This window comes from Schistocerca cancellata, chromosome 6, assembly GCF_023864275.1.
Source record: "Schistocerca cancellata isolate TAMUIC-IGC-003103 chromosome 6, iqSchCanc2.1, whole genome shotgun sequence".
NCBI lineage: Eukaryota > Metazoa > Arthropoda > Insecta > Orthoptera > Acrididae > Schistocerca > Schistocerca cancellata.
The window spans coordinates 140,966,941-141,039,029 of NC_064631.1; positions in this window are offsets into that span (position 1 = coordinate 140,966,941).

Consider the following 72,089-nt stretch of genomic DNA (forward strand, 5'->3'; position numbering starts at 1 on the left):
TTTTCTGAGGACCATTTAATAATTCTTTGAAAGACATCCTTAACAATATCTTCAGCTGCTTTATCTGGAATGGGGTTTATGACAACAGTTGTGTCATCTGAAAAAAGTACTACTTCCACTTGCTGAACGTTAAGTGGGAGGTCATTCACATGAATAAGGAACACCAAAGGTCTTAAAATTGAACCCTGTGGGACTCTCTTTGTGATAACTCCCCATTCACTAGAATTTACCACCCTCCCAACATTATTTGTGCTATTCAGCACATCTTTTTGCTTTCTGTTCAGTAAGTATCAGCTTGGTCTGATTTATCATGTAATTAACTTTTTCTTGTCTCTTATTGAAGGGTGGGAATTCCCCTGAGCTAAAATAAGGGACTGACCTGTGGATTCCGTGGGAGTAATCTTAGTGTTGTCCACTGCACTACTTGTATGGATTACTTCCTGTGCCTCACATGTTGTCTGCTCTTGCAAGTTATTTCGTAGAACAAACATACGCCGTGGACAGTTTTCCCGAAGACGTCCTGACTCATTGCATACATGACGTGTGGGAGCTCGCCCAAGATATATTATGCGTGTCTAGCAACCGCCCACAAAAATGCGGAACGGGATATCGGACGTAAAAAACATTCTGACAGACATAATCCCGTTGTAGCACTGGATCTCGCATCTGTTAGACCACTTTTCGAATTCTAGTCTTTTAACCTGTCCGTAATTTAAAGTCCTTGCGTCAAGTCTCTGTTGTCTATCTCTGGGGGAAGATTTAACAGATTCCGGTTCACCGTTGACGTTACTTATGTCAACGGTACTGGCGGAATCATCACGATGACGATATTCATATTTGCCGTGGGTTTTCAGTCATATTCTTTCTAACAAACCAGACTATGCAAATTTTTGCAGTAACGCAGTACTTTCTATTACCCATTTGAATTAACTCACCATTATGACCAGAAGTACCGAAATTATCACGCAGCCAGTCATTAGTTTTCAAAGCCGCAGCGTGCACAAGTATTATAGTCTTGTCGAAGGGGAACCTCAAAATATTTTTCCTGATCAAATCCATGGATACTATTTACAGCTACGAAAGAGAATGTCCGTTTCACAGACTATACACCACGACGATGAACAAGAAGTATTTCTACTTACAAGTTCGTTGACTGCACAAGGAAACGTGATATACACGTTCAGTAGCAATTGTTTACGAGAACACTCAGCGGAGCACCGCAGTGCACGTCAACTCAGGCTGAGCACTCTGCCGGGAGTAACAGCAAGATCATTAGGCGCACCATATGGCTAGACAAAAAAAAAAGTCTTCAAATGTGTGTGAAATCTTATGGGACTCAACTGGTAAGGTCATCAGTCCCTAAGCTTACACACTATTTAACCTACATTATCTTGAGGACAAACACACACACACACACACACACACACACACACACATGCCCGAGGGAGGACTCGAACCTCCACCGGGAACAGCCGATGGCTAGACAATTCACCCATAAGCTTGCACACTACTTAGTCTAACTTAAATTAAGTTACGCTAAGGACAACACACACACCCATGCCCAAGTGAGGACTCGAACCTCCGACGGGGAAAGCCGCGCGAACCGTGCACGACGCCCCAGAGCGCGCGGCTACCCCGCGCGGCCCCGTAGGTTTTGATGAGTGAGCTTGCCTATTTGCATATGCGGTCGTGTATTTTGATTGCATTGACTTAGACGCTTAAATTACTTACCCCACCAAGCGACCGTACACCTTAGCAGTCAACATAAATTTCGACTTGATGTCTATCCGTTCCAGAGAAAGAAGTCAACGGACGGAAACAGAAACAAACGGACAACAAATGGAAAAAAAATATTTTTGTGTGATATAACTACAAATTAACAATTTTGGGATTTTTTCCTTTTCTTGCTCTAGGAAACTTTTTTTACCAAATGTTATGATGCTAAGTCAACGGGAAGTACCACACAGCTTTTAATGGGTGAGTTTCCGAGTATTATGCGGACTTCGTGGCAGTTTTAAGTGGGGAGAGTTTTGAACTGTAGTTGCGTAAGATACCGGTAAAAGTCGGGCCTCAACTACCACTGCCAACAGCTGCAAACAATCGCATTGTAGCCACTACCAAATGCTCTGTGTTTGGGGAATGGTTTTCTTTTTTTTTTTTATTTGAATGCAACTCTCACCACAATAAAAGGAATGTCACTTCCGCTTTCGTGAGATGGAGGCGACGCTTATTGCAACGCATTGCTCCCCTCGGGCAGTTTTAAGTTCTCATATGTTTTCGGTCCCGGCCGACTGTCACGATACACTGACCTCATTTTATGAAAGTATGTGATATAAATGGCGTTACCTGTTGATTCCACTGACTTAGAAGCTTAGCCTGCCGGGGTGGCCGAGTGGTTCTAGGCGCTTCAGTCCGGAACCGCGCGACTGCTACGGTCACAGGTTCGAATCCTGCCTCGGGCATGGATGTGTGTGATGTCCTTAGGTTAGTTACGTTTAAGTAATTCTAAGTCTAGGGGACTGATGACCTCAGTTGTTAAGTCCCAGAGTGCTCAGAGCCATTTGAACCATTTGAACATAGAAGCTTAAATTTTTCACACCGCAAAGCGACTGTAGACCTTATACAGGGTGAAAAGTATTTAAACCGACAAACTCTGGGAGGTTGTAGGGGACATCAAAACAAATATTTTTCCCTAATGTCATTTTTTCCTATGAGGGTTATCTAAACCGGTGGACGCCGTATTACGCTCTTCAGTTGTTAAGTCCGTATTACGATCTTCAGTTGTTAGAGGGCGTATTATGCGCTTCAGTTGTAGGCAACTGCTGTCCACCAGTGTAGTAGTGGCATTGTCTCTGTTTACTAATGGAGCGATACACCTGGAGTGAGTACACTGACATGGTTGGTGCGTACTATGTAGCGCACCACAACGGACAAGCTGCACAGCGGGTTTATCAACAAAATGGTTCAAATGGCTCTGAGCACTATGGGACCACATCTGTGGTCATCAGTCCCCTAGAACTTAGAACTACTTAAACCTAACTAACCTAAGGACATCACACACATCCATGCCCTAGGCAGGATTCGAACCTGCGACCGTAGCAGTCGCGCGGTTCCGGACTGAGCGCCTAGAACCGCGAGACCACCGCGGCCGGCGTTTATCAACAACAATATCCTAATCACCGTATCCCGCATCATACGACCTTTGCTGCTGTGTGTCAACGTCTGCGTGAGACCGGGTCATTTAGCAGATTATCTGGACAGGGACGCCGTCACACGATAAGAATGCTTCAATTTAAGGAAGCTGTCTTGCAGCATGTGGAGCAGGATCCTTCAATCAGCACTCGTGCAATTGCACATAACATGGGGACGAATCAGACGAATGTAAGAACAGTCCTTCGAGAGCAATTGTTACGTCCATTTCACTTACAGCATGTCCACAACCTGGAACCAGTTGATTATCCACCCAGAGCACAGTTTTCGCAGTGGTACCTGGAACAGTGTGAAATGCATCCTACATTTCCATCCTTTGTGTTGTTTACCGATGAAGCAACGTTCGGGCGTGATGGAGTCTTGAACATGCACAATTTGCATGTTCGGAGTGTGATAACCCACATGCCACGGTTATTGGCGCTCATCAAGTGCGGTTCTTCGCTAATGTGTGGGTCAGTGTTGTTGGGGACCGTTTAACTGGGCTGTATCTGCTACCTAGACCATTAAATGGCAGGCACTATTACATTTTTCTCGCGAGAGCATTGCCAGAATTGCTGGAAGACGTCCCGCTCGCTACAAGACAACGCATGTGGTTCCAACATGACGGGGCGCCGGCACATTTCAGTCGTCGTGTGCGTCGATTCCTGGACCGACGTTTCCCAGAAACGTGGATTGGCAGAGGTGGTCCTGTACCATGGCCTGCTCGATCCCCAGATATGTCCCTTCTGGACTTTTTTGTGTGGGGAGTGATGCGCAACCTTGTTTACGCAACTCCTGTTGCATCAGAAGAGGATCTGGTTGCCCCGATAGTAACAGCAGCAGGAACAATTCGGGATACTCCTGGGGTTTTTGCCCGTGTCAGACAGAACATGATCCGACACTGTAACCTTTGTTTACTTGTCAATGGAGGCATTTTTGAAAATATTCTGTAATTGAAATTGGGTTGTGTTAATGTGTTGTCTCTTGGTCATATAAAAATGGAAAAGTTTTTGTCGGTTTAATTAGTTTGCCACCAGAGAAATCTTCCTCTACCGTTTTAAATACTCCTCATAGGAAAAAATGACATTAGGGAAAAATATTTGTTTTGTTGTCCCCTACAACCTCCCATAGTTTGTTGGTTTAAATACGTTTCGTCCTGTATGTGACATAAATTCATCTTGAGAGTTATACCCGTTCCTGATGAAATGGCGTCGGACAGGCAGAGAAAAAAGGGTTGCGACTTCACCGATTGAGTTACGGAACGCTAAAAAGACCTTCAACGGCCAGTGCCACGTGATTACAAATGCACGGGGTTGAGTCCCTGGTAATGTGGCTGTCGGGAGAATGTCATATCAAGCGCGGGCCTCGCCGCAGCCTTTGTCCAACGCACCTTCGACCACGAAGATGTTAATACACTCCTGGAAATTGAAATAAGAACACCGTGAATTCATTGGCCCAGGAAGGGGAAACTTTATTGACTCATTCCTGGGGTCAGATACATCACATGATCACACTGACAGAACCACAGACACATAGACACAGGCAACAGAGAATGCACAATGTCGGCACTAGTACAGTGTATATCCACCTTTCGCAGCAATGCAGGCTGCTATTCTCCCATGGAGACGATCGTAGAGATGCTGGATGTAGTCCTGTGGAACGGCTTGCCATGCCATTTCCACCTGGCGCCTCAGTTGGACCAGCGTTCGTGCTGGACGTGCAGACCGCGTGAGACGACGCTTCATCCAGTCCCAAACATGCTCAATGGGGGACAGATCCGGAGATCTTGCTGGCCAGGGTAGTTGACTTACACCTTCTAGAGCACGTTGGGTGGCACGGGATACATGCGGACGTGCATTGTCCTGTTGGAACAGCAAGTTCCCTTGCCGGTCTAGGAATGGTAGAACGATGGGTTCGATGACGGTTTGGATGTACCGTGCACTATTCAGTGTCCCCTCGACGATCACCAGTGGTGTACGGCCAGTGTAGGAGATCGCTCCCCACACCATGATGCCGGGTGTTGGCCCTGTGTGCCTCGGTCGTATGCAGTCCTGATTGTGGCGCTCACCTGCACGGCGCCAAACACGCATACGACCATCATTGGCACCAAGGCAGAAGCGACTCTCATCGCTGAAGACGACACGTCTCCATTCGTCCCTCCATTCACGCCTGTCACGACACCACTGGAGGCGGGCTGCACGATGTTGGGGCGTGAGCGGAAGACGGCCTAACGGTGTGCGGGACCGTAGCCCAGCTTCATGGAGACGGTTGCGAATGGTCCTCGCCGATACCCCAGGAGCAACAGTGTCCCTAATTTGCTGGGAAGTGGCGGTGCGGTCCCCTACGGCACTGCGTAGGATCCTACGGTCTTGGCGTGCATCCGTGCGTCGCTGCGGTCCGGTCCCAGGTCGACGGGCACGTGCACCTTCCGCCGACTACTGGCGACAACATCGATGTACTGTGGAGACCTCACGCCCCACGTGTTGAGCAATTCGGCGGTACGTCCACCCGGCCTCCCGCATGCCCACTATACGCCCTCGCTCAAAGTCCGTCAACTGCACATACGGTTCACGTCCACGCTGTCGCGGCATGCTACCAGTGTTAAAGACTGCGATGGAGCTCCGTATGCCACGGCAGACTGGCTGACACTGACGGCGGCGGTGCACAATTGCTGCGCAGCTAGCGCCATTCGACGGCCAACACCGCGGTTCCTGGTGTGTCCGCTGTGCCGTGCGTGTGATCATTGCTTGTACAGCCCTCTCGCAGTGTCCGGAGCAAGTATGGTGGGTCTGACACACCGGTGTCAATGTGTTCTTTTTTCCATTTCCAGGAGTGTAGAAGCGATACAAGCGCCCCGCTATTCACGGCCTTAGCGCTACCCCCCTATAGTCGATAGCGGTCACGGACTCCAGCATCGATTGACTGGAGTTCGTTATCGGCCGAGAGTGCGAGGGCCCCGTAATAAACTTAGGCGTCCACCGTCGGGCCGCATACACGCACCCCGTACCGCGCGCGTATCCGTGCCGGCGCACGCGCGTGTGTGTGCGTGTGTTTGCAGGGGGCGCTGTGTCAGCGGCGCATCTCTTAATTAACACTCTGCCTTAATCACGGCTGCTTTGCGCCGCGGTGTTTTATGTGTACACTCTGGCGGTACACAGCAGACGGCGCGCGGCAGGCGGGGCCCGGTCCGGGCAGGTAGCCGCGCCGCGCCGCGCCGCGCCGCTCCCACCCACACCACTAAACACAGCGCCGCCGCGAAATGCCACGGCGGCGTCCTCCGCCTCCCGCCCATCGCCGAAGGACCGATCATGAATAATGCAGCGGGCACCCGCCCCTCCGCGCCGTCCTCGGCCACATTAAATTCAATTCTCTAAATGCAAATTATATGTTTTTGCGGCAATAAAAAGGAGTAACCGGTGCTCTAAAGTTTCTCGCTGCGCGGGATTTATGCTCGTCGTCGCCGTCGCCGTCGCCGCTGTGCCGGGCGCAGCGTTGAAAGCCTGCAGCGGCGACGGCGTCGGCGGAGGGACACTGGGTTTACGTTGTTCCAGAAGAACGGCGCACTGCCTGTGAAGGTACTCTGCATTCACGTCCACCGCTCTTCGCCGTCGGTGTGCTGATGATGGTCGTGTACTTTCTTGATAGCGCCCGTGTGGTTCTGTGTGTGTGTGTGTGTGTGTGTGTGTGTGTGTGTGTGTGTGTGTGACACCTACATTTTCTGTTACTGCCCATCTACTTCCCTGACAGCTTATAGAGGGTGATTTTTATTTATGTTTGAAAACTCCTGGAGAGACGTACACTATGTGATCAAAAGACTCCGGACACCCCCAAAAAACATACGTTTGTCATGTTAGGAACATTGTGTTCCCACCTACTGCCAGGTACTCCGTATCAGCGACCTCAGTAGTCATTAGACATCGTGAGAGAGCAGAATGGGGCGCTCCGCAGAACTCACGGACTTCGAACGTGGTCAGGTGATTGGGTGTCACTTGGGTCATACACCTGTAGGCGAGGTGTCCACACTCCTAAGCATCCCTAGGTTCACTGTTTCCGATGTGATATTGAAGTGTAAACGTGAAGGGACACGCACAGCACAAAAGCGTACAGGTCGACCTCGTCTGTTGACTCAGAGAGACCGCCGACAGTTGAAGAGAGCCGTAATGTGTTGAAACGTCACAGGTTTACGCTTCATTTAACTGATTAATTTCTACATGTTTAATAATTCACTTTACGCCGAGAGCGTCCTTTCAATCTTTCGTCTAGCTAATTAACCTCTGCATTCAAGAATGCTTCCGTGTATACTTTTTCTTCTGTTCGTGTCACACCTCCTCTCTCATACTTTTATCCCATGATGTGTGTGGATGGATAAACGTAATTATGTATGGAATATATAATAATCTTGGTTAGTAAAATATGACAGATTCGGCAGAGAGTTCGTGATTCCAGAGATAGTGGGGATGAGCAGGGCAGAGTTTGTGAGGTTGGTTCTCACTGAGGTCCTACCCCAACCATCAGTTTTTATGAACGGTTGGCGGTTGGTGATTGAACGAGACGGACGCAGGGGTGCTGCGCTCTTCATTGACGGTGAGAAAAGTTATTCATAACGTAGGCTCTTTGGGGTAACATTGATTATGAAGACGGTTCGGGTGTGAATTAACACCGGGAAAAGTTCAGCGGTAATTTATTTGTAGAAATTTTTCAAATTAATGTGTTTCAACTGGCGGACTTAGGCGCGAGGTTCAAAAAATGGTTCAAATGGCTCTGAGCACTAAGGAACTTAACATCTGAGGTCATCAGTCCCCTAGAACTTAGAACTACTTAAACCTAACTATCCTAAGGACATCACACACATCCATGCCCGAGGCAGGATTCGAACTTGCGACTGTAGCGGTGGCGCGGTTCCAGACTGAAGCGCCTAGAACCGCTCGGCCACACCGGCCGGCTAGGCGCGAGGTGATTGAGAGCATGAACCAACGGTTCTTGTTCTTAGGTCAATAGCGGATAGGTTCATTAATGTTTTCTTTGTTGCATAGTTTCTTTCTGGATGTAAGCAATATAAATTGTTCATGATTCAACGGTTTGTGTTACTCGTTTCTTTGTTGTCGAACTTGGCCACGTGTTGCCAGGATTCATAACGGCAGTCACTGGATTTGCCTTTCGTTAATCATAGCACGAATAATGTGGAGTTATGAAGCCTGGGTTGGTCTGCTCACGTTGCATTGCGGTTGCATAATATGCGGTTTCAACATGAACTTATCCGCATGGTACTGCATGTGTAGCAATACAAGTAATGTTTGAGAGAGTGAAAGGTAACATCCTTCTGTACTCCGCGCGTTAAATAGGTGTGACAATAACTAAATGATGTTAAGAGGCCACCATTCAGTAACATTCATTTTTACCCATTTTAATCATTAGTAGATGTAACTGGCGACGAATTGTTGTCTATGTTTCCGGTAGGACGAGATGCAAGAGATAGTGAGTGCTTCATGTAGGCTGTGTCACTGAGAGTGGTCGTTTTCTTAAATATCATAGATTTCATGTATGTTTCGTCACAAGGAGTAATAGTTTCCTTAAATATTTTGTCACAGAGAGTAATAGTTTTCTTAAATGTTTTGTCACAGAGAGTAATAGATTTTTAAATATTATCGAAATAAATCACAATGATAATTGAAATTCTCTCTTAGTGTTATTTAGTATCCTTCATCCATACCACTGAGATAATGATTATATTCTATGAATTTTCAATCCGGGCATGTCCATTGTATGCATTATGCACTTCATGCGACTAACTGAATTCATAGTATCAGAAAAAGAATGTCTTACCGTCCCTAATGTGCATGTATTGTTCCATGGCCATTCACCGATCTTGCGTTATCCGTTGCTTCATTTTTAAATTAGAATACTATCTTTTCTAGCGGGTTTGTTTACCCATATCTCAATTTATCTGGCCTAATCGAAAGAATTAGATACATAGCGGTAGAAATGGGAACCATGGAGCACTGCGTCCGCTTATATTAAAGGGAGATACTTCTTATATGAAAATTATCACCTTAACAAACAAGGGGTAGACTTTCAGTGTATTAGGCAGACATCTATCCAGACCATCACTCAGGAATTCCAAACTGCATGAGGATCTCACCATTTTTGAAATTCCTGCCAAAATTCGGAATAACTGCCAAAATTAGAAATTCCTGTCAACAGGACAGGTGGGGGAGGGGAGGTGGAGGGGATGAGGACCCACGTGCCAGTTGAGCAAAATGCATAACATCATCTGGGGTGGGGGTGGGTTGGTTGTCAGGTGGGGGTGGGGAATTAATTGATCAATTTAATTAATTTGCATATCAATTTGATATCAAAAGTGTCCTGGAAGCCCCAGTACCCTACTATTCGTGTCCTCAGAAAATATGATGCTCACTTTCAGTAGACCATGGTGCTCTAACATGGAAACACCTTATTCAGGAAGAAGATATAGAACTAAGGTTAACGTATGAGGTTGTAATTCTGGCAGAGATGGCAGATGACTTAGAAAATCTGTTGAACAGAATGGATATTGAGTTGAGAAGGGGGTTATAAGTTGATTATTAGTAAAACGAAAACAAATGTTGCGGAATGTAGTCGAACTAAATCTGGACATCCTTAGGGTATTGGATTAGGAAATGAGACACTGAAAGTTGTAGAAGAGTTTTGATATTTATGAAGCAAAATAACTGAACGTGAGAAAGGTAAATAAGATATAAAATCCATATTACGTAAATGAAGGAGAGAGTCCCTAAGGAAGATAAATATATTACATTGGTGCATAAGTTCGTAACCTTTTAGTTCTGCATGTTATGGATTTAGTTATAGAGTCCCAGTTTTTTTGTAGTTCACGTTGCTATTTGAGTTTACACATTGTCATTTTGTCATTTGGCGATAGTGGGAGGAGGTGTGGGCTTAGGAAATGGGGTGCCGAATGGGGAAATCGGAACATTTCTGAAATATTCTTCTGTTTGAATACAATAGAGGGGTGACGGCAACCGAGGCAGCCAAAAACATTTGCGCCGCCTACGGAGATAATGCCACTGGACGGAGCTCGGCAAGAAAATGGTTTTCTCGTTTTAAGGAGGATCGTTTTGACATTAGTGGATCTCCAATTTCAGGAAAACCTCGGGGTTTGGTGAAGATCACTCAGACGCATTAATTCACAGTGATCCAAGTCAGTGTACTAGGGAACTGGCAGTTTGGATGCCAGTAAACATTCCACCCTCGTGCGACATTTACATTCAGTGGGAAAGGTTCAAAACTCGAGTGTATGGGTACCGCACACTCTAAGTCAGTGAATCCCAACATGGGGTTAAGTACCCTCTGAGGCGTAAAACGAAATTATCTAAGAGGTATAAAACGAAGTTGATAGTGTTACTTTTATGAAACACTTTTTTAAAGATCATTATTGTTATTATTATTATTATTATTATTACTATTTCGTAAGACTGTAACACTGATTACTAACTTCCCAGTCCTTACCTTTCTTTCAAATACGAGCATCAATCCGTGACACAGTTTGGTTGAGATTAAAACTTTAAAACGAATTGTATGAACATCTTCTTCCTCACATAGCCACTTGGTACACAGAAACATTTTACTTTGTACCATGCACCTATGACAGGAAAATTGACACATGTATATCACATATGCTTTTATATGACATCAAAATTCTTTCTCTGAGTTGTAAATAGTTCCCGTAGTGGACCACTAATTGCATCGTTATTCATTTGGGAATAGATAATCCATCTAATTCACGGCACGACACAACAGTAACTACGTAATGATTACTAAATTGCTGCAGGGCCTTCGCAGTTTTATTATCAAAAGCTTTGACAGCGAAAAGTCTTCCAATTTCTACCAGTTCAGAAGTAAGGAGTCCATCAACGAAGTAATTTACAAACAGCAAGTGTAGCACACGCATTTTAATTCGGCTGCTTTTAAATGGGGCTGAAGAGTGTGGGTGAATCAAGATTCGCTAGGGACAGATGTGGTGTAGAGCAAGCGTATTTTGCAACAAGTATCTATCCTCATTGTGGATACTTAGTTTTCTTTTCCTGAAGAGGAGTTATAGGTAGCACTCTTGATGCATTCATAAGGTTGTTCGGAATAAGCAGAATCATTAGTTCATGATATAATAAAACACCTACAGAAATTATCTTTCGTCGTTCTAAAAATAAAAGTGTTCAAACAGAATTTTTCGTCTTCTAAAATTTAGTTAGGCGCTGAAGTTGATGACGATAGTAGTGGGGGGCAGTAGGTAATATCTGATTGCACACAGGGGTAATGGCCTCAGAAAGGTTGGGAAACACTGCAGTCTAAGCCAAATCACAAAGTCAGCTGGTGGCAATGTGTGCATCTCTGCTTGCTCGTCATCACTTGGCTCGTGAAGAACACCGACCATTCCTGTCCTGTATCGTTACTGGTGACGAGAAATACTTTATGCTTACGTAAGGAAAGAAAAGGAATGGTTGAGCCCCATCAAAGCAGCAACGCCGCGTACGAAGATCTGCGCGCATCCACAAAAGATGTAATGCATCTGGTGGGACAGCGACGGTGTGGTTTACTACGAACTGCTTCCTCGAGGTGTAACTATCAGTGCTGGCATTTATTACCAACATCTGAGACGTCTTACAGACGCAATCGATAAGCAACGATCAGGAATATTGAGTGAAGTGATGCTACTCCATTCTACTAGACTGCTAATAAACACTATACAGGAGTTGTGCTGGGAAGGCATTCTGCACCCACCTTATTCACCTGATCTTGCGCCCTCAGATTTTTCACCTTTTCCGCTCTATATCGAGCAACCTTAAAGGAACTTGCTTTCCGGATGAAATTGCGCTCCGAACATGGCTCGGCAAAAACTTCGCCTCAAAATCGTGTAATTTCTATAGTCTTGGAATCGAAAAGTTACCTCAGCGTTGGCAGACTTTTGTAAATACTGAAGTAGAATACATTATTGATGACTAATGTCTTTGTTACGTGTATCTGTTGTGCACAAAAGTGCTACGACATTAAGCAGAAACCCAATATTAGCAAATTTAAGTGTAATGATGAGTTGTTTGAAATATTTGTCTGAAATGTAGCTTTATTGGAAGTGAAACATGGACGATAAGCAGTACATGCAAGTAGGTAATAGAAACTTTTGAAATGTCGTGTCGCAGAAGAATGCTGAATATAAGATGGGCAGATAGGATAATCAAGAAACAGGTACTACATATAATGAGGCGGTAATGATTTTTACGGCATGACTTGATAGGACACATCCTGAGGCATCGCCAGTTTGGCAACAGAGGGGGTAAATTTCTAGAGGGAGCCTAATGGGTCGACTGCGGGTAGCAGTTCACAATGGATTTAGGCTGCAGTAGTTATGCAGAGAGGAAGTGACCGGCGGAGGGCAGACTAGAAGTGAGAGCCACATTTAAACTGTCATCAACTGAGGAAGATAACTACAACGTCATGTGAACTATATAATCTCCATATTTTTATTGTATACATTGTCGTCCATATTATTCAATACAAGGTAAGTATTACATGCATATTTATAAGTGCGATGTCTGTTCTTTCGGACATATATTTATATGTGTGGTGTCCAAACGAGCAGACACCGCACGTATATAAATATATTTGTCTTGACGGCCATTAAGATTATTTCAGTGCGGCTACCCGGTCTATTCTGAGCTCTTGCGTGAATGCAGTGTGATGCGGCGAGCAATGCGTATAGTGGACAGGGGGAGCTACGCAAGCAGAGTGCGACAGGTTGAAAATGTGGGTCACACGGAGAGCGTGCTCGGATAGCCGAAACAGTTATGCCGCGTTATTTTAGGAGGAGAAGGAGTTTGCGCTCTTACAGTGTATAAAGCTATTGATAATGTATCTATTACTACGAAGAGCGGAGTAGGTGCGCAAGTTTTTCTGTCCTTTCCTTGATAAAATAAAAAATAATAATAAAACACACACGACAGCAAGAAAGGAACCTATTGGGTCATGGTAAATTACCCAACCCAACTCATCCAGATACTGATTCGCCAACAGACACTGACATCTCACAGGGAGGAACCATGCCAATGGGGGGCGCTATGCTCCCATTTTATATACACTCCTGGAAATTGAAATAAGAACACCGTGAATTCATTGTCCCAGGAAGGGGAAACTTTATTGACACATTCCTGGGGTCAGATACATCACATGATCACACTGACAGAACCACAGGCACATAGACACAGGCAACAGAGCATGCACAATGTCGGAACTAGTACAGTGTATATCCACCTTTCGCAGCAATGCAGGCTGCTATTCTCCCATGGAGACGATCGTAGAGATGCTGGATGTAGTCCTGTGGAACGGCTTGCCATGCCATTTCCACCTGGCGCCTCAGTTGGACCAGCGTTCGTGCTGGACGTGCAGACCGCGTGAGACGACGCTTCATCCAGTCCCAAACATGCTCAATGGGGGACAGATCCGGAGATCTTGCTGGCCAGGGTAGTTGACTTACACCTTCTAGAGCACGTTGGGTGGCACGGGATACATGCGGACGTGCATTGTCCTGTTGGAACAGCAAGTTCCCTTGCCGGTCTAGTAATGGTAGAACGATGGGTTCGATGACGGTTTGGATGTACCGTGCACTATTCAGTGTCCCCTCGACGATCACCAATGGTGTACGGCCAGTGTAGGAGATCGCTCCCCACACCATGATGCCGGGTGTTGGCCCTGTGTGCCTCGGTCGTATGCAGTCCTGATTGTGGCGCTCACCTGCACGGCGCCAAACACGCATACGACCATCATTGGCACCAAGGCAGAAGCGACTCTCATCGCTGAAGACGACACGTCTCCATTCGTCCCTCGATTCACGCCTGTCGCGACACCACTGGAGGCGGGCTGCACGATGTTGGGGCGTGAGCGGAAGACGGCCTAACGGTGTGCGGGACCGTAGCCCAGCTTCATGGAGACGGTTGCGAATGGTTCTCGCCGATACCCCAGGACCAACAGTGTCCCTAATTTGCTGGGAAGTGGCGGTGCGGTCCCCTACGGCACTGCGTAGGATCCTACGGTCTTGGCGTGCATCCGTGCGTCGCTGCGGTCCGGTCCCAGGTCGACGGGCACGTGCACCTTCCGCCGACCACTGGCGACAACATCGATGTACTGTGGAGACCTCACGCCCCACGTGTTGAGCAATTCGGCGGTACGTCCACCCGGCCTCCCGCATGCCCACTATACGCCCTCGCTCAAAGTCCGTCAACTGCACATACGGTTCACGTCCACGCTGTCGTGGCATGCTACCAGTGTTAAAGACTGCGATGGAGTTCCGTATGCCACGGCAAACTGGCTGACACTGACGGCGGCGGTGCACAAATGCTGCGCAGCTAGCGCCATTCGACGGCCAACACCGCGGTTCCTGGTGTGTCCGCTGTGCCGTGCGTGTGATCATTGCTTGTACAGCCCTCTCGCAGTGTCCGGAGCAAGTATGGTGGGTCTGACACACCGGTGTTAATGTGTTCTTTTTTCCATTTCCAGGAGTGTATATGTTAACATTCGTTTGCTGCCAGTAAATCCAAATTTGAGTCCCGGTCAGGCACAAATTTTCACTTGTCGCCGATGTCAGAATTTATTTCATTTCAACAAAACAGGAATACTTTGTCCATGTTCAGTAACAAATTTTATTCGTTCACTACACAGATGGTCTTTGGCCATCTTCAAACAGATCCGTTGCAACCATAGATCAAATAACATGGAAGGGAAAGAAAAGTTACGTTATCCATAAGTTTCAACTATTGGCATGGTTCCCCCTTGTTTAGATGTCAGTGACTAGGGCCTCCCTTCGGGTAGACCGGTCGCCGGGTGCAAGTCCTGACGCTACTTCGGCGACCTGCGCTTCGATGGGGATGAAATGATGGTGATTAGGACAACACAACACCCAGTCCCTGAGCGGATAAAATCTCCGACCCAGCTGGGAGTCGAACCCGGCCCCTTAGCATCGACATTCTGTCGCGCTGACCACTGAGCTACCGGGGGCGGACATTTCAACGTTTACAAATGTAAAATTGAACTTCCCCACTGATTTCACTCAGAAAGACACTGCTGCATTTCGAAAATCGATTATAATACCCAAGTTGTGTTAAATTTCGAGACTTGAAGATAATACTGAAATTATGCACTTTTCTTACCATCTCCATCAACAGTGCGGCAGCCACTGTTGAGTCAAAACAGTAGCGCTTTGTGCATTCTTGCTGCTCCTGTATATTTTATAATGACATTTAGGCTCCTTCCACTATTCCGTCGCCTCAGTCTTATCTTTTTGAATACACTAACGAATCTCCTTGGTACATCTCACATCTTCGTCTAACAACATGCCTAGTTCTCTCCACTTCATTTCATATTTAGTAACCGTGAAAGCGAACCTGTTTTGGACTGTAGAAAAATGTGATTGAGAGTGTATGTAAAATCTACTTTACTGACAACATTTATTTTCCCAAAAACAAAGACAGACATAATTTATGCTAAACACGTTATGATAGAATATCGCAAACAACTAAAGGTGGCTTAAGTCCGCAATGGGCAAGGATCCTGGGTGACAGAAGTGAGTCAAGTACTCTGGTCCTAAAAATGTGGATAATGCAGACTGAATTGATCTGACGCTGAGCAGACTTTGACTGTTCAAATCTGCAGAAGTTTATATTTGTGCAGCTGAATAATTGACGATTAAGATCTGTACGCCCTGACAAAGCCAGAGCAGCATTACCCTGTTAGCTTTGTGTGGCGATATAACTTGGAACTGGCGATATGTGTGCGACAGAGGCGAGGCATAAGGCGGAAACTGTGAATCGATCGCGGCCACGAAAGAAATGCAAAATCGCACGGTCTAGCGATCAGGCAGACGGATCACAATTTACTCTCTACCAGAGCCCTGAAATCACGGTTGATTTCAGTGTGTGACACACCCGTTCGCTGCTCGTACCAAGGACCAATTTGGCTCACTTATACGACAGAGCGCACAGGAATACCAAACGTCAAGACTGGTGAACCAAAAATCAGTAAGTGTGCCCTCGGCAAACGAGTAGTCCGAGATGTCTGAAGTTACACTATCGGTGCAGTAAGGTCTTCACCACAGAATACTGGCAAGTGAAGTCAGTCTCAGGACAGTTCCCAAGCGCTAACCACACATGCCAGAGCTTCGACCAGAAGACACTTCCAGACCGAAGTCCAGAACCCGAGTGCCCCGCACGTCTCCAGATAAAAATTCCGTTTTCCCGCAAAGTGCACGAACGATACTGCCTTCACCCTGTCTTAAGCCAATCGCAGGCCTTGGAGGCGCTAAATCTCCCCTCCTACATGACAGCATAAACTCATGTCGAACCAGCGCAAGAGTTAAGAAACCTGCCTCTCTGGAAAAAAAGAGAAACCGCTAATTACTGGCTCTCTTTTTTTTTTCTTTTTTTTTTTTTTTGAGTTTTCACTGAGAGAGATGTTTTACTCTGAAGTCGCGTTGCTTCCCACAGCAACAAGTGAACAGATACGTTAAAGATCTTTATCTAAATCGCCTGTGCCTTGGAGCATGTTAGTCCAAGCTATGAGGTGTTATAAAGATACATCTCTAAACGTTCCTCAGCCACCAGAGTTTCTTATACGAGTGACGCGGCCAATGGAAGTGGGTCACAGTCCTATTTGCAGTATCGGTGAACATGAAAACTTGTGAAATTTTATTAGTCATGGCGCTGCACACAATGCCCAGTTTACAACCCCACTGTGTAGATGCATCCCTTCAGTCCATCATCCCCAGACAAGTCTTCGGCTGCCACCAATGCAGGTAAAGCGACATTGTCCTGCTGGAGACGTGTCTCAACATGAGGGTGCTCTGTCTGCCCTGTATGGCGGTGGGCCTATCCGGCAAGATTTACCGAGAGATGGGCTCGCCGCAAACTGCTCTCAACTTCCAACATCCCATTTCTGTGAATTAAAAATGGTTCAAATGGCTCTGAGCACTATGGGACTTAACTTCTGAGGTCATCAGTCCCCTAGGACTTAGAACTACTTAAACCTAACTAACCTAAGGACATCTCACACATCCATGCCCGAGGCAGGATTCGAACCTGCAACCGTAGCGGTCGCGCGGTTCCAGAATGTAGCGCCTAGAACCGCTCGGCCACACCGGCCAGCTCTGTGAACTAAGAACCATAAAAATACCCCATGCTTTTAGCGCCCTGCCAGGCTCCATCAACATCTGCTCAGGCCGTTAACTTTCTAGAGTTTCGCTCAAGGTGCGTAAAGTTTTAATAATTTTCCATATACAAAAAATAGGTGAGAGAGTAACTTGTCCTCTCTCAACTTTTCCCATTTGTTCATTAAGTCATTAGTCTATTTCTCTGTCTCTCCTAGTAAATGGTATCATTTATTTCTCTATTGACCACTTGTCATTGTTTTCACATTAAAAGCCCAGGTCTCACAGCTAGGGGTCGAAACTCGTAATACACACTTGCTGTTAAGTTTTCTTTACAAATGAATCAGAAGATGTTTTGAAAATTCTATTTAGTTTATCAAAGTTTCTCCAATCCAGTATGTCTCCTGTTTTTCTTCTACTGTGACCTTAGCATTGATGTGTATAATTATTTTTGTACATTAATTACCCATTAGTTCAATCTTTTTCATTTCCAGCCTTACTTTTTTAACTGATCTATCGAATTTCTCCATATGTGGATGAAGTTAATATGCACTAGAGACAAAGAGTAAGTCTCATCAGCAAAAGAAAGGTGTTTCAGAAGCTTTCCATGATCCTTTATCCTAGTTTCAGAATCTGCCAACTTTTCCAACACCTGTTGAGCATAACGTTGCTGATGAAGTATCTTCTTGCCTGAATCTCCTTCCAGCTGTGAAATTACTGCTATCTGGATAAAGTATAATGCTAACTCCAGCTGTGATATTACTGTCATACGGATAGAGTATAATGCTAACTCCAGCAGCGGTACAATAAAATAGGAGGAATCAGTGCCTCTTTTCGAGATCTACTCATACAAGTTGTTGAAACAGAGTCAAAAATGCTCCCAAAATCAATGAATCCAAGACAATTTAGTATTTTACACTCATTATTCCGCCCTATAAATAGATTCACAACTATAAAATGTTACGTTGTACGGTACCCATTCCTAATACTAGCTTGTTACTCTATTTGATTGAAGTAAGAGACTTTTCTATGCGGTTAGTGATAATTTTAGTGAGTATCTTGTACATTATGGGAAGAAGACTTATTCATTTTGCAAAGATCGTCACCTTCTTTCGCTCTCACATACATATACGCACATAAACAAAGACATGTGGACTAATGGACGAACGTATATTGAGGTATATCAGGTTAGTTACCGGAATGACCTATACAACTCGTGACATAGACAAAATTGCTTTCGATAAAAATCGATGGAGGACAAAAAGTCAACGCATTTACAGAGAACAGCAACTTCCAAATGTGCGTTTAATCCCATGGTATGCTATTCAACACATCAGTCGCAGTTGTTTATTGATGCTCGGGAGAAGCGTACTGCTGTGGTTAAGCCTTGCTCCTATCTAGCAAGCAACAATGATACATCGAACGGAAGCAGTCGCATCACTGCTAGGGCTCAGCCTTCACAAGACAGACACAACTCAGTTACGATCGGCCCAGTCACCAGATGGCATCCCAGACAGTTATAAAGTTCGCTGGCCCCACCGATCATGTGACAGAAAGTGTTGATCACAGTACCCTGGTGCCCAATTTGAATTTAGGCCAGAGCTCGATCCACTTGGAGCAGTTCATTCGGAGTGGGCTTCCTGGACCAGGTGCCGAGTGCAGCCGCATTCCATCAATCAGGAATTCACTATGGGCTCGCTGCCACGATGACGGCGATATCAGTTTGTGGAACTGTAAGATGGTTCAAATGGCTCTAAGCACTATGGGACTTAACATCGGAGGTCATCAGTCCCCTACACTTAGAACTACTTAAACCTAACTAACCTAAGGACATCACACACGTCCATGCCCGAGGCAGGATTCGAACCTGCGACCGTAGCAGCAGCGCGGTTCCGGACTGAAGCGCCTAGAAAGTGCAAGAAATTGATGTTACTTTCATTAGTGCTACAGCGGATTCGACCTCGTTTTGTCATAGCGGAACTTTAGTTCTGGACTGTTCTTCTGGGACTTTAACTTGCAGTTATTCACAATTGCCACAATATTATTTGGACAGCCCCTTCGGGACTTGAACTTTGGCTAGTATAATGTTTTTTTTTTTTTTGTTGCTATTTAGTGAAATTCTCAACCAGTGTTTGCTTGCTTCATAAAGGCCCTCGATATTCAGCCAATATTTATGTTTATTTGTTCTTTCAAGAAGTGACTGTTTAGTTCAGGCCTTCGACGTCCCATTTAATATTACTGTTATTTCACATCTCGAAAAGAGGCTTTCTTCCAATATTGTTTATTCCTTATTCAAGAGAAATTGCATTTATAAAGTGATTAGTTCGTATGTTGTACCTTACACACATTGTAGAAGAAGTATCCTTTCTTGTTAAATATGCTTGTTCTGCTTAATCTCAGCGAAAATTTCGTGACCGCTGCCGCGCGGGATTAGCCGAGCAGTCTCGGGCGCTGCAGTCATGGACTGTGCTGCTGCTCCCGGCGGAGGTTCGAGTCCTCCCTCGGGCATCGGTGTGTGTGTTTGTCCTTACGATAATTTAGGTTAAGTAGTGTGTAAGCTTAGGGACTGATGACCTTAGCAGTTAAGTCCCATAAGATTTCACACACATTTGAACATTTTTTCGTGACCGCTAAGTCATCCGGACACAACACGTACCACCCACAACGAATGTATTTATGGAGTTTTCTGGGGTATAACATATGCTTTGCTAGTCGACCAAAATATTCAATCCTTAAGTTAGGATGCTGGACATCTCTGTAACAATACCACCGGCCTTGAGGTCGTTAAAATCTAATAGGTCGCAACAGCGTCGCAGGAAATTTCTCAGCATTCGCACGAAATTATTCAGAGGATATTAAGAAGAACTTGCCAAGGTGACCGGACCAGGATTTGAAATCAGCTTCTTTGGATCATAAGCCGAACGTGTTCTCAACCATGCAACATCGTTTATCAACATCCAAGTTCCGTATCCGTCTCAATATCTGAAGCCGCTAATGGACGCAAATGCAGTGGCGCTCGGATCGGTTCGAGTTCCAGTGGCGGAGAAAAATTGCATTGTCGGTATTTGACTGACGAGGTAAGGAGAGGCTTAAGTTCCTGATCACCAAATGTTGCGCCATTGTCCTAGGTTAAATCTTAAATCACTCTATATTCTGCGATAAGTGGCGATTATGATGAGCAGGGTTACCATTGGACTCAGAAGCGTTGTTTTTGTTCCTTTATTCTCATTATGAACGAGTTTTTTTGAGAATAAGATAGAGATAGGACAAGAGCTGTGGCGCTGCCACAAGAAATGATTTAGGAAGAACAGAGGACCGAGTAAATCGAGAAATGAAGATGCAGGACATGCACAGTTGAACGTAATCAGTTGGAGAAAAAGTGCCGGTGAAGGTTGCCTACAAGGTTCCGTCGGAAGATATACCGCATGAGTCGCTGGCTTCCATCTGCATCGACCGTTAGAGCGGGTACCATAACAAACAAAAAAAGTCATTCAATGTTCTCGATGTGATAAGGAAAAATAAAGCATATAGATACACAGCGTGCCGACTGGCTTTTTTCCAGGAACATTCTCAAGGAACGCGCCCGATGTGGTTACCATTTCATTTGCTAGATTGTGCTGAGCACATAGAGGCTTCGATCGTGTCGATGCCTCTGCCAGTGCATGCACAGCTGCTGTGAAAGTAATGCTGTGCAAGTAATGGCGGTCAAACTTAGCGTCACGGATCAAATACCTGTGAAAAAATAGTGAATACTGGAATCAGAAGTGTACAAAGACATGTAATATGTTTACAGGGATGATTGTCTTAGTTGTACACAAGTTCAAAATGTTCAAATGTGTGTGAAATCTTATGGGACTTAACTGCTAAGGTCATCAGTCCCTAAGCTTACACACTACTTAACCTATATTATTCTAAGGACAAACACACACACCCATTCCCGAGGGAGGACTCGAACCTCCCCGGGATCAGCCGCATGTGCACAAGTGTTACGCTGATCGTCAGCATCTGAGAATGGAAGACATGGAAAAAGTGCCACGGAAATTGCTACCGGTGGCTGAACGAATTATGAACAGAACGCTTGCAAAGAATCTTGATGTCGATAAGGAAACGACTGAATATTTGCATAAGAGAAAGATTTGTATCCGGTTTGTGCCATATTAATTCAGAGAAGAGCAGAGAGAGCGTCCAACTGTATGTTTCATTCATTTCATGAGGCTCCTAATCTTTTGAAACGAAAAGTGACTGGAGATGAAAGCTGGTGTTATCAGTTCGACCCAGAGACAAAACGTCTGAGTATGGAATGGTATGGAAAATCGTCACCTAGACGGAAGAAACTCCGGTTGCAGAAACCATGCACCAAGATAATGGTGACTGTTTTTCCGACGTTTCTGAAGTGAACCATCTGAATTTCTCCCTGAGAATACATTAATGACCGAACGGTACTACTTCAAAAATCGTCTCTTTGATCGCATGCAAAGGACTTAGGTTCCTCTGCATGATAATGAACCGACTCACTGTGCATTTTCCGTCAAACAATTTTTAGCATCAAAATAGATCTGTGTTCTTGAATATCCACCCTATTCGTCTGATTTCGCACCTGCAGACTTTTTATATTTCCGAAAATAAAATATACTCCAAAAGGGGAGCGTTTCAATGGTACTGAGGACATCCAACGTTCTGTGGCCATCAGACTGAAGGAGGTACAGAATTATAACTTCCAGCATTCTTTCACCAAACTGTATGATCGATATAAACGGTATGTGGAGCTGCAAGGTGATTATACTGAATCCATGTAACTGCGAAACTGAAATAAAGTTCTTAGTTGGGACATAACGCTAGCTATCTCATTACTTTTATGACGCATTGTGTGTTTCAAGTAAGGCAATGTAAGATTTGGAGTTTATCTCTGGTCAGGGAAGGGAAGGAGCTGGGCTGTAAGGTCTCTGGGACAAAACGAGTGGCAAGAGATGTCGCTTCCCTAGCTCTACACTGTAACTACGAAAATGAGACCTTTATATCAAGTGGTGTTATTGAATTGCCTGTAGGAAGGTTAAAATCCTATCTGCTTTCGTTGTATCATCAGCCTGTGTCGCTCTGTAGGGACACTGAAGGAGGGTCCTCCGCAGTGTGTCACGAAACAAAACTACGTCACACCGTCGCCGGTGATCAATCCGTGCATGGGTGTGTGTGACGTCCTTAGGTTGGTTAGGTTTAAGTAGTTCTAAGTTTAGGGGACTGATGACCTCAGATGTTAAGTCCCATAGTGCTTAGAGACATTTGAACCATTTGTCGTTCTCTCTCTTCACTAACAGCACGAATACGACGCTAACATCCCCCATGCACCTACGAGAGCGTCATTATTCTGCTAACATGTTAAAAACACAACTCTCAAACCACGCAATGGAAAGGTGCCATTGTCCGTGAACCTAACGCCAGGTATTTCCCAACCAATAATCCCATAAATTTAAAAAAATCGCGGTTTCGCACTGAGATGTGTCCATAGGCGCCCACGAGACGGCATTCGTCATCCCTCCTCTCCCCCCTTCCGCCTACAGAGTTTTTATTCATATATTGAGGGCATGACTATGAGCTCTGTGAGAAAATTAATAAGACTGATTTTTTAAAATCTAAAATGCTTTTATTTTTTTCAAACAATATTGTTTCCTTCAAAGTAGTTCTCTTTCGCAGCTATGCATCGGCGTTTAAGGCTTTTTCAATGTCGGGAAAAGCAAAAATCCACAAGGACTCAGATCAGGCGAATAGGGGGTCTTCGGAACAACAGGGACGTCTTCTGACGTCAAAAAATCGGTGATAGAAGTGGCAGTGTGACGTGGGGCATGCATGATGAAGCATTCACTTGTCTGCAATGTCTGGTCTTGCTCGATTCATCCTTTTCCTGAGCCTTTCGACATCTTCGTAAAACACTTGGTTGACAGTTTGTCCTGGAGGAACAAACTCTCTACGGACTATATCCCTTCTGTCCACACAATAAATGAGGATTGTTTTGTTCATTGATTTGCTCATTTTGAAGTACGGTAAAAGTTTTTATGTTTAACAGGTCACCCATCACTCTTATTGTTAAACGTCGGCTAGGTCTCACAAGAGCACCGACGAGTTCGACGTTTCCGTAGGTTTTTGATGTTGAAGATATCCCTGAGCGAGGTTCTTCTTCAACGTGTTTTCGGCCTTCGAAAAGCGATTTGTGCAGGCTGAGAACTTGTGACCTTGATAACTAATGATCCCCGTACGCCTGATTCAGCTTTTCGAAGGTCACCTTAGCGAATTCCCTAGTTTAACACAAAAGCTGATTTGATAACATTGCTCTAAATTCCGCTGTTCCATTTTCGTAACACACAACTGAAACACTACTTCACCGATGGCGCTCTCAAAAACCAGGTAATGGATGCACCGTGCTGAAACTTGTACCACACAAGCAGAACAACACAACGTTGACAGATGGCTCGCTGTGCTGTCAGTCTCATTACTTTTCTCACGCACCTCGTATCAATCCTCTGCAATGTGTAAAGTCTTTTGCGTCACCTATAAAATTTAGTGCTTTTGGCATGACATGTCTCGAAACTGACAAACACATTTATATTAAAACTGGAATTTTTGGAGCCTTGTCCTCCCCTGCGAAAATTTCTGCAGATGCCCATGGATGTGTCTCAACTATATACAGCACTGCAAGCAGTTCTGTTTACAACAAACGACGCCGTCGCCGATATCAGCCATTGTATAATCATAAATTGTGACGATTAAGAAAAACAGTTTGAGGCAGCCAACATCTGAGACCAGGTCGAGTAAAACTTCGTTAAAAACTTGATCATTTAACAGAATGACTTCTGTTTCTACTTTTATCTCGAAGTTCCACAGTTATTGAGGGAATCGACAAGGAATTTTTCTATGTGGCATTAGTCCTAATGACTACAATTAGTTCATGAGCCGGACCGGTAGGTGAGCGGAGGTGACACCCTGTGCGCTCGGGATGAAGTGCTCGTAAACACAAATTAACCTCTAGAATTCAAAACTAAACGACTCCCTAACGAATGAGAGAAATGTGTGACACGGCACACACGATTCTAATCAGTGCGTTGGTCATAATCGGGTGACCAAACAAAAATTTTAAAGATGTTCTGTTGTACCTCTTCCAAATTCATAAATGTTCACCTTAGTTTTGCTTCCTGAGATCTGTCTGGTATGAGAGCAAAAATTAAAATTCGCTTTACTGACGGCTGTAGAATCTGCTAAAGTACTGCTTATTTATACATTAGATAGTTAGGAGCTCCAACTTGAGGCGTGTAACGAGACCCCTTAGGAACATGGCTGCCAAGAAGGGAAAGAAATCCAATGTGCACCCCGTGTGCATACCGGGTGGAGTCATTACAGATGTGGAACGGGTGCTCCCCGATGTCATGAAGAGCACAGAGTGCAGCCAACTGCAGATGGTTGCTGACGTCGGTACCAATGATGTGTGTCATTTTGGATCAGAAGAGATTCTCTCTGGTTTCGAGCGGCTACAGAAGTGGTAAAGGCTTGCCAGTCTTGCTTGAAAGATGAAAGCAGAGCTGACCATAGTCGACAAGACCGATTGCGAACCTTTAGTACAGAGCCGAGTGCTCTGGGACTGTGTAGGCTGCAGATGTCTCGACTTGCGCCAAAGGGTGGTTGGATTTCGGGTTCCGCTGAATAGGTCAAGTGTCCACTATACGCAGGAGGCGGCTACACGGGTTGCAGGGGCTGGCAGCGGACGGTTCGGGAGTGCGTTGCGGGTGCTGCGCCAGGTCTTCGCCAGAAATCGCAGTTTATTAGAAGTAAAGTGATTGGAGATATGTTGTTTCATTTACTTGTTAAATTCTACTTGTTTTCTTGGTGAGGTCACCAGCCGCTTTGTTTTGGGGTCGTCCCACCATTCTTCTCCGTTTGCCCACTCGGGGGAAGGTGATTATTTGTGAATTGAGTGGACCGTCCAAGCCGTTGGGAGAGGCCGGAGCTTATTCCCGTGAAGGGAGGACCATTGGCGATGCCAAATTGATACCACCTCCTGACAGACGGCAACACAGAGATCATCGGAGGGAATATAGGAACTAGCGGGATGAGGTACGAGGACTGCAGCCCTGGCAGCAGCCGCAGCAGCCTCGTTTCCTGGTAGACCGACATGACCAGGAACCCACATAAACATCACACTGGCTCCACCACGAGTGAGCAAGTGACAGTTTTCCTGGACCCGTTGCACTAAGGGATGGGCGGTGTACAGCACACATAGACTGTGAAGGACATTGAGTGAGTCTGAGCAGAGGACACAATTGAAAAGGCTGTGTCGCCGGATGTACTCCGTGGCCTGATACAGGGCGAAAAGCTCGGCTATAAATTCTGAGCAGTGTGCCGGAAGCCGACATCGAAAGATAACGAGGTACCAGTGACGAGGTGCCAGTGACGAAGGCACACCCGACCCCACGGTCAGTTTGAGAGCCATCAGTGTATACAAATGTACTATCTCGAAGTTCCATGCGAAGGTCGTGAAACTGAAGGCGATAGACCGAGGCTCGAGTAGTGTCCTTAGAACGCGAATGAAGGCAAATGTTCACATGGGCCGTTTCAAGAAGCAAAAGTTGTGAAGGGTTCACACCCACTGGGAAAGTTGCAGATAGTGTGAAGTTAAGCCGCCGTAGCAAGTGCCGAAAGCGGACTCCAGGAGGTAACAGAGAACAGGCACGCGCCCCATCGAGAAGGAGGCATAGGAAGGGTGGCCACGCATGGCAGACAAAAGGCATGCGTAGCTTCTGAGGAGAAAGCCACGGCCGTAGAACAGTGGTAGTTTAGCAGCTTCAGCATACTGACTCTCAACTAGGCTAGTGTAAAAGACGCCCGTGGCCAAACGGATGTCACGATGGTGGATAGTGTTGAGACAGCGTAAGAGGAATGGGCGTGCAGACATATAAACAAAGCACCCACAGTCGACTTTCGAAAGGACAAGGGAGGTTGGTTCGAGGTTGGTTCGATCGGCAGGAGGTTGGTTCGATCGGCACCCCAGGAGGTACCATTGAGGAAACGTAGGACATTGAGGTACAGCGTACAGCGGGTTGTCAGGTAAGACACATGGGAGGACCAAGAGAGTTTCCTATCGAGCATGAGCCGCAGGAATTTCGTCTAGTTTCAACGAACGGAAGGGCAACATGCCCAAGATGTAATGATGGTGGGAGAAACCAATTGCGTCGCCAGAAATTCATTTAGACAGTATTGGAAGTGAAAGAGCCGAAGCCATTGTCGATGCTCCAGGAGTAAAGACGATCAATACTTCGCTGAAGACGCTGCTCAGTGAGGCAGGTCCGTGGAGAACTGCAGTAGATGACAAAATCATCGATAAAAATGGAGCCAGAGATGCCCGGCGGGAGACAGGCCATTATAGGGTTAATGGCGATAGCAAAGAGGACGACGCACAGGACGGAACCTGTAGCATTACATGAGTATGTCCAATATAGTCGGATCTACTTTGCGTCACGTGAGCGTAGGGGAGTCGAAACAAGTAGTGACCCATGACGTCATATCAACTTGAGATTTTTTTATACATGTAATTCATTTCTAAAATTTAATGATGATTTGCAGAGTAAAGAATTTAATTATGTACAACATTTAATAGGTAATGAGTTTTAATCAGATAGATATAAATATATTTTGACATAGCACCTTGTTGCATTATGCATGACGTGTTTTCTTTTTGTAAGAACAAAAACTTCCGTGTTGCTCGAGTGCGCGATCAAGTAGTCGTAGAGTGCGGATCTGCTGTAACTTTCATGAATGGGCATATAATTGTTAATTTACAACCCGGAGTTGATTTAAAAATTATTCTAGCGAACCACGGACCGACTTTGGTGCAAACAAATCGCGCGCGAGTTCTCAAATATCGGCGCGGAGTTTAAGATATGCGGCTGGATATCGGGCGTTATCTTCACGTGATTGATTCAGTAACAGTAACCGCAATTTACGGATATTACCTTGATGATAACTATCAAAGACTTATATGAGCGGCATAGTAATCGTTTTGATGCTTAAAGCAAGCGAGAAGCGATTTACTGTCGGGATACGACAAATACGAGGGCAGTTCAATAAGTAATGCAACACATTTTTTTTCTGAAACAGGGGTTGTTTTATTCAGCATTGAAATACACCAGGTTATTCCCCAATCTTTTAGCTACACAACACTATTTTTCAACGTAATCTCCAATCCATGCTACGGCCTTACGCCACCTTGAAATGAGAGCCTGTATGCCTGCACGGTACCATTCCACTGGTCGATGTCGGAGCCAAAGTCGTACTGCATCAATAACTTCTTCATCATCCGCGTAGCGCCTCCCACGGATTGCGTCCTTCATTGGGCCAAACATATGGAAATCCGACGGTGCGAGATCGGGGCTGTAGGGTGCATGAGGAATAACAGTCCACTGAAGTTTTGTGAGCTCCTCTCGGGTGCGAAGACTTGTGTGAGGTCTTGCGTTGTCATGAAGAAGGAGAAGTTCGTTCAGATTTTTGTGCCTACGAACACGCTGAAGTCGTTTCTTCAATTTCTGAAGAGTAGCACAATACACTTCAGAGTTGATCGTTTGACCATGGGGAAGGACATCGAACAGAATAACCCCTTCAGCGTCCCAGAAGACTGTAACCATGACTTTACCGGCTGAGGATATGGCTTTAAACTTTTTCTTGGTAGGGGAGTGGGTGTGGCGCCACTCCATTGATTGCCGTTTTGTGTCAGGTTCGAAGTGATGAACCCATGTTTCATCGCCTGTAACAATCCTTGACAAGAAATTGTCACCCTCAGCCACATGACGAGCAAGCAATTCCGCAAAGATGGTTCTCCTTTGCTCTTTATGGTGTTCGGTTAGACAACGAGGGACCCAGCGGGAACAAACCTTTGAATATCCCAACTGGTGAACAATTGTGACAGCACTACCAACAGAGATGTCAAGTTGAGCACTGAGTTGTTTGATGGTGATCCGTCGATCATCTCGAACGAGTGTGTTCGCACGCTCCGCCATTGCAGGAGTCACAGCTGTGCACGGCCGACCCGCACGCGGGAGATCAGACAGTCTTGCTTGACCTTGCGGCGATGATGACACACGCTTTGCCCAACGACTCACCGTGCTTTTGTCCCCTGCCAGATCACCGTAGACATTCTGCAAGCGCCTATGAATATCTGAGATGCCCTGGTTTTCCGCCAAAAGAAACTCGATCACTGCCCGTTGTTTGCAACGCACATACGTTACAGACGCCATTTTAACAGCTCCGTACAGCGCTGCCACCTGTCGGAAGTCAATGAAACTATACGAGACGAAGCGGGAATGTTTGAAAATATTCCACAAGAAATTTCCGGTTTTTTCAACCAAAATTGGCCGAGAAAAAAAATGTGTTGCATTACTTATTGAACTGCCCTCGTATTAACCATTGCATAGTCAGCTTGTTGATACGTTGCTTAGCAACTCATAAACGGACAGTGATAGAATTACTGAAACAATCTTGTAAGTATCAGTGACCACTACAAACACATCTGAAACTAATTACTCTAACTGTGAGTGACTTCTGGATTGGATGAGTTTATTTTATTACAGTTAATTGGTATTAATAAACTTCTTTCGAAGTTGAAACTTTATCAGTGGTGTCGCGCTCATTCAGTTTAGTAGAACCATAGATAGTACTAGACACGCTACTATTTATAGTTAGAAGAAAAGAGAGCACATACCTGTTTTTCTTTTGAGAAATGTTCGTACATCAGTCATCTGTCTTCTCAAACCAGAGGCACGAGTGACGCTCCCTCACAACACTACGATATCTTGAACCGCCACACATTTGTGGCCCCTTCTCACTACATTTCTGCACTGAAAACCCTGAGATATAGCCGCAGTACGAAGAAGGAAGAAAGAAGAGGAAAGATCTGCGAAAGAAACGGAGCAAAGAGAGAAGGAGAGATCACAAACGCTCAGGCACACAGTTTTCCTGGATAAAGGTGTCCGACAAGGCACAACTCACACGCACCTTGAAAATTCGGTCTTTTAAAAATACCTGAAGGAAACAGGGCAGACGACCACGGAAGCCCTACGTGTAAAGAGTACGGAGGATACAAGTTCTCCAGCACGTGTCGGAGGCCTTCACCAAACCGAAAAACACGGCCACAGTCTGGGATTTCCGCAGAAAGCCATTCCTGACATGAGTGGACAAAGTAACGAGATGGTCAACTGCAGAACGCCGCGATCGAAATCCACACTGTGCATTCTTCAGTAAATTGCGAGACTCGAGCCACCATACCAGCTGCGCATGAATCATACGTTCCATCACCTTGCAAACGCAGCTGGTAAGAGAGAGGGGGCGGTAGCTAGAAGGAAGGTTTTTGTCCTTACCGGGCTTAGGTATGGGCATGACGGTGGCTTCTCGCCAGCGTCCGGGAAATGTGCCCTCTGCTCAGATTCTGTAGTACGTGTTAAGCAGAAAGTGCTTGCCCGAAAGAGAAAGGTGCTGCAGCATCTCAATGTGGATGGCGACTGGCCCTGGGGTGGAGAATCGGGATGAACTGAGAGCATGATCCAGCCCCCTCATAGTAAAGGCGGCATTGTAACACCCCCGATTCGGAGAAGAAAATGGAATGGCCCGAGCCTCCTCCACTCGTTTCCGATGGAGGATGGCAGGGAGATAATGGGAAGATCTCGAAACTTCCGCAGAATGTCTGCCCAAGGTATTGGAGACAGCAATAGGGTACACGATGACATAGTCTGCTACTGTCAGGCCGGAAATTGGGGAATGGATCTTGGTCCCAGAGAGTCGTCGGAAGTTGACCCACACCACAGAGGAAGGACTGGAACTGTTAAAAGAAATAGTGAACGAAATCCATCTCTCTTTTGCTATCCCGAAGAACACGACGGCACATTGCACGCATCTGTTTACAATGAATGCAGTTTGCCATCGTAGGATGACGGTTAAAAACGCGAAGAGCACGTCTGCTTTCGCGAATTGCGTCGCGGCATGCCTCAGTCCACCAAGGGAATGGGACACGATGTGGTAAAGAGGAAGTGCGAGGAATGGAACGCTCTGCAGCAGTAAGGATAACGTCTGTGAGATAGACCACCTGGTCATCACAACTGGGGAAATCTTGTTCTTCGAAGGTCTCCAGGGAGGAGTAAAGCTGCCAGTCAGACATAGTAAGCTGCCATTTGGGCGTGCACACAGGTCGGCTAGGAGTCAGCAAACGGATAGCATATGAAAAATGGTCGCTAGAGTAGGTGTCAGAAAGCACAGAACACTCAAGATCATAGGCAAGCTGGGCAGTGCAGAAGGATAGGTCCAAGTGGGAATAGGTGTGCGAGGAATCGGAAAGGGAAGTGGGTGCGCCAATGTTAAGAAGGTCAGCCAAGAGGGCACACTTATGACAGGTCCTGGGAGAACCCCAAAGGGGATGATGCATATTAAAGTCACATGAATTATGGTGAAAGTACACATCTGCTCCTGGAAATTTTTTGCAGCTTAAAATTTTCTTTCGAAATATCCTTCTTGCCATTATATATCTGTCAGATACCTTCCGGTATTGTCCACGTATTCAGAGTTATTTCGTGATTTTTAAACTACTTATTAGCAACGGTTGAATTACACTCTGTGCATAATTGTAGCATGCGCTTTCCCTTGAATTTCTTTCCCACAATCCATATTCTCCTGTTTTTCCTTCTTTTCCTTTTCCTACTATCGAAATCCGGTCTCCCATCACAATAATTTTCGTGTCCCTTAATCATCTGAAAAATTCTGTCCCATTGTACATTTTTCAGTTTGTTTATCATATGCGCAGCTAGTATGCATATAAACTCGTACTGCTGTTGGGGAAGCTGGGCGTGTACCCATCTTAGCTACAATAATGCATTCACTATGCTGTTACCCTTATTCCTATTTCCTTATTCATCATTAGACTTGCCCCTTCATTACCGGTACTTGATCCTGTTCCTTCATTACCGGTACTTGCTTTTGTGCTGATAACTCTGCGCTGGCCTAGCCAATGAAATCAGCCACCTACTTTTAACTGTAAATTTCACAGTTTCTGACGGCGATCTCGTTAAATTGAGGAAAGTAGACCTGTAAAAAATACTGATTGAGACTTTTGGGTGTCCTACGACCATAATTTCAACGGTCTCTGATTCCCCTGGTTCTGCTAAACGCTCATCTAAACTACCGTATTTCTAAACCGCACCTGACTAATTCCCATTATGTCCAACTTCAGCCTATCCATTTCCATTGTTAAATTCTATATCTTACTTTACCAATTAAAGGATCTAACACTCCACGCTCCGACACGTACAACGCCAGTTTTGTTTCTCCTGATGACAACATACCCCTGAGTAGTCTCTGCCTGGATATCCAATGGCGAAGTTTCTTTCGGTATTTCGTAGTACCAGCAAGGTCGTGTTGGCTAGAGTTAGAAAACCAGATTAGCCAATCATCAAGCCTATTGTCCCGAAAGTTACTGAAACCACATGTTCAGGAACCACATGATTCACTGTCCTCTTCACAGGTAACACTCCGTTGTGGTTACTCATAGAGATGACTATCTGTATGGACCTCGAAAGGTATAAGGTTCATGGGGGGTAACCATACAGGGTGATTCAAAAAGAAAGAACCGATATCAATTGTTTATTACAGACAAACAATGAAAAATAGAAACACATTGAGGATGTCACTGGATAGAGGAAGGTACAAAGTTGTTTGTTGGCACAGACACCATACCACACACTCAAGTTGAGCACCATGCCGGCCGCTGTGCCTGAACGGTTCTAGACGCTTCAGTCTGGAACCGCGCGGTCGCTACGGTCGCAGGTTCGAATCGTGCCTCGAGCAAGGAAGTGTATGATGTCCTTAGGCTAGTTAGGTTTAAGTAGTTCTCAGTCTAGGGGACTGATGACCTCAGATGTCCCTTAGCGCTCAGTGCCATTTGAGCCATTTTGAGCACCATATGGTTGTTGACAAACAACCCGCCAGGGCAGCCGAGCGCGCTAACGCGCTGCTTCCTGGACTCGAGTAGGCGCTCCGGCCCCGGATCGAATCCGCCCGGCCTAGATGTGGTTTTTAGGCGGTTTTCCACATCCTGCTAGGTGAATACCGGGCTGTCCCCACATTTCGCCTCAGTTACACGCGTTGCAGACATTTGAAACACGTCCGCACTATGTCACGATTTACACTAGACGCAAACAGTTGGGGTACACTGATTCCGTCCTGGGGGGTATGGGGTGGCGGCAGGAAGGGCATCCGGCCACCCCTAACACTAACACCGCCAAATCCGTTGTAACCACGCCGCCCCTGCGCTCGCTGCGGGACTATGGCGTAAGAAAGAAAGAAAGTAATGGTTGTTGATAAACGTCGAAACTGTTGTCCGTTTCATTCCACACACGAATCAACAGCTCCCTGTTTATTGAAACGACAGCTTCAACAGTTCGATTTCTCAGCTCATGAAGAATAGCTGCCGTAGATGGGGCAAAGACTCTACCTTTATTCTACCCACACTAAAAGAAGTCGCAAAGTGTGAGATCAGGTGACCGGGAGGCCAAAAGCAACGACCAAGACCTTGCTGTCCTCATTTTCCAGTCCAACGTCGTGGGGTGAAAGCGAGGTGGGGCGCCGCCATGCATAAAAATGAAATCATTGGAATCTTCGTAAAGTTGAGGAAACAACCAAATTTGCAGCATGTTCAGATATAACATTCCCCTGTCACAGTTCCCACCTCAAAAGAGAAAGGCCCATTGTTGAATCGATAGAGGAATGCACTTTGCACTTGAACAATGAATTGACTTCGCCCAAATTCCAACACATAAAATTATTTCTCTTGTGGTGTAGTCACCATGTTGCTCAAACAAACAACGGTGCAGCTGTGTCAAAACTTTTGACATGTGCGATGTGTATCTCTCATTTGTCCGTAATAAATCTTCTTGAATCACCCTGTATTTTCCCTAAACAAAACAATTTCAAGTAAAATTTTCATATATATATATATATATATATATATATATATATATATATATATATATATATATATATATATTGCTGGTGTGTTTCTCTTTTAATAAATTCATGTTTTTTATAGCTGACACTTTACCTCAGGGTGTTTAGTCATGCTTTCTGAAATAATCATTTAATTTCAGAATCCTTCGAAACTCTTCACATCCACTCATTATGTTGACGCCGTCGAGCAGCAATAGACTGACACGAACTGATATTGCTAAGTTCAGATAGTTCAAATGTCTCTGAGCGCTATGGGACTTAACAGCTGAGGTCATCAGTCCCCTAGAACTTAGAACTACTTAAACCTGACTAACCTAAGGACTTCACACACATACATGCCCGAGGCAGGATTAGAACCTGCTACCGTAGCGGTCGCGCGGTTACAGACTGAAGCGCCTGGAACCGCTCCGCCACCCCGGCCGGCTATTGCTAAGTAGTGCCTGTTCTTTGCAGAAGATGACTAACTTAATGTTAGCTTAATGGGGCGTCACGCCAGTCATGGATGGTGACGAAGTCCCATACTCCTTGACAGAGCGTAGGGAAACGATGCGGGTGACCCGCACCGCCGTACTAGGCAAGGTCCTAGTGGAGGTGGTCTGCCGTTGCCTTCCTCCGACCGTAATGGAGATGAATTATGTTGAAGAGGACGACACAACAATACTCAGTCATCTCGAAGCAGGTGAAAACCCTGAACCCGCCAGGAATCGAACCCGGGACCCTGTACTCGGGGAGCGAGAACGTTACCGCGAGACCACGAGCTGCAGACTCATTCATGGTGGATCACCTGAAACTGTTGTGTCTAGACAAGACAGTCTAGACACAAGGCGAGGAAGCCGAAAGGGCACGCGTCAACTCACGCCGGCTTGCGTTAAGTCTGAAACAGGATACGTAATGAATGCTATAAAGAAAAGTAGGTAACTGCTGGAATACTTAACTTTAATCCATCATTTGTATACAGCATTCTGATGATACAAGTGAGACTTACCAGAAATGGTTAATGGCGCCTTGCTAGGTCGTAGCCATGGACTTAGCTGAAGGGTATTCTAACTGTCTCTTGGCAAATGAGAGAAAGGCTTCGTCAGTGTAGTCGCTAGCAAAGTCGTCGTACAATTGAGGCGAGTCCTAGTACGTCCCTCTAGACCTGCCGTGTGGTGGCGCTCGGTCTGCAGTTACTGACAGTGGCGACACGCGGGTCCGACATGTAATAATGGACCGCGGCCGATTTAAAGCTACCACCTAGCAAGTTTGGTGTCTGGCGGTGACACCACAGAAACAATCTTAAATAGAAAGGTAGCTATTGCTTTCCAATATCGTACTACGTTGGAGTTTCCGCTACCAACAAGTTTTCATTTCCGTATAGCTTACCAGTACCTTACTACAGTGGATTTTGCGTTTCATTTTACCAGTGTTTTATGCAATTTACATTTTTGCAGAGTAACGCTGGAAGTTATTTCACGGCGCAATACACACGTGACAAATGTCATGGAAAACCTCCTAATATCGTGTCGTACTTCTTTCTCCCCGGTGTAGTGAAGCAATTCGAGATATCATGGAGTCAACAAGTCGTTTGAAGTCCCCTGCAGAAATATTGAGCCATGCTGCCTCTATTGCAATTCATAACTGTGAAAGTGTTGCCGGTGCATGAATGCAGGACTTTGTGCGCAAACTGACCTCTCGATTATGTCCCGTAAATGTTCGATGGGATTCTTCTCGGACGACCTAGGTGGCCAAATCATTCGCTCGAATTGTCCAGAAAGTTCTTCAATTGCGGCCCGGTGACATGGCGCTTTTTTATCCACAAAAATTCCGTCGTTGAATGGCTACAAATGATCGCCAAGTGGCTGAACACACCGTTTCCAGTGAATGCTCGGTTTAGTTTGATCAGAGAACCCAGTCCATTCCATGTAAACACAGCCAGCACCATTACGTAGCCACCACTAGCTTGCACAGTGCCTTGTTGACAACCTGGCTCCATGGCTTCGTGCGGCCTGCGCCACAACCCAACCTTGCCATCAGCTCTTACGAACTGGAATCGGGACTTATCTGACCAGATCGCGGTTTCTCACTCCATCTTTCTCTGCCTCGTGATGACTGGGTGTTGTGTGATGTCCTTAGGTTAGTTAGGTTTAAGTAGTTCTAAGTTCTAGGGGACTGATGACCATAGATGTTAAGTCCCATAGTGCTCAGAGCCATTTGAACCATCTGAACCACTCCATCTAGTGTCCAACCGATATGGCCACCAGCCCAGGAGAGGCGCTGCAGGCGATGTCGTGCTGTCAGCAGAGAAACCCGCGTCAGTCGTCCGCTGCATAGCCCGTTAACGTCAAATTTCGCCGCACTGTCCCAAAGGATACGTTCATCGTATGTCTCCCATTGATTTCTGCTGTTATTTCGCGCAGGGTTGCTTGTCTGTTAGCACTGACAACCGTACGCAAACGCCGCTGCTGTTGGTCGCTAAGCGAAGTCCGTCGGCCACTGCGTTGTCCATGATGAGAGGTAATGTCTGAAACTTGGTATTCTCGACACTGTGGATGTCGGAATATTGAATTCACTAACGATTTCCGAAATGGAATGTCCCATGCGTCTAACTCCAACTACCACTCATCATGCAAAGTCTGTTAAATCCCGTCGTGCGGCCATGATCACGTTGGAAATCTTTTCATATGAATCACATGAGTGCAAATGACAGTTCCGCCAATGCACTGCCCCAGATACCTTGTGTACGCCATACTAAAAAAAAAAAAAAAATGTTGTATGACTAGGGCCTCCCGATGGGTAGACCCGTTCGCCGGGTGCAAGTCTTTCGATTGGACGCCACTTTGGCAACTTGCGCGTCGATGGGGATGAAATGATGATGATTAGGACAACACAACACCCAGTCCTTGAGCGGAGAAAATCTCAGATCCAGGACGGGGGGGGGGGGGGGGGGGGAAGCGAACCCGGGCCCTTAGGATTAATATTCTGTCGTGCTGACCACTCAGCTACTGGGGGCGGACCACGCCACACTACTGTTATCTTTATATGTGCATCTAATGACTTTTGTCACATCAATGTTGTGTAAATCTACACGAGCCAAAATACGCTAAGAGTAAAAATAATTCGATCTTGATATATTCTGTGGTTTGTGGCTAAGAATAACAAATGCAATGAAAAGGACACAGAAACATACATAAGGAATGACTCTTAGTGTTACAACGCAAAATGTGACACTCTGTTGTTGATCAATATTATCCAGCGAAGTAGTCTAGAAATCAATGGAAGGAGCGCAAAACTGTGTAACCAGCAGCTTTTATAATATGTACATGGAATTCGGATAATGAAATCATCTTCAGCGTTCTACTTGAACTGGCGATGTTTGTCAGAAAGACAGAAAACAAAATCGAAACAACATTGAAACGTTGCACACCAGTCCCAGTGAAGAACAATTAACGCAAGAACACAATTTGGAGCTGATTAAAAATGATGAACAAGCAATTTAATTATACTGCACTGCATGCTGTGCTTGTTGCTATTTCCGTTACTGTTACGGCCTAATCAGCCGTTTCGAAGTGGACGAAATTACAAAACGATTCAGCAGAGAGTTTAACAACTCTCGCGAAGGGCAAAGTGTTTTTTTTTAAACTATTATTCGTTCGCTGCTCGAGTTTATGGAAATGAAATCCGAGAATTTGATTTCCTGGCCGCAAGTGGCAATTCAACTGAATTCTCTATTTCCGTGATCAGGTTAGTTTTCACTTTATACCTCTGTACAGGAAACATTCCTGCTTCGAGCTTAACGAAAAGTTAATGGCATATTAGCCTTAAATGTTCCTCGTAAAGGTTGCATTTCTGTTAAATTCCAGTTACCGTGGAAAACCTGCTGCCGTCGAGTATCACAGGCGCTCCCATTAACTCGTCTGTAATAATACGAGTAGGCGAGCTATTATTTACCAGCGATATTTCACTTATATGAAGCTTTGCTGTTCAGAATAATGATCAGATGTTTGTATCAGTATCAGAAATTAGGGGATGTCTCAGAAATTAGGGAATGTATCAGAAATTAGGGAATGTCTTTTCATTATCTGCCAAGCTTGATTACATCACTGGACACCCACTAAATTGTTAAAAGAAATTCATGATATCGATTAACATGGCTTGGAGCTGACATTTTACTTATAACAAGGGGCATAGTTGGAAAGTGTGCCCAGGTGTCTGTCACAAATTATCACAAATTAGAAATTAGTTTCCATTATCTATTGGAACTGATTTCTTCACAGCACAGTCACTGATTTGCTAAAGGAAAGTATATAATGAAAAAATATGGTATCTCTCTGGAGTGTATTTGCACACGAATTTGTGAACTTGAGACTACAATCTTCTGTCAAAGGCACATTTTACAATGCACACTTTATATATGTGGAATCACTCTATAATAAATCCCTTTCGAACGATTTTTCACACACTAAAATCATTTGTCGGTCATTGTGATGACAAATATACGTAAATTTTGTTACGCCGTTAGAAATAACAAAATGGTTGACATGATAGGAAATACGAGATAAAGTATCGAAAAAAGAAGTTTCTGCTTGATGGTTTATTTACGTGGGGTGTTCTATAAGTAATGCAACGCACTATTTTTCTCGGTCACTTTTGGTTGAGAAAATGCAGAATTTGTTGTGAGACATGTGAAACACTCCCGTTTCAAAAATTGCTCTGAGCACTATGGGACTTAATATCTATGGTCATCAGTCCCCTAGAACTTCGAACTACTTAAACCTAACGAACCTAAGGACATCACACAACAGCCAGTCACTCCCGTTTCAGCCGCTATAATTCCACGAAGTTCCGGTGGATGGCTTCGCTAGGCCCGATACGTAGTCTTCAAAATGGCATCTGTACTGGAAGTGCGTTCCAAACAGAGAGCTGTCACTGAGTTTCTTTGACAAAAAACCAGAGCGTCGCAGATATTCATACGCGCTTGCGGAATGCCTACGGAGACCTGGCAGTGAACAAAAACACGATGAGCCGTTGGACAAGGCGTCTGTCATCACCGCAACAAGGTCGCGCAAACCTTTCCGATCTCCCGGGCGCCGGCCGGCCAAACGCAGCGGTGACTCCTGACAATAAAAGGGCGGGTACTGTCAGTCAAGATGATCAACAGGTCACAATCAAACACCTCGCTGCACAACTGGACATCTCATTCGGTAGTGCTGACACACTCTTCCACAAGTTGGGGTACTAAAAGGTGTGCGCCCGCTGGATTCCTCGCCACCTAAGAAAAGACCATAAAGAGCAACGAACGACCATCTGCGCGCAACTGGTTGTCGTTTACGAGGGTAAGCGTGACAATTTTTTGTCGAGTGTCGTTAGAGGCTATGAAACGTGGCTTTATCTCTTTGGAAACTGTTGTGGACTGACAAGACAGCCAGTCCACAGTGACGGGTAACCGAAAGGCACGGGTTTAATTCACGCAGGCTTGCTTAAGTCTGAAACAGGATACGTAATGAATGTTATAAAGAAAAGTACGTACCTGCTGGAATACTTAACTTTAATCCATCATTTGTATACAGCATTCTGGATGATACAAGTGAGACTCTCTCTAGAAATGGTTAATGGCGCCTTGCTAGGTCGTAGCCATGGACTTAGCTGAAAGCTAATCTAACTGTCTCTCGGCAAATGAGAGAAAGGCTTCGTCAGTGTAGTCGCTAGCAAAGTAGTCCGTACAACTGGGACGAGTCCTAGTACGTCTCTCTAGACCTGCCGTGTGGTGGCGCTCGGTCTGCGATCACTGACAGTGGCGACACGCGGGTCCGACATGTACTAATGGACCGCGGCCGATTTAAAGCTACCACCTAGCAAGTGTGGTGTCTGGCGGTGACACCACAGAAACAAAACGGCAATCCATGGAGTGGCACCACACAACCTCTCCTCTGGAGAAAAGTTCGAAGCCGCACCATCAGCCGATAAAGTCATGGAGACAGTCTTCTGGAACTCTTACGCGATTATTCTTTTTGATTTACTCTTTCATTGTGCAACTATCAACTCTTTCTCCACGTCAATGCAAGGCCTTACACATATCTGCGGACCCGAGAGGAACTCACAAATCTTCATTGGACAGTGCTTCCTCATCCACCTTAAAGCCCGGATCTCGCTCTTTCCAACTCCTATCTGTTTGGCCCAAGGAAGGATGCACTCCGCCGCAAGCAGTATATGGTTGATGGACAGGTTATTGATGCAGAAGGACGTAGGTTCAGATATCAACAAATAGAGCGGTAACATATGGGAATGCAGACCATCCCATAAGGTGGCGTAAGGCCGTCGCTTTCAACGGAGACTATGTTGAAAAATACGGTCTGTTAGCCAAAATATTGGGTAATAACACAGTGTATTGGCATCCCGAATAAAACCAACATGCCTTCAGAAAAAAAGGTGTTGCATTCTACATCTATATATACATCTGCATGGATACTCTGCAAATCACACTTAAGTGCCTGGCAGAGGGTTCATCGAACCATATTCACAATAATTCACTATTATTCGAACAGCTCGCGGAAAAACAAACATCTATATCTTTCCGTGCGACCCCTGACATCCCTTATATTATTGTGACCCATGTAGGTCGGCAATAACAAAATATTTTTGCATTCGGAGGAGAAATCTGGTGAGGGTTCATCGAACCATCTTCACAATAATTCACCATTATTCCAATCTCGAACAGCGGGCAGAAAAAAACGAACACCTATATCTTTCCGTGAGACCACTGACTTTCCTCATTTTATGTGTTGATCATTTCTTCCCATGTAGGTCGGTGTCAACAAAATATTTTTGTATTCGGAGGAGAGAGCTGGTAATTGAAATTTCGTGAGATTACGCCCCAACGAAAAACGCCTTTGTTTTAATGCTGTCCACCACAAATCCTAAATAATGTCAGTGACACTCTCTCCCTTATTTCGGGATAATACGAAACCTGCTACTTGTCTTTAAACTTTCTCGGTGTACTCCATTAATCCTATCTGGTACGGATCCCACACCATGGAGCAGTACTCCAAAAGAGGTTGGACAATGTAGTGTAGGCAGTCACTTTAGTAGATCTGTTACATTTTCTAAGTGTTCTGGATACAAAACGCATTTTTTGCTTTGCCCTCTCCACAACATTTTCTACACTCCTGGAAATGTAAAAAAGAACACATTGACACCGGTGTGTCAGACCCACCATACTTGCTCCGGACACTGCGAGAGGGCTGTACAAGCAATGATCACACGCACGGCACGGCGGACACACCAGGAACCGCGGTGTTGGCCGTCGAATGGCGCTAGCTACGCAGCATTTGTGCACCGCCGCCGTCAGTGTCAGCCAGTTTGCCGTGGCATACGGAGCTCCATCGCAGTCTTTAACACTGGTAGCATGCCGCGACAGCGTGGACGTGAACCGTATGTGCAGTTGACGGACTTTGAGCGAGGGCGTATAGTGGGCATGCGGGAGGCCGGGTGGACGTACCGCCGAATTGCTCAACACGTGGGGCGTGAGGTCTCCACAGTCCATCGATGTTGTCGCCAGTGGTCGGCGGAAGGTGCACGTGCCCGTCGACCTGGGACCGGACCTCAGCGACGCACGGATGCACGCCAAGACCGTAGGATCCTACGCAGTGCCGTAGGGGACCGCACCGCCACTTCCAAGCAAATTAGGGACACTGTTGCTCCTGGGGTATCGGCGAGGACCATTCGAAACCGTCTCCATGAAGCTGGGCTACGGTCCCGCACACCGTTAGGCCGTCTTCCGCTCACGCCCCAACATCGTGCAGCCTGCCTCCAGTGGTGTCGCGACAGGCGTGAATGGAGGGACGAATGGAGACGTGTCGTCTTCAGCGATGAGAGTCGCTTCTGCCTTGGTGCCAATGATGGTCGTATGCGTGTTCGGCGCCGTGCAGGTGAGCGCCACAATCAGGACTGCATACGACCGAGGCACACAGGGCCAACACCCTGCATCATGGTGTGGGGAGCCATCTCCTACACTGGCCGTACACCACTGGTGATCGTCGAGGGGACACTGAATAGTGCACGGTACATCCAAACCGTCATCGAACCCATCGTTCTACCATTCCTAGACCGGCAAGGGAACTTGCTGTTCCAACAGGACAATGCACGTCCGCATGTATCCCGTGCCACCCAACGTGCTCTAGAAGGTGTAAGTCAACTACCCTGGCCAGCAAGATCTCCGGATCTGTCCCCCATTGAGCATGTTTGGGACTGGATGAAGCGTCGTCTCACGCGGTCTGCACGTCCAGCACGAACGCTGGTCCAACTGAGGCGCCAGGTGGAAATGGCATGGCAAGCCGTTCCACAGGACTACATCCAGCATCTCTACGATCGTCTCCATGGGAGAATAGCAGCCTGCATTGCTACGAAAGGTGGATATACACTGTACTAGTGCCGACATTGTGCATGCTCTGTTGCCTGTGTCTATGTGCCTGTGGTTCTGTCAGTGTGATCATGTGATGTATCTGACCCCAGGAATGTGTCAATAAAGTTTCCCCTTCCTGGGACAATGAATTCACGGTGTTCTTATTTCAATTTCCAGGAGTGTATATGTTCTTTCCAATTTAAGTTGTTCGTAATTGTAATTCCTAGGTATTTAGTTGAATTTACGACCTTCAGTTTGACTGATTTACCGTTTAACCGAAGTTTAACGGATTCCTCTTAGCACTCGTCTGGATGATCTCAAACTTTTTGTTATTTACGGCCAGTTAACTTTTTGTTATTTACGGTCAGTTACCGATTTTTTCACCGTACAGATATCATTTCTAAATCGTTTTGCAGTTTGTTTTGATCTTCTGATGATTGCACTGGACGACAAACAACAGCATCATCTGCAAACAACCTAAGACGGCTTCTCAGATTGTCTCCCAAACCGTTTATATAGATAAGGAACAGCAGAGCACCTATAACACTACCTTGAGGAACACCAGAATCATTTCTGTTTCACCAGATGACTTTCCGTCAGTTACATCGAACTCAGACAGGAAATCACAAATCCAGTTGCATATCTGAGACTACATTCCATAGTTACGCCATTATATTACAATCTGCTTGCGAGGTGCAGTGTCAAGAGCATTTTGAAATCTAGAAATACGGAATCAATAGCATCCAACACTTCGTGCGAGTAAAGAGCTAGCTGTGTTTCACAAGAACGATGCTGTCTAAATCGGTGTTGACTGTGTGTCTTCGATGTAATTCATAATGTTTGAACGCAATATATCTTCCAAAACCCAGCTGCACATTGACGTTAATGATATGGACCTGTAATTTAGTAAATTACTCCTACTACCTTTCTTGAATAGTGGTGTGATCTGTGCAAATTTCCAGTGTTTAGGTACGGATCTTTCATCTTGCGACGGGGTTGTATGTGACTGTTAAGTATGGAGCTACTGTATTAGCATACTCTGAAAGGAATGTAATTGATATACAGTCTGAACAGGAAGACTTGCTTTTGTTAAGTTACTTAAGTTGCTTCACTACTCCGGGGATATCTTCTTTCACTTTCTCCTGGTGGCAGCAGTTCTTCATTCGAATTCTGGAATATTTACTTCGTCTTCTTTGCTGAAGGAGTTTCGGAAGGCTGTGTTTAGTAATTATGCTTTAGTAGCACTGTCGTCAATGGTACTTCCATTGCTATCGCGCAGACAAGGCATCGATTGTGTCTTGCCAGTAGCATACTGTGCATACGGTCAGACTCCCTTTGGATTTTCTGCCAAGTTTCGAGACAAAGTTTCGTTATAGAAAATATTATAAGCATCTCGCATTAAAAGCGCGCTAAATTTCGAGCTTCTGTAAAATATTGTCAATATTGGGAATCTGGCGTTCGTTTAAATGTGGCATGCTTTTTTCGTTGATTCTACAACAGTGTTCTGATTCATTTTGTTTACCAATTGGAATCAGCTCCGTTATTTGTTAATTTGTTTGGTATAAGCGTCTAGATTGCTGTCGATGCTATATCCTTGAATTCAAGCCGCACTTGGTCAACACTTACTTTGTTAATTTGGAATAAGTGGAGATTGTCTCTCAGGAATAAGTCAAGTGAATTTTTATCTGATTTTTTGAATAAGTATATTTTTCGTTTGTTTTTGTAGGATTTGTGGGTTTCAATATTCAGTCTCGCTATGACAAACCCGTGTTCACTAAACTGCGTATCTATTTTCATGCTCGCTATTAGCTCAGGATTGTGTGTTGCTAAGAGGCCAAGTGTGTTTTCGCATGCGTTTACTACTCGGGTGGGCTCATGAACTTACTGCCCGAAATAATTTTCAGAGAATGCGATGTCGTGCTGTTGGTTAAGGCTCTCGCGATGGTCGTCTGCTGCCATAGACGTCAATGCCAAATTTCGCAGCACTGTCCTAACTGATAAGTTCGTCATACGTCCCACATTAATTTGTACGGTTTTTTCATGCAGCATTGCTTATCTGTTAGCACTGACAACTCCACGTAATCGCCGCTGTTCTCGAATGTTAAATAAAGGCCTTCGACCACTACGTTATCCGTGGTGAGAGGTAATACCTGAAACTCGGTATTCTCGGCAGACTCTTAACACTGTGGTTCCCGAAATGGAATGCCCCATACTTCTGGCTCCAGCTACCATTCCGCGTTCGGAGTCTTTTAGTTACCGTCGTGCGGCCACAATCACGTCGGAAACTTCTCATGAATCACAAATGACAGCTCCGCCCATTCACTGCCCTTTTATACTCGTGTACGCGATGATACCGTCTTCTGTATACGTGCATCTCGCTAGCCCATGACTTTTATCACATCAGTGTATAAGCCAGGAATACAGTCAGTTGCGTAACTTTTCGGACGGATGGTGTATACACATATTTGTTTGGTTGTTTCCGTCACTGTCTGTTACGAATCCAAATAAAAAAAACACAACGTTACCAGTCACTACTTAACTCCTTGACAGCTTCTTGCTACCCTAAGTAAAGAGAGGGGAGTGTCTCCAACTTGTGGCCCGTCCGTGGAACAATTAATTACAGTTTGTGGTCTGGGTCTTCACCGCGTAAGGCAATCGGATTCTGATATGACTATAATTGGTGAACCATTGTTAATCAATCTATCGGATCTCTGGAAAAATGATAATCCATAGGCCATGTCCGCCGGCCGGGGTGGCCGAGCGGTTCTAGGCGCTACAGTCTGGAACAGTACGATCGCTACGGTCGGAGGTTCGAATCCTGCCTCGGGCATGGATGTGTATCATGTCCTTAGGTTAGTTAGGTTTACGTACTTCTAAGTTCTAGGGGACTGATGACCTCAGAAGTTAAGTCCGATAGTGCTCAGAGCCAGCCATAGGCCATGTCCGTCTCAGATCACAACGTTAATATTCCTTCGACTTGTACGGTGTAACTGTACAGTATGAAGCAGTAGCTCCGAGTGATTCAATCTCTTAGGCCGGTATTATACTATCACATATCTTTGACAAACAAATGTGACCAAACATTCGTCAGATTTGTTTGACAAAGGTCTTTCACGTGACGCTAAAAAGCGGTATTATACTGCCATCATTTGTTTCGTCAAAGTTCAGGATGGTAGATAACAATAACTTGTTATTATGCACTGCAGTTTGTTGTACCACAACTGCATTGTCTGTACATTTGGAAGAAAAGAGGGGAAGAAAAGGAAACTTGGGTGAACAGTGAGTTTTACTTTGAGATGATAAAAGCATTGAGCAAAGTTTGTTACGGGAGCTGCAAGTGTAGGACGTCAAATCTTACACAAAGTATTTACCAATGGATGAGAATAGATTTCAGTATTTGCTCAGTGAAGTGCCTCCTCACATTACAAAACAAAATACTCACTGACAAATGCTATATCTACAGAAGGTAGGCTCAAGTAAAACTGCGATTTCTTGCTGCAGGAGAGAACTACTCTACTGTGCACGTTAACCAAAATAACTCCAGAAACGTGTGAAACAATCCATAAAGCACGGAAGGAGGAATATCTGAAGGTAAATAAATGCTTAGTACACTTTAGAAGAACTATTTTTATTTGCGAACTACGTAATATATACAATTAGTGTGCCAACATCTACAAAGTTAATAGAAATATACGAAACAGATGAAGCAATTGAGGCGTTCGGAGTTCAAAAATACACAAAGTAAAACAGAGAGCTAAGAATTTTTTTATATTAGAGTGCGTCTTCCTCGTCTATTCGGTAGAGGGGGATGGCTGTTGATGGCTGTGGAATTGGAGCGCCTGCAACATATCCCACTTGCCCATCAGCAAACGATTTATCGCGTGCACAGTGTCATGTGCGAAAACCTCATCCCCCTCCCTCCACACATTATCCTCCTCCCGCAGTTCAGCCGCTATGTGAGCGGCGAAGTCTCTATACCGGTCTTCCCGGGCAGACTGGGACTGATTCTTGCTCAACGTTCTCGTGGCCTCCAGAAGAGCATCTGTTGATACTTTTCTTTTCTTTCTGGGAGGCTGATCATATTGCTGGGGATGGGTGACATTGTAAGAAACTTCAGTCCCATGTTGTGAAGAACATCGAGCCACTGTTTCTTGCTACAAATATAGAAATGAAAACCATTAGTTACGTATTATATTCAACAAACATAAATTTTATTTTCAGGTACCTGCAAACAGAAAGGAGTGGGAGCAAATTTTCAATTGATTTCGAGGAGAACTGGAGCTGTTATAAAACTATAGGGCAATGGATGGAAAGCATATTAGTATCAGATGTCCACAAGCTAGTTGCTCGCATTTTTTCAATGACAAATTCTTTATCAGCATAATGTTATTTTCCATGGTAGATGCTACCTACAAATTCTTGTATGTTGATGTAGGGGCTAATTGGCGTGTTGGTGGTGCTGGACTGTTTTCAAAAAGCGAATTACGGGAGTGTCTTATTTACCGATCTATTCTGAACATTGCAGGAGGCAGAAGCTAGGGAACACAAACATCACAACGACAATGGTTGTGCTTGCAGACGATACCTTTCCTCTGCGTCACGTCATTATGAAGACGTACCCCTTGGAGGGAATAACTAAGGAAGGAAATATTTTCAATTATTGGCTGTCACGAGGAAGAAAACTAGTGGAAAGCACCTTTGACGTTCTTGGCAGTAATTTCGTGATTTTTCTTACAACCATTGATCTACCGTACCCTCAGGAAAAGTTATTGTAATAACACTAGCTGCTTGAACACTGTATAACTTGCCAGCCGAGAGATGAAACACATGTACACTTGTCGGTGTCTACGGTAGTAGAGACTACACTTACCTTGCATCAGAAAGCACTGGGAACCTACAGCAAATGTAACCTACAGCTTGGCAAGGGGTCTCTGGACGTCCAGTACATGGGAGAGGAGTTACAGAAGAGTTTAAAACGTTTTACAATGGTGCTGGGAGAGTGTCCTGGAAAGACAATCACATTTCGTAAAATTAAATGTACATCAATACACCTACCTCAAAAAGTTCTTCGAAGGTGTATGTTCCACGTTCACTGCCACTTTCTGTACCCTCTACATTCGATACACTTTCCAGGAACTTCAGTAGATGGAAACAGTACACTTGTGTTCTGGATCTAATTTTGCTTTTAAGCATCTGCAATATATTACTTTTATGTTATGTTAGACACCATTGTGTGCTTCAATTGTCCGCAGTGAACAAAATTGTGTAAAATATTTACATGTCATGTAAAAATTACTTGCATGACTAAATACATGTTAAACGAATTAAATCAGTGGGTCAATACGAATTTTGATTCCTCATGGTTGGCTGGTTAGTTGATTTGGGGGAAAGGGGACGAAACAGCGAGGTCATCGGTCCCTTCGGATTAGAGAAGAATGGGGAAGGAAGTCGGCCGTGCCCTGTCAAAGGAACTGTTGTGGACTGGCAAGACAGCCAATCCACTAGGAGGAAGCCGAAAGACACGCGTTTAAGTTCACGCAGGCTGGCGTGAGGTCTGGAACAGGACAAGGTATTTATAGTAGCAAAGAACGTACGTAACTACTGGAATACTTAACTTTAATTCATAATTGGTGAACATCGCTCTTGACGGTACATGTTTTACAGCATCAATAGTAACTGGTAATGGCGCCTTGCTAGGTCGTAGCAAATGACGTAGCTGAAGGCTATGCTAACTATCGTCTCGGCAAATGAGAGCGTAATTTGTCAGTGAACCATTACTAGCAAAGTCGGCTGTACAACTGGGGCGAGTGCTAGGAAGTGTCTCTAGACCTGCCGTGTGGCGGCGCTCGGTCTGCAATCACTGATAGTGGCGACACGCGGGTCCGACGTATACTAACGGACCGCCGCCGATTTAAAGGCTACCACCTAGTAAGTGTGGTGTCTGGCGGTGACACCACAGGAACCACCCAGGAAATTGTCTGAAGTGGTTTAGGGATATCACGTACAATTTAAATCAGGATGGCCGGACGCGCGTTTGAACCGTCGTCTTCCCGAATGCGAGTCCAGTGTGCTAACCACTGCGCCACCTCGCTCGGTGATTCCTCACGGGAATACCTTGAGCGGAGGCCAAAAATTTTCTTTTTTATATCATGTTCCGTGCACCCAGACCGTATTTCACGGCTAGTGACCTCCGCATTTTTTTTTTGTAGCTCTCCAATCTCCTTAATCTATTTTTGTAATCAGGATGTCTCACGTTGTAAAGCACCTCATCTACTTCATACATTTCTATTAATTTAGTAGCCGAAGGTACACAGCAACTAAACTTTACTGCCATGTTTACAAAAACACTACTAACGTCAAATAGCTGCAGCGATGTTAGCGCTCCAAGCGGTTACATTTCACGTTCAATGAACAGAAGACAAACGACTTTTATGATCAAATCTACGGTGAGGCTCTAGATTTGCTCATATTTCTTTGACGAAAGGCGAGATTTAATAAATTTCCCTATTACACTGTCAAGTTTCTTTGCCAAAAACGTTTGACGTATCAGCTTTGACGAAGAAATACGATAGTGTAATACCGGCCTTAGACTTCCCGGTGATTCCTTGTCATCTCCTTGAGATCGAGTGTGCTGCTGTAGGTCCATTATGTCCTCCTTACACAGTTGGGAAGATGCAGACCACCGGCAGAGCACCCAATCTCAAAGAGATAGCAGTAGGTCCTTATTTTCTGTCGCATGGTTTCAGCAGTGCACGCTACCGAATGTACATTCGAGATGCGCTGTCAGAGTTATGGGAAATTGTACCTCTTTTCCGTTAGATGATGTGACAGTACACAATCTCACTTGGATATTAATCTCTGCGTGTACCTGAAGAATAGATACCTGCATCGTTGCATGGAAGAGGGAAGTCATGTCTGTAACTGCCGAATCACTGGTATTTTCATATGAAGTTACATTAAGTCGGTGTATAAAACTGTTATATAAACTGAAAAGGACATTACTTTCTTTAAAATTCCTGTCATAGTTGCGTGTATTTTATACTGGTGGCTAGTTTCAAGCGTGACCGTTCAGTTTGATACCAGATCTGCACTGAAGTGCTTATAGAAGTTAAACCTCATCGCGTATTATGTTACACGTGAATGTCGGTGAGGTTTTACTTCGATATGAGCTTCAGTGCAGGTCTGGTCTGAAAATGGACGCCTTCATTCGAAACTAGTCACAGGTATAAAATACATGCAATTGTGGCAGAAATTTTAAGTAAAGAATTATCGATTCTAAGTTGTTGGTCCTTTGTCAACGAACTGTTGGAATTACATGAAAAGAATATGTTTGGTAGGATCATAGTTGAGTGTCTCATTCTACATCAGACGGCAGTTAATGCTTGATAGAGTCTGACAAAGTGTTAGGAATCATTATAATGTATGCATTGAGACTTCGAACAGTCCCTTTGAGGTACCGTTGTTGCCATACGTTGTACGATAAAAAACTAATATTCAATTACACCAATATACGGCTTCGGGTTCTGTATCATTAACCGTCATTTTTCCCAAAAAAAATGGTTCAAATGGCTCTGAGCACTATGGGACTTAACGTCTGAGGTCATCAGTCCCCCAGAACTTAGAACTTCTTAAACCTAACTAACCTAAGGACATCACACACATCCATGCCTGTGGCAGGATTCGAACCTGCGACCGCAGCGGTCGCGCGGTTCTAGACTGTAGCGCCTGGAACCGCTCGGCCACCCGGCCGGCTATTTTTTTTTCCAGATTACGCTGTTATCTACAAGAACATTGAAAGATCCGAAGACTGTAACGAAGGACGGGAAGATGTGCTAAGAATCGACGCTTGGTGAAGAGACTGATAGTTGGTTCTGAGCGTGAATAAATGTAACATATTGTGCGTAAAGAAACGACGCGCTCAGTTACTGCTCGAGTACGCTATTGGTGACGAAATACTGGAAAAAGAAGTATCCGTAAAACGCCAAGGAGTAACCGTCTGGAGCAACCTGAAGTGAAATCACCAAATGAATCTGGTTGCAAGAAAACGCAGACCAGTTTCATTCGAAAAATGATAAAGTGATATAATCAACTCACGTAAGAATTGATTCACAAAACCTTTTTTAGATCGATTCTTGAGTGTTGCTCATCAATGCGGGGCCATTTATCAAATTGTTCAAATGGCTCTAAGCACTATGGGACTTAACATCTGAGGTCATCCTGGACTTAGAACTAACTAACCTAAGGACATCACACACATCCATACCCGAAGCAGGATTCGAACCTGCGACCGTTGCATCAGCGCGGTTCCGGACTGAAGCGCCTAGAACCGCTAGGTAACAGCTTCCGGCGGTCATTTATCGGAAGGGTTTATAGAAGAGATAATGAAGACCAACGCTTTACGTCACGTGACTGTGTAAGTGCGACCTCGTTATGTAAATGCTCGTTAAACTCCATTGCCAGTCGTTACGAGAGAGACATTGTGCACCACGGAGAAGTTTACCCTTGAAATTCCGGGAATGCACGCTCAAAGAAGAGGCGAGCAACGTGTTACGTCCTCCCACGTACGTCCCTCACAATGACCGCGAGGACCAAACCAAATAAATTAGAAATCAGACGGAGGCTTACAAACAGACGTTATTCCAACGTATTAGGTTGGTGTATAAGTTCGTAGCATTTTTGTTTTGTATGTTGGTATTCCGGTTGCTATGAGTTTATTGATCGTCATTTTTTATTTGTTGTTCACTGTTGCTATTTGAGTTTACTTATTACCATTTTGTCGTTTGGAGAAAATGAATACAGCCGCGGACGTTAGAAAATGGAGTTTCCGGTGGGAAAAATCGGAACGTTTCCGACAGATTCTTCTGTTGAGTTGAATAGAGGGGTGACAGCAGCAGAGACAACCAGGAGCATTTTCGCTGTGTATAAGGATAATGCTATTGAACAGAGCACAGCAAGAAAATTGTTTAACGTTTTAAGGAGGACAGTTTCGACATTACTGACTTTCCACGTACAGGAAGACCTTCAGGGATTGATGTTCGATTAAACGCATTAATTCTCACTCATCCACGCCAGTGTACTCGATAACCAGTAAAATGTGATAAACTGTGATAATTCCACAATCATGCGACATCTTCATGCAACGGGGGAGGTTCAAAAATCGAGTGTACGGGTACTACTTGCTCTAAGCCAAAATCACAAAAATCTGCCGGTGGCCGAATGTGCATCTCTGCTTGCTCGTCATCAATTGGCTCTGTCTTTACTGGCGACGAGAAATGGTGTCCTTATGTTAACATAAGGAAAAGAAAGGAATGGTTCAGTCCAAACAAAGCAGTAATTCCCCATACTACGACCTGCGCACATCCACAAAAAAATAATAGTTTGGTGATAACTTGGTCCACAGCCTTTGCGGAATTTTTAAATGAAATCATTTCCGCTTTTGGCTGTTAAATCATTATTTTTTGGGCTTGCAAATTCGACCTGTTGTCGTCTTCAAGCATTCTGAAAACAATCAGTAGTCAAATATCACACACGTATTTATGAAACTGACAAACACTGAAACCGAAAATTTTAAAGCTACTTACGCGGGAAGTTGTAACCCACTCAATAATATAAAGCTGCGCCACGATGTGTCAGAGCAATTGCATTTTACTTCACACGTATTTCCGTCACTTTTGTCTTTTCTGCACACATATTTCACAAAACACACGATATCGGTTCTATATATGTGCTTGGACTCCAGAGCTCATACTCTTTGTATGTTTACATATTTGCCGATTACGTGACCCAGTTACCAACCCTACTACACGAAATTTAAACTTCAGTGGTTACACCATAATTTCTCAGCTGCATAGTGTATATGGTATAATGAACAGCTGGTAAATTTACAATTGGTCATGCAAAGGCTATTACACAGCATGGCAGAACTTTATATTTTTGTACCACATCCCACGTAAGTAACACTGAAATTTTCACTTTAAGTGTTTGTTAATTTTATAATTGCTAATATTATACTTAACACCATGTTGAAAGTGCAAGCGCAATAAATAATGTTTTAATAACCAAAAGCGGGATTGATTTCACTTACAAAACATTATGTTATAACGACAGTGTGGTGTACTACGAATTGCTACTACGAGGCGTAACCATCACTGCTGACATTTATTGTCAACACCTGAGGCGTCTTGAAAACGCAGTCCAAGAATAACAACCAGGATAATTGCGTGAAGTGGTACTATAGTAACAAAAAGTACTATACAGAAGTTGGGTTGGGAAGCCATTCCGGGTGCACCTTATTCTCCAGACCTTGTGGCAACCTGTTGTGAATACTGAAGGCGAATATACACTCCTGCAAATGGAAAAAAGAACACATTGACACCGGTGTGTCAGACCCACCATACTTGCTCCGGACACTGCGAGAGGGTGTACAAGCAATGATCAAACGCACGGCACAGCGGACACACCAGGAACCGCGGTGTTGGCCGTCGAATGGCGCTAGCTGCGCAGCATTCGTGCACCGCCGCCGTCAGTGTCAGCCAGTTTGCCGTGGCATATGGAGCTCCATCGCAGACTTTAACACTGGTAGCATGCCGCGACAGCGTGGACGTGAACCGTATGTGCAGTTGACGGACTTTGAGCGAGGGCGTATAGTGGGCATGCGGGAGGCCGGGTGGACGTACCGCCGAATTGCTCAACACGTGGGGCGTGAGGTCTCCACAGTACATCGATGTTGTCGCCAGTGGTCGGCGGAAGGAGCACGTGCCCGTCGACCTGGGACCGGACCGCAGCGACGCACGGATGCACGCCAAGACCGTAGGATCCTACGCAGTGCCGTAGGCGACCGCACCGCCACTTCCCAGCAAATTAGGGACACTGTTGCTCCTGGGGTATCGGCGAAGATCAGTCGCAACCGTCTCCATGAAGCTGGGCTACGGTCCCGCACACCGTTAGGCCGTCTTCCGCTCACGCCCCAACATCGTGCAGCCCGCCTCCAGTGGTGTCGCGATAGGCGTGAATGGAGGGACGAATGGAGACGTGTCGTCTTCAGCGATGAAAGTCGCTTCTGCCAATGATGGTCGTATGCGTGTTTGGCGCCGTGCAGGTGAGCGCCACAATCAGGACTGCATACGACCGAGGCACACAGGGCCAACACCCGGCATCATGGTGTGGGGAGCGATCTCCTACACTGGCCGTACACCACTGGTGATCGTCGAGGGGACACTGAATAGTGCACGGTACATCCAAACCGTCATCGAACCCATCGTTCTACCATTCCTAGACCGGCAAGGGAACTTGCTGTTCCAACAGGACAATGCACGTCCGCATGTATCCCGTGCCACCCAACGTGCTCTAGAAGGTGTAAGTCAACTACCCTGGCCAGCAAGATCTCCGGATCTGTCCCCCATTGAGCATGTTTGGGACTGGATGAAGCGTCGTCTCACGCGGTCTGCACGTCCAGCACGAACGCTGGTCCAACTGAGGCACCAGGTGGAAATGGCATGGCAAGCCGTTCCACAGGACTACATCCAGCATCTCTACGGTCGTCTCCATGGGAGAATAGCAGCCTGCATTGCTGCGAAAGGTGGATATACACTGTACTAGTGCCGACATTGTGCATGCTCTGTTGCCTGTGTCTATGTGCCTGTGGTTCTGTCAGTGTGATCATGTGATGTATCTGACCCCAGGAATGTGTCAATAAAGTTTCCCCTTCCTGGGACAATGAATTCACGGTGTTCTTATTTCAATTTCCTGGAGTGTATTACAGTATTGTTGACAAAAGTCGCTGTTATGTGTACCTGTTGTGTTTATTAATCTTATCGAAATACATTACGAACTTGCTCGCCAACGCAATGTCATTCGCCAGTGGATCAGAGATGGAGAGGGAGGAAATGAACAGTGGTAGCAGAAGTATCCTCCGCCACACACCTTAAAGTGACTTGCAGAGTGTAGATGTATATCTGTGTAGCTTCGACCATAAAGTCCGCGAACACCTTGCAGCTACTGGAATGTACTGCAGAACCATGCATAGTCTGACCACCTGTTTGCGAAGTTTGTTGACATATACGGGCCGCTACTATTGTCAGCTCTGGACTTCACGATGACTCATCGTCTGCGATATGCGTCAGCGGGCAGTTGACCGTTGCTAGGTCCGGTAGTTCGATCAGTTTTAGTACGGAATAACTTACCTCTAACTCGATCAGTAAGTGTTACTGTCCACGCATTTGTTTTATAAATCAGAGGGATCAGTGGCAGTGTTCTTATTAGATATTAAAGTGTTTAAAACTAAATTATGGTAGCAGCTAAAACTAAACATGTGACGTTGTTCGGAAGTTGAGCCCAGTGACGTAAGTGAGTATATCAGTACAGCTGACGTTGACTGCACAACAGAAGCAGAATATGAATAACTAACGACCAAATCACTGGCACTGTAGCTCGAGCAATCGATAAGGAAGATGATGACGACAATGAAGACAATGCACGTACAGCTCGAGTATAACATAGACATGCTAAAAGTGCATTTGATATAGCCCTTCATTACATGGAACAAGGCTTTAAGTCCACCCCAACATTCATTTTGTGGATTAGGAAATGGCAAATATCGCGGCAAATTCAAGGTTGTCGTCTGCTAAGTAGAAGAACTTCGCCCAACTTTTTTGTACTGCTTAAGAAAAGAACATTTTTTCCTGTGCAGTGTCTCACGTTTTAACAGTTAATTGTAAATCTGTTGTAAGTGTAGGACTGAAATCAGGTATATTTTTTTTCCTTTACATGAGGCAAGGGCCTTATTGACCATACGCCTGCTCTATGAGCCTCTTCCACTTCCACCTGTTCAATGAGCTGTTTGTCCAGTTGCTGTTGCTGTTCATTCTAGTTGTGTCTTCCCGAATGTTATCCTGCCGTCTGAGTCTCCCTCTTCCTCTCGTTCCATCTATTGTTCTGCTGAATGCCATTCTAGGTATTCTACTCTCTGTCATTCTTGCTATATGGCCTGCCCAATTCAACCTTCTCATCTTGAGCACTTCGACGATGTTACGGTGTTTGTACAGCCCCCTTAAAATGGTTCAAATGGCTCTGAGCACTATGCGACTTAACTTCTGAGGTCATCAGTCGCCTAGAACTTAGAACTAATTAAACCTAACCAACCTAAGGACATCACACACATCCATGCCGGAGGCAGGATTCGAACCTGCGACCGTAGCGGTCGCTTGGTTCCAGACTGTAGCGCCTAGAACCACACGGCCACTCCGGTCAGCAGCCCTCTTAATTCTTCATTTCTTCTTATCCTCCATTCTTGTTATTTTCGTCGTATACAGGTCCAAAAATTTTCCTTAGTACTTTTATTTCGAATATTAACAGCTTTTATTCATCTTTCTTTCTAAATATTAATGTTTCACATCCATGTAACATCCCAGGTATATTGGTCGATTGATATAAACGGATTTTGAAGTTTCTCCTAAGTGATCTTTTTCTTAGAATTTTGATGTAACTAAAAAGTGTCTTGTTTGCTGTTGATAAACGGGCGTCTATTTCTATACCTGTTCTGTTGTTATTACTAAAAAGATTTCCTAGGTACTTGAAGTGGTTAACAGTCTTGAAATTGAATCCATCTACAGTCAAAGGAGCATCTTTTCTAGTTTGCTTACTTATGGGTAGGAATTCTGTCTTTCCTTCATTAACATGTAATCCTGTTTCCTTAGCAATTTTGTAGTGATTTTGCTTCATTCTGATTGATTCTCTTTTGGAACTACTTATTAGTGCTACATCATCTGCATAGGCAACTCTTGTAATGTTCACATCCTGTAGATGGATCCCTTGTGGACTGCTTTTAGAAACTTCTCTATCGATCTTCTCTAGGACAAGTGAAATACAATAGGTAATATGGCATCTCCATGTCTCAGTCCAGTGTGCACCTTAAAATCTTCAGTTTCTCCTGCCGGTGTTTTTATGCGACATAAAGTTTCCTCAATACACATTTTAACTAATTTGATTAATTTTGATGGTATTTTAAATTCCTTCATTATATTTGGGAGTGTAAAATACACTCCTGGAAATTGAAATAAGAACACCGTGAATTCATTGTTCCAGGAAGGGGAAACTTTATTGACACATTCCTGGGGTCAGATACATCACATGATCACACTGACAGAACCACAGGCACATAGACACAGGCAACAGAGCATGCACAATGTCGGCACTAGTACAGTGTATATCCACCTTTCGCAGCAATGCAGGCTGCTATTCTCCCATGGAGACGATCGTAGAGATGCTGGATGTAGTCCTGTGGAACGACTTGCCATGCCATTTCCACCTGGCGCCTCAGTTGGACCAGCGTTCGTGCTGGACGTGCAGACCGCGTGAGACGACGCTTCATCCAGTCCCAAACATGCTCAATGGGGGACAGATCCGGAGATCTTGCTGGCCAGGGCAATTGACTTACACCTTCTAGAGCACGTTGGGTGGCACGGGATACATGCGGACGTGCATTGTCCTGTTGGAACAGCAAGTTCCCTTGCCGGTCTAGGAATGGTAGAACGATGGGTTCGATGACGGTTTGGATGTACCGTGCACTATTCAGTGTCCCCTCGACGATCACCAGTGGTGTACGGCCAGTGTAGGAGATCGCTCCCCACACCATGATGCCGGGTGTTGGCCCTGTGTGCCTCGGTCGTATGCAGTCCTGATTGTGGCGCTCACCTGCACGGCGCCAAACACGCATACGACCATCATTGGCACCAAGGCAGAAGCGACTCTCATCGCTGAAGACGACACGTCTCCATTCGTCCCTCCATTCACGCCTGTCGCGACACCACTGGAGGCGGGCTGCACGATGTTGGGGCGTGAGCGGAAGACGGCCTAACGGTGTGCGGGACCGTAGCCCAGCTTCATGGAGACGGTTGCGAATGGTCCTCGCCGATACCCCAGGAGCAACAGTGTCCCTAATTTGCTGGGAAGTGGCGGTGCGGTCCCCTACGGCACTGCGTAGGATCCTACGGTCTTGGCGTGCATCCGTGCGTCGCTGCGGTCCGGTCCCAGGTCGACGGGCACGTGCACCTTCCGCCGACCACTGGCGACAACATCGATGTACTGTGGAGACCTCACGCCCCACGTGTTGAGCAATTCGACGGTACGTCCACCCGGCCTCCCGCATGCCCACTATAGGCCCTCGCTCAAAGTCCGTCAACTGCACATACGGTTCACGTCCACGCTGTCGCGGCATGCTACCAGTGTTAAAGACTGCGATGGAGCTCCGTATGCCACGGCAAACTGGCTGACACTGACGGCGGCGGTGCACAAATGCTGCGCAGCTAGCGCCATTCGACGGCCAACACCGCGGTTCCTGGTGTGTCCGCTGTGCCGTGCGTGTGATCATTGCTTGTACAGCCCTCTCGCAGTGTCCGGAGCAAGTATGGTGGGTCTGACACACCGGTGTCAATGTGTTCTTTTTTCCATTTCCAGGAGTGTACCATCAAAATTGCAGGAATAAGATATATACACATGAAAAAATTTCACTGACTGTAACAGTATCTTACTGTACGAAACTACTGTACAATACACTTCCGTGTAAGATTTTTTAATGTATCAACGTTCCCTTCGTTTTTTTATAGTTTTAACATGAAACAATAATTCAGACAGTATTTCTTCTTCAAAAGTAAAGTTTACTGATTTGTATTCTGATAAGATGGGCTGTTAATAAAAGTGTTCCTCTGATAATCCGACCACTTTTTGCATTCATACCAAGCTCGCAGTCCTGTAGAGGACAGATTAGCGACGTTCCACTGTACTTCTAACGAGACGTTACACACCCTGCTGGAACAGCGTAACAGCCTTCTTTTGTCTCCGGCTGGCATTGTAGTGGGATGGGAGGCAGTGTCTTGTAGACGCCCTGCTGACACGGTGGCCAGCAGCTCGCAACAGAACGGATCGTTGTAGGTGGGGGCGGTGGGGGCGGCGGGGCTGGCGCACTGGGAGGGGCGGTAAGTCTGCCTCTGGGCGGCGGAGCGGGGCGCCGGCGGCGGCGGCGGCAGCGCAATCGATAATGGCCACTCACAGCCACTCAGGCCCACTTAACAGCTTTTGACTCAATTAGGCTCCCTCGAAATCCGATGCCTGGTTACATTTTTCGCCCCTGTATCCTTGACTGCGGGCCCTGGAGAGCTTAAAACAGTAACATTCGCCTCTGCGATGCTTCCTTCTCTTGCTCCCCAGTAAGAAGCTAAAGAGTAACGCTCCTTCGTTTCTTACATACAGTATTTCACCGGCTGATCACTTCTATCCTGCGTAACATAAGATATTTTTTATTAAAAAAATCTAAACTTTTCCCGCAGAACTACGAACTCGTATTTCTGTGTCACGTTTCTGAGAACTACTACTTTTATTATCACTTATAATTCTTTGTTGCCCTTTCAATCACTTATTGAAACATTATAAGGCTGGATGAGTTTTGCATGCATGTTGTTGTTGTTGTGGTCTTCAGTCCAAAGACGTTTCATGCTGCTCTCCATGCTACTCCATGCTGGCTAAACCTCTTCAACTCCGAATTATTGCTGCAACCTACATTCTTCTGAATATGCTTATTCTATTCATCCCTTGGTCTCCCTCTATAATTTTTACCCCCTCCCCACACACACTTCCCTCCAATACTAAATTGCTGATCCTTTGATGCCTGAGAATGCGTCCTATCAACCGTTCCCTTCTTCTGGTCAGTTTGTACCACAAATTTATTCCTTCCAAATTCTATTCAGTACCTCCTCATTAGATACGTGATCTACAAATCTAATCTTCAGCATTTTTCTGTAGCACCACATTTCAAAAGTTTTTATTCTCTTCTTGTTTAAACTGTTTATCATCCATGTTTCACTTCCATTCATTCGATTCCAACAAATTTCTCACCTTCAGAAATGCTTTTCTTGCCATTGTCAGTCTACATTTCAAATTGTCTCTACTTTGGCCATAATAGTTATTTGGCTGCTTAAATAACAAAGCTCATCTACTACTTTGTGTCTCGTTTACTAACCTAATTCTCTCAGCCCCCTTTGACTTAAAACGACTACACAATTATCCTTGTCTTGCTTTTGTTGATGTTCATCTTATATCCTCCTTTGAAGACGCTATCCATTCCATTCTATTGCTCTTCCAAGTCCTTTGTTGTCTCTGACAGAATTGAAATGTCGTCGGCAAACCTCACAGATTTTATTTCTTCTCCCTGAATTTTATTACCTACTCCAATTTTTTTTGTTTCTTTTACTGGTTGCTCAATGTGCAGACTGAGTTACATTGGAGATAGACTTCAATCCTGTCTCACTCCGTTCCCAACCACAGTTTCCCTTTCATGCCTCCCGACTGTTATAACTGCGTTTGGTTACTGTAAAAGTTGTAAATAGTCTTTTGTTCCCTGTATTTTACTCCTGCTACCTTCAGAATTTTAATGATAGTATTCCAGTCAACATTGTCAAAAACTTTCTCTTTACTTAACCTGTATTCTAAGATAACTCGTAGGGTCAGTATTGCCTCGCGTGGTCCCGCCTTCCTCCGGAATCCAAACTGATCTTCCCCGAGGTCTATTTCTACCAATTTTTCCGTTCTTTTTTAAAGAATTCGTGTTAGTATTTTCCTTCTTGAACTGATAGTTCAGCAATATTCACACCTGTCAGCACCTGCTTCCTTTGGAATAGGAATTTTTACATTCTTCTTGAAGTCTGAGGGTATTTTGCCCGTTCATACATCTTGCACACCAGATGGAAAAGTTTTGTCATGGCTGACTCTCCCAAGGCTGTTGGTAGCTCTGACTGATTGTCGTCTATTCCCAGAGCCTTATTTCGACTTAGGTCTTTCAGTGCTCTATCGAATTCCTCTCGCAGTATCATATCTCCCACCTCATCTTTATCTGCATCCGGCTCCATTTCTATTATATTGCCTTCGATTAGGACTAGCTTCCCGTCTGAGCTCTTGGTATTCATACAGCTGCTTGTCTTTTCCAGAAAGGCCACTTTAATTTTCTAGTAGGCGCAATCCATCTTTCACCTAATGAAACGTGCTTTTAAATCCTTACATTTGCTCTATAGACATTCCTGTTTAGCCATTTTGTACTTCCTGTCAACACCATTTTTAGACTTTTGTATTTCCTTTCGCCTGCTTCATTTGCTCCAGTTTTATATTTTCTCCTTCATCAGTTAAATTCAATACCTTCTTTGTTGTCCCAGGATTTATATTACACCTTGTCTTTTTACCTATCTGCCTTCACTGTTTCATCTCACGAAGCAATTCGTTCGTCTTCTGCTGTATTCCTTTTCCCTGTTCATTCATATACTCTCGAAATCTCTTCATAGATTCACTATGTTAAAACATTTCGGTTTCTATATCTTGTTTTTCAAGTTTCACCGTGAATAGTTACTTATTTACCGATGTTCCAAAGGCTACATGATTTCGCACATCTTCTTTGACCGTTATTTCTACCTTTGTTCATCCTAACCAATCAACTTTGACCTTCATATAGCGATTATATTAAATATCCTTTGGCTGGTCTTAGGTTGTCCATTGTGCAAATAAGCTGGCATAATTTCAAGCGTCACTTTCATTCGCTTTATTGAAATTGTCAGTCTGTTATGATGTACTGATATCTTCTCTTAATCTAAGTTCTGTTTTCATGTGTGGGGTAATTTATTTTTCTAAGAATGTATGGTTCCTATGAAATCGTACGGTATTTTTTCACTGTAGTATCGTATCTTATCGTTACGACAGAGCTGGTGTCTCGAAGGTTCCAGCGGGCTCCAGGAGCGGCATTTTGTGCATTGCAAATGAAGAACCTCCAGACTGCCGACCACTTACGGCCATCAGGCAGTGTTATAAGTCACAGACATCTGAGCACCAGTCTCACAGTAGCGATTACTTCTAGTCGAGATTACTTCCGTGTCGTTACTTTGTGCCTAACACTACAACGAGTTGTTCATAATTAGCTCTACCAGCAAACATTTAGTGTAGATAGACGCACGCCTTTTTCAGGCCTGAGGGCTGTTCGGAAAGTAAAGCCCGATAGGTCGTGAAATGCAAACGACAGTGAAAATCCGATTAAGCTTTGCACAGATGCGTTGGGCAATGTCCCTAGTACGGCTGTCGACCGCGTCATGTCACTCTGTTTACCTCTGAGGACATAGTGAGCATGTAAACATGCCTGGAGCAATAGTGACTCTCGACAAGCATGGGTACCCGCTATGAGGCTTTGCCTGATGTCATGCAACCCCACATAACATTCTTGTCATGCATCTCCCTCTTCATGACAATTCGGCTGCACATTGCACGGGCAATGAGGACGCCCCTGCAGCGTTTTCGATGGATCGTGTTAGATCGTGCACCATACAGCCCAAACTTGTCTCCCTTTGACGTTCATCTTTGCTCATATGAACTATGAAGACAACATTTTGGGACAAGCGTAGATATGAGGCAGAAAGCACAGGCAGCTGTCTTCTATGACGGTAGTACTGGAAAGTTGGTACAATACAACGACAAACGTCTAATCAGAGTGGCGACTATGTGGAGAAGTAGCTGGGAGGTATATCAAACTGCTGTAAATAAAACATTTCTTATGTTCACTGTGGCTTCTATTTCGCGACCGATCGGACCGTACTTTCCGAATAACCCCCGTAGCTAGCCACGTCTGCCACGAGTTGTAAACAGTGTAACATTTCTTCATCCATATCTTAAGTACAATATAGTTAAAGTCCATTTGTGTCAACTAATATTTTGTTTTCCTGTCCAGATTCCTACGATGAGAGATTCTTTTGTGCCTTGTACCAGTTTATCATTAGCAACAAGGACATAACATTTGGCTCGTCAGAACATAGTGGTTGTCAAGTCGCATAATAACATTTATTAGCAGTGCTTTGCTGTATTATTGATGTAGATCATCACTGTAATAGATTTTCACGCATGTAGGGAGGTTTAACGCTTGTTCACCACGACACTTCTGGTTCCTTCTTTACTCAGAATTACGACTGCCCGATCATCAGCCGAGGCTAAGGTTTTAATTTTGATTTGCATTCAACGTCCCCGATGGCAGCAAATTTGAAACATTTTCTTTCTCATTGTCTGATAACTTTGTCTAGCACTAATTTTATCAGCTGGAGAAAGCCTCTTTACACGGGTACGTTGTTTTTCAGTTGTAGTGTGACTATACTCTACATGCTGAACATTAAAGATGTTTGCATCATAACTCTGAACCGTACCTTTAAGGCTGTAGTTCGGGTGTCCAGTACTTCGGATGATGACATAGAACACTTCAATATGAGACAAATTCCACTGAACTTGAAACTGTAAACTCAAGTTTGCTAATTTTTTGGGTTCCGTATCCCAATCCTTGAAAACGGGACCCTTATAAGATCACTTTGTTGTCTGTGTCTCTGTCTGTCTGCCTGTTAAGATTGTTTTTTCTCAGGAACCAGTGGAGGTGTTGAGTTGAAATTTATGTCAAATACTGAGGTCTACGGTCCCGCGGCGGTGTAAAAATTTATGCTTCTACGTCAATGCAATCAAAAGTTACAGCTATTTATGTCACACATTTTGAAACTCGCTAACTCACTCATCACAACCTGTAGACCACTGCTAGGCAGCGTGCTCACTAGTGGGCGTTCCAGCTGTCATGGTGGGTGGCACACCTTAGGAATTTTAAAAATATTTTCACTGGGCTTTCATAAAATTTTGACATAAAGTATTCGATAAGGAATTATTGTTATATTCTTTAACTTCCTGCAACTCTGCTTTCAAATTTTATAAAGCGAAGATACTGCCCTACTTTAAAAGTCAACACTATTGTTGAATCGGTCGGTGGTTAGAAAATTTTACTACTAGCAAAGAAATAAACTGGACTGTAGATTAAAAAAAGAAAAAACGCCGACTACCGCTGCTATAGACGAACTGTCTATACCAAGACGGTTCAAAAAATTCCGGAAGTTTGTCCATAATTTTTTTCTACACTTATCTTTTACTTATTGAGCACGGTCTCCTTCGAAGTACTGTCCTCCACAGTTGGCATACCGCTCCCAACGCCGTTTCCACTTCCGGAAGCACTCTTAGTACGCCTCTTGTCGAATAGCTCAAAGCGCCCTCTGGGAATTTTCTTTTATGTCGTATATCGTTGCAAATCTTCGTCCTTTCAACGGGGTTTTTAACTTTGGAAATTAAAAAAAGTCCGGAGCATCCAGGTCTGGAGAGTACAGAGGATCAGGCAGCACAGCGATTTCGTTTTTTGTATAATAGTCACACACTAGCAGGGATGAATGTGAGGGTGCGTTATCGTGATGCAAGAGCTGTGAATTGTCCAGCCACATTTCAGGCCGTTTCCCTCTCACATTTTCTCACAGACGTCGCAACCATAGTGTAAATATCTATGGGGTGAGAATTCACATACGCAGAACAGATTTTGTGTTGTCAACATACATTGCCGGCCTGGTCACGAGTTCTCGAGACGTCGTGTGTTTGTCCGTGTAGCGCCCTGTATATTTAGAATGTCACTACATCCCTAGTACCGACGGATTCTTTTCGTACGTGTCGTGGATTATTTATATATGTTGCGCAGACATTTTAACAGTATCCATTTTATACCGAGAATAAATCAGCTACGTAACTTTTAAGGGCAAGTGATATTGCATTCTGCTTCTTTGCGATAGGTGTCACAGTTCAGATGCACTCGATTTTTGGTAGTTTTCGGTACGATACGGCACTTTATAGTATTACAGATCCTGACGTACATTTTTGCAGTGATAGTCTTGCAAAACGACTTGACAGTACGCTAGTACTTTTGCAAGTGCCCGAAAAACACCGAATTTGCCACATATTAGCGATTATATCCTTGCTAATTCGTCCTTTTTTTCTGCTATTTCTGCGTATTTATTTTCTCGTTTTTGTGACCTAAAGCACAATTTTTCTTACTGGTGACACTTTGAAGTATTTATTTAACGCATGTTACGTACTTGCTCCCAGTTTATTAAATAAATAGTAGCCTGAGTAAGAAGGGGGGAAAAAGGCGATCGGAGAATAAATGTACTGCAAAGCAAATTCAGTTGCTCATGTAACAGTCAACCCATAACACCATTAAGGGAAGTGGAAAGTGACACAAATGAAAGAGTTTGGACACATCTTTACTAATATTTTACGCTCATCTTGACTTTTTGCACTATTGTCATCACACTTTGTCAAGGTTTCTGAGTGTAAAGATGAAACAGACACCTTAGTGTAATAACCTATGCCAAATAATGCAGAATGAAACACATTTCTCAGTGAAAGAAAGTAGTAAATATGATTACCACAAGTTATATATACGAACCTGACAAATTTCGTTTTATAGGTGGTTCTCGTGTGGGTCCTTGAGCCGGCCGCGGTGGTCTAGCGGTTCTAGGCGCTCAGTCCGGAACCGCGGGACTGCTACGGTCGCAGGTTCGAATCCTGCCTCGGGCATGGATGTGTGTTAGTTAGGTTTAAGTAGTTCTAAGTTCTAGAGGACTGATGACCACAGATGTTAAGTCCCATAGTGCTCAGTGCCATTTGAACCATTTGGGTCCTTGGTAGTAGGTGCTGTGGAAAATTAAAAATAGTGGATATAGCATCTACCTTCAGTTACACACATCCAAATTCTTCTCTGTCTAAACATTCCTCTTCAAAGTGCTTTGAACATACTTTGGAATATTTTGTGGGGACAAAATTACTCCTCCTTATTTTCTGGAGCCACATCTTTACTCGTTGTTCATCCTTCGAGAAACTAAAATATAAATCACACATAATCATTCTCCATGTCCTACACACACTTAACATGGTCTCCTACTGTAACTTTATAGTAAAAAAAAAGGTCTGGACACTTTGGACACACATATTATGCGAAGACAATTACAGACTCCCACTCTATTGAATTTATCTGTCTCCCGTCTTTCAAATCTATATACATAATCGAAAAGTCACTGATAAATGCATGGAGGATAGTATTTGCTGAAACAACTAACCATTCCCTTTCCTGTTCCACTAGCAAATTTACGAGAGGAAGCGATTGTTTGTAAGCTTTTGTACGAGCCGTAATATCTATTATGTAGTCATAAAATCGTAGAAAAATAGGTCTACAGAATTAAGCCTTAATTATAATGCGTCTCGAAATTTTTAAACATATACAGTGTCTCTTACTAATATGATAACTATAATTAGAGCTACATGGTTTGTACCCATGAAAAGTTATTATCCCTCCTTTCACGTATTTTTCTTTGCATCCGTAGCAATAACAGTAATTCACCATCGTTATTACACTATCAACAAACGGTGAAAACATAACAAAACTCTTGATATTATAAGCTTCGAACTCTGCGGAAAGCACACAATCCTGGTTTAATATTGACAACATGCGCAGAACGCAATGCTCACTCCAGAGATATTTACTCTATGGTCGCAACTCATCCCGATAGTTTAATGATAATGATGAACCAATCATTCAAAGCCAAAGAAAACTATCAGCTCGGCTTTGACATTTGACCCGACCTGACGAGCTTTTTTTGGTCTTGGGGAACCTTTCCCGACTCACTGTGAAGATTGAACTTTGGCCTCAATATCATAACCATAGATCCATGTCTTGTCACCAGTTATGATTCTCTTATGTAACATCTCGTTCTCATTTGCGAGATCCGAAAACTCTTGACAGGCGAAGATCTTTTTGGCATTGACTCATGAGCCGTGGGACAAACTTGTCGGCAACACGATGCATTCAAAGATGCTGCGTCAGAATTTCATGACATGATCCAACTGAAGTGTTATATTCTTCTGCAGTCTCTCTGACAGTCAGTCTTCGATTAACACGCACAATTTAGTTCAGCATCGTCGGTAGACGTCGAAGAGTGTCCAGAACGAAGATCATCTTTTACTTCCCTCCTGCCATTTTTAGACAGTGTGAACAATTCGTAATACCGAGTACGGCTTAAGCACTCATCACCGTAGGCTTCCTGCATCATTTGGCGTGTCTCTGTGAAGATGTTCTTGAGTTTAACGCAAAATTTAATGCAGACGCATTACTCCTCTAACCCTGCCATCTCGAAACTCGCAAACTTGCTGACACAACGTTCTACTCAATACAGCACTGACCAAAACTAACGGACATACAACAATGAAACTTCCTGCAGTTACACATTAGACACAGGCTTGTGCAGGGATGTCAATCGCATTTAGCTCCAACACACCATTGCGCGAAATTATGAATACACGGGAATTTTTTGAACAGACCTCGTATACATAATTAAGTTTGCACCAAACCCTCAAAGCGCCGGTCCTTCTCGCAATTGCCCGATTTTTGTGATATACAGGTATATGCGCTTTGCACATTTATTTCCGGAAACCAGCTAGCTTTGCCAATAGGGGCTTCGAATGACACGTCAAGTATTGTATGCTAACACTGTGTGAATGTCTTCTCCTTGTTCTGAATGGTCTTGTGAGGAATTTCATAATCCTCAAGCAGTTGTACATTCTCAGCCTGAGTTAGTATCTTCTCCCTTGCAAACTGATATGGTGAGTCTTTCTACCGAACAGTTGTTCCGAGGCCGCCGTAGCCTTACAATTCTTAATAAGGATTGTCGTGCATCGTCTTCTGTTTCTAATTCTGGTAAATCTTTGGTCATTTTCGATAGTCACAGGACGTTGCTCTATCTGTTGTTCTTTTACTGGAGGAGTGTATAGTCAGTCTTGGAGGATTCGTCTCTGCGATGTACTAACAAAAGGACAAATGCCAATTCTCAACAGTGTTATTTAGCTTTTTAGTGAAACTGTGTGTGCTACAAAGATATTTCCCGAGACCAATTTCATCTTCATTCTGCCCGTGATGCAGCCGCATGAAATGTCACACAATACGACACCATGAAGTGTCCACAAACAGGAATGGACGTAAGTTGACTAAGCGTGCACGTGGCGCCCACAGTTCGTCAGAGGAGCATGTGTTTTCATTAGCGCGTAAAGATCTACAGTGGTTTTAATATCGCTGGAGAATCACACCTTCAGAAATAAGTCCCAGTGTGCATCGGATAAGAAAAGCGGACATTCTGAAAATAGTTTGTCGGAACGTAGGGTCGTACGTCCTTAAACAGGCGGCCAGTACTCCATGCCTTTCTGTTGTGTCATTTACACATAATCACTATGCTCGTAGCGTGAGCAGCTGCTGCAGTAGAGTAGGGTTACCAGCAGTACCATCAAGGCAGAAACAGATGTCGAGTGGGTACGCACTGAGTGGAGCTGGGCTGCGACAACCACCAGATCTACTAGGCCGTGCCGGGCTGTCGTGAGCAAGAGAACAGCTGGGGACTAATTAACGAACAGAACGAAAAGTGAAGTCGATGTAAACCAGTGAATAACTGTGTGACACAAGCCAAAGTAACTCCAGGTCCAGAGGCAGTCGGGAGTCGTTTCCGTTAGTTGCTAGCGTGGTACTAGATGCCATGCAACCATAGTCTCTGCCTCTTTGTGCCGTTATGGTAATGGGATGTATCAAGCAAAAGTATTAGTACATCGGGATCACTTACGCCGATTTCAATCAGTTGGAGGTTAAACTGTCGAACGTCTCGACTGACTATTATCTTTCAACTCCTTACCCATGTTATTTCCCAACCGAAGTCTCTGCTTGTACGTTCTTGCCTGAAAGGAGTGCCGGATTATAGAGATAAATTTTCTTGATTCTAAGGTATCTTCTTTTGCCTACGCATAAGCGATTACTTTTGTACAAGGCAATATTGCTTCACCACGTATGGTTCATCCTGTGGGATAATATATTCATCAGCATATAATCCATTACATGGGCTGTCTAGTTCTCAACTCTCGAACAGAATCTTACAGAGCATATTCAAAGTGTTTACACTAGCGATTTTTCTCCTGCAACTTCTCCTTCGTAGAGCCTTTCGGCGATGACAGTAGCTTTTTAAGAGGAATGCCGTTTGTTTTTATGGGGCTTACGTTAAGCCTGCTCCTTGCAGAGCACAATCAAAACCAGAATCAGAATTATATAGTCCCATCACATTCTGATTAAGTCATTCGATTTGCAGTACAGGAGTCGTACTTCATTTACAATCATCTCATTAAGCTTTTACGGATACTTTTAACACAAAATCCTTAATTAAAGACTACAACTGGCATATATTATATTATTAACCACAAATTGTAGCATTTATACCAGGGTTGTGCTAAAATAATGTTCCCAATGAGCTACAGCCTCTAGGGAAGGTGCTAGGCTAAACCCAACAACAGTGAGGAGCGCAATGGTTCCCCCACTCTCGAGCCCGCCCGTACGCGATTCGCTGCGTGTTGGCTTGGCAGCTGTCAGATATGAAAGTGTTGATCGCCGCTCCCGCCAAGTGCGAGGTTCGAGCAGTACTCCGGTTTCTCCATGCAAGAAAGTTACCGCCTGTGGAGATTCATGGGCAACTGGCTGAGGATTATGCTGAAGAGTGCATGTCCGTTCAGCAAGTCCGCAAACGGTGGAGAACTTTTGATGAGGGTAGCACTGAAGTTCACGATGAAAAACGGCGTGGAAGACCGCCGGTTTCGGATGCGATTGTCCAGAAGATCAACAGTGAGCTGTTCAAAGATCGGAGGGTCACTGTCCATGAACTTGTTGAGCGCATTCCTGAAGCTTCACACGCCACAACTGAAAGAACTTTAACAGAAACGTTGGGTTATCACAAGGTGTGTGCTCGGTGGGTCCCCCAGATGCTGACTGATGGACGCAAGGAGCAACGCCTAGAGTGTGCTCGCAAGTTTCTTCAACAATGTGAGGGGGGAGGCAACAAGGAGACGTTGTTGGACTCTGTCACCACGGGAGATGAAACTTGGGTGTTTCATTACACCCCCGAAACAAAACAACAATCTCTTCAGTGACGTCACTCCAGTTCACTACCACCAAAGAAATTCAAACAAACGCAGTTGGCAGGAAAGGTTATGGAAACTGTGTTTTGGGATCGGAAGGGGCTACTCCTCATCTATTTCATGCAACCTGGGACGACAATAAACTCAAACAGTTATTGTGAAACATTGACCAAACTCCAGCGAGCAATCTAGAATCGCCGGAGAGGGCGACTAACGGAGGGAGTAGTGCTTCTTCACGACAACGCTTGATCCCATGTCGTTCGTCAAGCACAGGAGCTTTTGAAGAAATCTGGGTGGACTGTTATGCCCCATCCCTCCGTACAGCCAAGACTTAGCCCCCAGTGATTGTCACCTCTTCTCCAAGCTAAAGGAACACATAGGTGGTAAACGTTTCAAGAGCGACGATGAAGTCTGAGCAGAGGTCACACACTTCCTCAATGGGTTGGTTGGAAACTTCTTCGACTTAGGAATACAAAAACTGGAGCACCGCCTTCAAAAGTGTGTCGAAAACAATTGAAACTATATAGAAAATTGGAGAAAAGTGTAATTTTTCAACGATGTATAAATTAAGAAAAATAAACAATGTTTTCTATTTGTAAAAAATATGGGAACCTTACTTTTGGTACAACCCTTGTATATTAACGCAGAGTATAGTGCCTTTTGCAGTGTCCTTAACATCCTGCAGCGGAGATTTCTTATCTCCAACTTGTTGCAAATTTTCACGTGCAAGTGTCGTGGAATCTGAACATGCAGTTTTAACTTGAAAGGAATAAAATGAAGCTTTCTCTGTTCCTGGTTACACATGAAGCAAACTACTTAAAATGTTTTTCTTCAAAAGGCTATGTCTTGTCTCTGCTGGAGGGGAGTCTCCTTCCCCTTGGGGTTTTACCTGCTCCGCAAATTTTCGTCTCGCCTGTTTTTGGAATGGGGGACTGATGACCTTAGCTGTTTAGTCCCCCTTAAACATCCCAACAACCACCACCATCCTGTCTCTGCAGCCGCAGCTTCCTAACTTAAAATATCAGTTTAAGTTAGAGAAATACTCTGTACCTGCTGATTACTTAATAACAGACATTGTCTGTATTGTCTTCTATTGTCTTGTATTACATGTGTTTCTAAGTTTTTTCTCTAACATGAATATTTTTTACATTCTACTTGCATTTCCCAAAACATAATTCTGTATATTGCAAGTGAATCTAAATATGAGTAGGACATGATTTTTGTGCTTTTGTTTGTTGTGTTTGGTAATAAAGGCAGTTCAGATACTATTCACTTTATTTCCTAAACAGCTGATGTGGCCCAGGATACATTTTTGTCCGGATACATCTAAAGAATTTATTGTGATCAGCTTCCTACAGTTCCTAGTTTCTATAAATAATTTGGAGTTCATTAGTTCTTGAATGCTTAGCCTTAAATCAAATTGCTAGGATTTTCTGAAAGTTTTAGCTTGTTGCATTAAATCATTTTTCAAAATTATTCAGAGAGTTTATATTTGGTGGGCTTTTCTCTGTGTCAAGGAGGTATCACCATATGGTACTGATTGATTTGTATGTGTACTAATAATGTCGAAGCAGAGTGTCCTAAACTCAGACCAGCCAACCAAGTAATGAATGGAAATTTACGTTAAAATGTAGATCAGTTATGTGGAAGAGGAAAAGAACTGAAATTGCGGTTGAACTCGTGGGGCTTCTTGTGAAAGTGTTTTCGAATGTGAGAACTTATTTTCTTTAATTAAGGTTACAGCTACCCTTCGTAATCTGTTTGGTCTGTAAAATAGTTTTTCCTCTTCCAACGTCTTTTTAGAGCAGAGCGTAGTACTGATTAACATTGTCAAATGCCTTTGTAAAGACACACAAGACTTGATTAAAGAAAGGCTGAAATGCAAATTGATTTTCTACGGTTATGTTGTTTGGTATGAAATTTTGTATCTGTTGGGCAGAAAAAGTTTTCTAACATTGTCATATATACAGGGAGAAGGAATACGGGTCAGTAATTTCACAAAACAATTTCTGAAATTGTGCAATCACCGCTACACATTTCAAACAATCTGAAAGAACCGTTAATCTTGTAACTAATATATTGTTAAGATAGTGGATGTGCTATTTTCTTAGAGACATCTTTTATAACTTCATTTGATTTTCGTAATCCAAGCATTGCACTAATTGTTAATAAGTATTTTGTCGCTATTTATTTATAAGTAATGAAATATTCCTTCTCTTCCGACTTATACATGGAAACTTTACATTGATTAAATAACGCTACACGCAATTGTTTTGTAAACTGACTTAATTCTGTTAATTTATTGACTTCTAACTATGACACTCTTTAATAGTGTCTCATAGGACCTTGGAATTTTTGTGTAGTTTCTAGATGAATATCTGTTTGTCATTTCTTTTGCTACCTTCACAACAATTTAAATCTGGTTTTATAGGTAATAAAATGAGTACTTTTGTAACGCTATACTTCAGTTTCTTTACACTAGATGTTTTATTCGTGTGGCACCTGCAAGCTCACACTTTCTCGTCCTTCGTTCCTCACAGTTGAATTAGATAAATATATTTAAACCAGTTTGCAAACTCCAGCTCTGAAAGTCTCCTCAAGTTAAAGAATGGACACTTCATAACAGGGTAAAAAGTGCGCTTATAGAGATCGACACCTTACTAAATTTGTCAATTTATTTTCATGTATCACTTAATAAAATATACTTTCTCAAATTATTCAAATGTTTAAAAAATGGAACACGTACTACTGCAGTTACTACCTCTGGCATTTCAGTCATTTCAGTATTACTGATACGCAATAACGCATACATCTTACCGAGACAGTAGCCAGAGCTAGAGAGAGTGCATATCGGAATGTCACTATATGCAGCCGCTTCGCACTGTTACATAACAGAGACAGCGTAACTGGATCTAATAAAGCAAAATGACGATTAATAATAACAAACTCTAAATTTAATTATCTTGTCAGATATTGAAATATTGCAGCCCCAAAGTTCTTCCAGTCTCCAAATAACAACTCCAGTGCTAACATGAAACTGCTATAGATAGATAATTAGACTATTATAATAGTGCATACATATTTTAGCTTACTACAACTCGAGTGGACGAATCAAAATTGGTGTTTCTCTACTCTCTTGTTATCCAAAGCTAGAAACTATCAGAATAGCGCATAGCACAAAAACTATAAACAGCAGCACTTACATTAAACTCAACTACAAGTAAGAAGTGAACTGATTAAGAAAAGGACAATTGACCTCAAGTAAGGCCAACAATGTACAATGTTGGTCATTTCTAAAACTGGTTTAGGCGATAACCGATAGTGCTATCGATATTTTGTTACCTTAAATCTATCGATGGCCTTGTTGGCTGTAGATAGTGCGCACCCTCTCCTCAAACGATTGCAAACAAATTGTAACGGGCAGCGAAAAAATTTCCGTTCGAAGGCCATACAGAATCG